This window comes from Pongo abelii, chromosome X (assembly GCF_028885655.2).
Source record: "Pongo abelii isolate AG06213 chromosome X, NHGRI_mPonAbe1-v2.0_pri, whole genome shotgun sequence".
Taxonomy (NCBI): domain Eukaryota; kingdom Metazoa; phylum Chordata; class Mammalia; order Primates; family Hominidae; genus Pongo; species Pongo abelii.
Genome location: NC_072008.2, coordinates 108,909,936 through 108,982,024, shown reverse-complemented (window position 1 = coordinate 108,982,024; position 72,089 = coordinate 108,909,936). Strand labels below are relative to the sequence as shown.

The window sequence follows — 72,089 nt, the reverse complement described above, 5'->3', positions numbered from 1 at the left end:
TTTATCCCTCAAGTGTGGCAGAAATTTGTCATGCTTCAACTATAAATCATTCAGTCCAAAAAATATTTATTTTTTCCAACGTTCTTTTCTCTTCTCTGGTGGGTGTTATTGTTGGCTAAGGTATCCTGCTGTGACCACCCTAGACAAAAGACCCCCTCTGCCTTCTTCTGACTCTCCAGCTGGCTCCATTGGCCAGAATGCCACTCCAGGCACCACCATCATTTCAAGTACCAGTGGATTCTGAGTTGCAGGGATATCAGTTTCCTGTTTAATATTATTTTTTACAGCAATGTTGTTCTCTTTGCTTTCTAATCATAACAATTATTCATGTAAATAGTTCTTTTAATGGGACACAGTGGATGCTACCAGACTATCTCAAGAGTGCCATGAATGAATGAAAATGCCATGCAAAGAAGCTTCATGCCTGATGGTGAGATACAGAGAACTCTCTTTTCTGAGTGTTTCATGAGTATACGAGTTATTTCCCAACAACAAAATGTTTTCCAAGAAACATATTACTTTGAGTTCCAAAATAATTTTACTCATTGGAAAGCAGGCTTTTCTGTGGACTTATCTGATTAACAAGATACTGAATCCTACAGAGGAAATGGGGAGGAAGTCTGTCTGAAGCCTCCAAGTGAAACCTTAGTGGATGCCACCAGTGGTCATCAATGAAAAAGATCAGACATCCAACACTTGATAATTTGAGTTCTGCCAGAAATAGAAAGAGTAGTAGATTACCTATACAAAATTGCTAACAAGAGAAAACTGTGCCTCCTTCCACACATTAATTTGGGAGTCAATTTTTTAAGTGCTGTTTGGTAAGATTTTTAAAAATTCTAACACATCAATATGTTGTGAATACTGTCATTTCATTTCCAGCCATTAGAAAACTTTTCCAAAGTCTTACACATTGATATAACTAATTTGTCCTTCATACTAAGTGTTACATATTGCTTATGAGGCATCCGTTTTCTGATACCATTTTAAAAAGTATGCTGATTGCTAAAAACATAGAACACAACAGAAAACTATTCAAGAGGATTAGTCAAATCCTCCACTTTCAACCTTAGATTCTTTTCCAGCCCCCCCTTCCTGATCTACCACCTTTGCCCATTTCAATGCTGGATAGGATTCCAGGGGAAATGATGGACTGTAGGGGTCTTGGAGGAGGGGAGGTGGGAGTATTGGGAGCAGGAGAAAGAGATGATTCCTCAAAGAAGGAGAAATGGTCGATTACCCCTAAAAGGCTGATCCTCCTGGTAATCCGAGAAAGGCGAATAAATACTCCAGGGCGAAGATAACAGTTTATTGTCTCTGATTGGCAAATACGAAAAAAGATTGACAGTATCAAGTGGAGGGAACGCAGCGGGCGGGCTGCAGTGTTAATGGGAGGGGTAACTGGGGACTCGAGCTCAGTGATGACGCGACTCTCACGTGACCAGGAGTCGACGTGTGCAGAAGTCCTTATAGTCCAGGGCCTGTTTCCCTGTAGCAGCTCCTTATTGCTGGAGGAGAAAAGTGCCCAAGATCCTTTCAGGTTAGTATAAACGTGGGCGCTGACTTGGAGACCCTGGGGTCGAGGAGGCCGAGAGCAGAAAGCAAGCGGGGCCGGCACTGCTTTCCCCACTCCTGTTCCGCCAAACTCCCATTTTGTGTAGGAAATTTGGGGCTGTTTGGTGGGGGATGGCGGGTGGAGAGAGAGAAGGGTAGCTAATTAAGCGTCCTGACAGAGAGACATAGAAACTGTTTGGAAGAAACTTGCTTTTCCTACTCCCTGCTTGCAGAAAAACGGTGGGCACGGAGGAGGGCGGGGTTGCCATAAAAGGAGGGCGAGGATGAGGACATGGGAAACTTTACACCAACACGGCCTAGAATCATGAAAGGGACCCATGATCCAGGTACTAGTCTGCTCACCAAACACTCCCATCTGTCTGCAGGATATTTGTTTTTTTGGGCGCGACACAAATCGAGGTGAGGGAAGAGAGAGGAAAATCCCCTGAATCCCTGCAGGTCAGTTTTTGTAAAGGTGCAATTGCTTCGGGTCTCTTTGGGTGGGGGTGGAAGTGTGAGTGACACCAAAGCACATCCCGGGGTCGCAGTAGCCCCTCCCCATCCGGATTAAGTGCCAGAGGCCGGTGCCGAGCCTGCAGCGGAAATGAGGCGGGGGAGGAGGAGGCTTAAGAGACGCTGAAGGGGGAGGGGAGGCCAGAGACTGGACCAGCCCTCTCAGGTGAGAGGCTGGAGGTTGAGAGGGCTTGGGAAAGTCTGAAGGGCGGGAGTGTTGGAGACCAGAGGCGGGAGAAGGGTTCACTGCTTCCGTACTGCTCCCATTTCAGTATTAGGAGAGGCTTGTAGCAGGGCCTGCTGGGAAGATGGTGGGCAGGAGCAGGAGGAGAAAGATGGAGCTGGAACGAAAGGGGGCGGGAAGGGAGGTGGAGTCAGGGGAGTTCTGAGCCTGAGGATCCAGCTTTCTCTAGTTGGAAAACTTTTGACAATTAGGGTACTGACTCAAAAAAGGCCAGTCGCTATGGGACCCCATACTCTGACTGCTGGTCTGTTTGCCTGGAATCTAGTAGTTTTGTTTCCTTGTTTTCTAGGATTAATTTATTCGAAAAGGAAATAAAAAATACTCAATATGCAAAAGTCTTGTGAAGAAAATGAGGGAAAACCACAGAACATGCCAAAGGCCGAGGAAGATCGCCCTTTGGAGGATGTACCACAGGAGGCAGAAGGAACTCCTCAACCTTCCGAAGAAGGTGTAAGCCAGGAAGCAGAAGGAAACCCCAGAGGAGGGCCGAATCAGCCTGGCCAGGGATTTAAAGAGGACACACCCGTTAGGCATTTGGACCCTGAAGAAATGATAAGAGGAGTAGATGAGCTTGAAAGGCTTAGGGAAGAGATAAGAAGAGTAAGAAACAAGTTTGTGATGATGCATTGGAAGCAAAGACATTCACGCAGCCGTCCTTATCCTGTGTGCTTTAGGCCTTGAATTCATTTTTGCCTAATATTAAAATCTGGCCCCAGCTTTCTTTCTGTTAGCATTTTCTGATGTATCTTTGACCTCCATTTTACTTTTAATCATCTGATGAAATTTTGTTTTAGGTAGTTTCCTTGGTACCAGCATCTCATTGGATTTTGGATTTTGACCCATTTTCCAGGTCTATTTTTTAATTGGAAACTTTCACATATTTGCATGGGAATATGTTCATTCCATGTTGTAAAGTAAAACATAACAGGTTATGGCAAAGCAGCATATTTAATATCAGCTCACATATGTAGGATAAAATTCCAAACTGTGTGTGTGCGTGTGTGTATACATACATCCATATATCACAAACTTAACCAAGCTTATTTCTGTGTGGTGTGAAATTTTATTTGTTTTCTTCTTTTTGTTCTTTTTGCTTATATGTACTTTTTAATGAACACGTGTCTCACACACAAAAAGAATTAAGGATTTTTTTTACAAGTAAGAGTCAAATAATTTGCAACCAGCTTATGAGGGCAATGGGGGCACCTAAACTCTTGATGAAAGAACTATGAAAAAGAAATGTAAACCTCAAATTACCTCTGGATCTCTTAGCCAGAGGAATAAACTGGCAATTATTACAGATACACACGTTTAAGACTCAGTCTTTTCATGGGGAAAATATTTGCTTCACAGGGCTGCAGTGGGGAAGAAATGAGGCAGTAACAGCTATGCTCAGTGGGATCTTGTTCCCACCTGTGCATACGGAATCCCAACCCACTATAGAAGCACCAATATTTAAGGGAGGGCCTGGCATGATGCAACTTGTACTCAGAATCAAGTCCAGTAGGCAGAGGTGGGGGCTTCCCTATCAGTCCTCTGCTATTGAACCCCGTCTCCTCCCCTGGGTCCTGCCATGCCTGCCCAACACTGCTGCCTCTTCTGCTGAGTGCTGTGCTCCCTGCTGGTCCCACTGCTGCTGATGCACTGCAGTCCTTGAGGGCCAAAACCCCACCGAGTTCCCTGGAGTCCTCAGTAGGTTGAACTGTCACTGTCTTCTAAAGCTTCTCTCTGCTTTATAGTGACACTTAACACAGGTGGGACTTCTCTAGGGTTGCTTGGGCCACAATGTCTTTCAGAGCCCTTAGCAAAACAACCCCTTCTGTTTTCAATCAAAAGACCCTTCTTCTCCATAGGAGTCAGATGTGATGACTCCATTTGGGATTTGGACTGGGGTATAAGTTTGAGTCAAAGACATGTTGTAATCACAGTTTTTGCTCTAAGTCTAAGGAATGAGGTTTTGTCCTCATGGGATGATCTCTTCCTGAAGGCTCCTGGGCAGGCCTGACTTACTGGTTCGGAAGACTGCTGGGGAACATATATAAATTGCACAAAGTGAGGCAGGGAACAGATCTAAGGAACAGTCCCCTTAATTCCATCTCTTCTGTTGACCTGTGGTTAAAACAAACTTTCAAAGTCAGTAAGAACATTATAAATGTACTTGAAGTAGAATGCTATTATATAAATGTTAGAGATTATATTTCCCCTGTAGAACAAGCAAAGACTATCTCTTCCTCTTGGTATCCCACATATGAATACTTGTATGTGTTTAACTGGCACATTGTGTTTTAATATTTAATTGATTTTTTGATTGCTACTAAGAGCTAGTAGGTTTGTCCAAATTAGGTTACTCGCTGAATAATCTACAAGTCTTTTTATTTCTCTAGAGTTATGACAAGCAATTCCAAGAAGAAACAGGGCAGAGAATTGATTGTACTCTAAATGTTTTATTATCAAAGTATCTCACATAATCACCTGCATCAGAATCTGCTGGGGAGCATCTTGAAAATGCTGATGTCTGGGCCCCACATAAGGCCCACTGACCCACATGCTGGAGGTAGGCTGTAAAATTATAGCTTGCAAACTCCTCCAGGTGATAATGATATGTACTGAAGAATGAGAACCACTAGTAATACAGTATGCTTTTCATTATTACAAATATTAACTATAAAATAATTGGCAGGAAATCTTGGTGAATGCTTACTGACATTCAGGAAATAGAAGGCCTATACAAGCATTTATTGTTTTAAGTATGAATTTTTAAAGGAAAAGATGGACACATCTATACATAAAATTTAAAAGGTTCGTGTTAACAAAGACAAGATAAAAAGCTAGGGGGAGGAATGTAACATAAGATGCCTTTTTATTGACTGAACACCATGTTTAGCCATGCATTGCCTCCTTCCAATATGAGTAAAATGTATCAGAAATAAATTCAAAATTCTCTTTTAGTAATCATCTCAAAAAATAATTGAGCCAACCCTGCGCCCTTGGCTTTCTTCTGTTTCTATTTTTTCACTGTATGATGTCATTTGCAGGAAATCTTCATGTCTCCAGACCATTCTTCAAGGTGATGGCAGCCTGATAGGCGCTGGTCAAACTGGAATTCTAGCTGGAGTGAGATAAAGTTCCAGGTTCACCGGAATCACTTTTACAAGAGAGGATAAATCCTCCCCACAGCCCCCAGAGGGTGGTGCTCAGACAGGATGTTAAAGGGTTGGCCCAAGCAACACTTCTGACTTTGTCCCTCCACGCCAGTCTGCAGCAGGCACTAGGCTCTCCTAAGGCTAATGGCCAGGCTATCCTGGACAGACACATGTGGAGGAGGGTGACTGTCCTATTTCAGGTCAGAGCACTTTGCCTTTCCCTCCTTTTCCTTTTCTCTTCTGGGGAACATTTTGTAGGGGAAAAGAAAAAGCTCCATAACTTCCCAGTTGAAAACATTGGTTGGGATAATCTTTGAGCAAGCAAATGTCTGAACAGGTCTGACCAGGTAACTTGGGGTTGAAGCAGAAGGGGCTGACCCTTCTCTCAGAGTTCAGTGAAGTAGCCCACAAGACAAATGGGGCTAAAACAGAGTTAGACAGCACACAAAACCTCACCCATCCCTCTCCCACCCACCTTGCGCAGACTCCCAGAAGGGCCTCGATGTGCCCTGGCCTGTTTGGTTGGTTCTGCAAGGACTTTAGCTCTGTGTCTTCCCGGTGCAGTGCATCTGATGCCTGAGCCAGCCCAGGCCCTGAAGCACAGGAGACCCCAGGTAAAGGGAACTTGCAAAGACATGTGGTCTTATAACTCAGGAGAAAACGGGTGTCCCCTCCTATCTGAAAACCCACATGCACTGCAGGCCCAGCTCACAACTTGGGGGTCAGGACAGTCAAACTGAATTGGTGTGAAGATGCCTTTTTAAGGTGTTGATCATGCAGAAAGTAGTCCAACTATGAGACTTGCTCTTTAGGTCTGTCATCTGAGGAAACATTACCAAATTTCTGACAGCCTAAAGGATTGTTTGAACAATAAGACAAAGATGAAATTCAAATCCTTGGGTTTAGGAAGGAAAAAAGTGATTTAAGTATACGGCCGTAGTGTCAGATAAACCTGGGTTCCAATTTGGGCTCTTCTCCTTATTGGTATGTGACCTTGTATAAATTATTTATCCTCTTTCTTGGAGGATAACTACCTTCTCAGAGACCTGGCCATTCATGGGGCCCCCAGACATAAGACTCTTAGGTCAAACAGAAAACGTCCTCTCCACCACCATCATTGCTGTCAACATCATCATCGTCATCATCATCATCATCATCAAGGGATGGTGTTGAGTGAATATTCAATAGATTCTGGTTGGGGACAGGTCACATAATGAGAAGATTTGACATAATCAGTTACTTTGCCCTGGAAGTCCATCATCTAAAAGGGTGGACCCAATATAATAGCAAAAGAATTGGATTTCCTGCTCATAAGAAGTGTGAGGTCAAATTGGTTCATTCATCTATAAAATGAGTATGACCATATATAACCTACAAGACCGTATTGTGAGAAGTAAATGCAGAAAACTGTATGAAATGCCTGGCATATAATAGGCCTTCAGAGAATGTTAGATCTGCAGTCATCATTATCTCAGCGTCATCGTCGTCATCATCATTGTCATCAGATGATGTTAACATAATACTCAAATAGGAACTGAAAAAGTCTGTGCTTTCTTGACCCCATGCCAACCTTCTAAAGCAAAAGCCTAATCTCATTCCTTTCATCCAATCTTCTTTCTTGCATAAAAGAAGCAACTTTTATATAAGCTAAATATAATAATGGTCATTCATTTGGAATTAAAAAACAATAATTGAATTCTATAAATATTTACATTATTTATGCACTCTGATGCTGTTTCTTTATTGTAGGATGAGAAAAAAAAATTCCCTCCACATTTCCGTTTTATTTAGTTACCTGCCAGAAAAATTTCAAATCATGAGGAAAAATCTTAACTATCATGAATTGCAAAATATAATATAGAAATATATCATTAACATGGAAAAAACCTGCTTCAGAACACACAGACACAGACACACACACTCACACACATGCACACACAGTTTAAGGATAAATATCAAAATACTTGAAGTGGATATTTCTAGATGACATTATTATGGGAAATTTATAGTTTCATCTTTATCCTCTGTATTTCCAGTTTTATTTTTTTCAATGAGCGTGTGGAGTTTTTATAATTAGAAAAAAAGTCATAAAGTTGAAAACAGTATAATTCCGTTTCTCCTTTTGCTTTAGCTGATATAGGGGCTGTTGGCTCTTCCAATTCGTCATTTGCTACCTGTTTCATCTTACTTCTAAGAATAACCTGGTAAAGTGTCAGATTTCTGTGGGTCCCAGCTAAGAAGCTTCCCCTCTCTATACTACCTGCTTGCCACTTTCCCTTGTCAACTAAATTTATGCTGCAGTTCTGTCTTTGGTCACATGGTGGCAATTCATAACTACTTTCTAAATATTCTCCAATAAAGTTATGTTAATTTTCAAAAATATACAGTAGTAATAAACATAAATTTCAAAGACCATTATGAAACTGATTTCCAGCACTGCTTTAAAAATATGTAAGTGTAGAGAAATAATGGAAGGCTATGCCTTTGATTGCATTTTCTTGAGGCTCCCAAGTTCACATTTCATTTATTTACTCATTCAACAAATATTTACTGGAAGCCTACAATGTGTAAAACTGTGCTAGCCAAAATCCATTCATGCATCGTAGACTTTTCTCCTTAAGCCTCTATATTCAACTGCCTGCTCAAATTGACCACTTGGACCAAGATAAATATTATCCAACCATATGGACATGACCCTGCATGGACACATACTCATCACTTTTAGCCAATCTATCCCATAAAACTGGAGGTTCACCATGTAAAGTGGAGGCAGTATGAAAAGGCAGGGAAAGCCTGGGATTGAAAGTCAGGAAAATCTGTTGAAATAGCCATTTTCTTACTTCAGAACTCTAGTAATTGATCAACAGGATTCTTGGTAACCCAGAAAGTAGATTAATACCATGGCTTATTATACATGATTTTAAAATACAAGACATACCTATATTATCTAGGATTGAGAGTAAAAATCTCTATTATGCGTTTCACAACCATTGATGTAGATGATTTCCAAGTCCTGCTTCTTGTATTTTTGACATTTATTGAGCTCCTGCTAACTGCTTTGGCCTTTCACTAGGTCTTGCAACATAGCGTACAAAACAAAGTTTCTGCCTTCGTGATGCTTATATTCCGATTTACACTCTTTTAAAAAATGAGGTAAAATTCACATACAGGGAAATGCACAGATCTTAAGTGTGAAATTATATACAATTAACTGTGTAAAATAGAATATTTCTATCACTCCAGAAAGTTTCCTGTCCCTCTTCGCAGCCACCTCTCCTCCAATAACCACTTAGGTTATTTCTACAAATTTTTCTGTTGTAGAACTTCAGATAATTGGAATCATACAGTATATATTCGTGTCCAGCATCTTTCACTCAATATAAAGTTTTTAAGATTCATCCTTATAATTTTATGTATTAGTTGTTTATTCTTTTTAAAAATTATTGCTGTATAGTATTGCATAGTGTGAACATACAAAAATTTGGTATATCTATTCAGATGTTATTGGACATATGAGTTGTACCCATTTTTGCCTATTATAAATATAACCACTATGAACATTCTTGTGTAAGCCTGTTTGTGAAGATATGTTCTCATTTCTCAGGAAATACTTAGGAGTGGAATTTCTGCATTATAAAAAAGGTAACATTTAATTTGATATGAAATTGCTAAACAGTTTTCCAAAGTGGTTGTACCATTTTATACTACCAATGTATGAGAATTTCAGTTGTTCAACATCCTCAGCAAAATGTCAATGTCATGAAAGAAAGATGGATAGAGAACTGTTCTAGATTAAAAGACATACCAACTACATGTAATGTTTGAATAAGGATTGTAAGTTAGATAATGGTATTATATCAATTTTAAATTTTATGAATGTGATCATTGTATTGCTATTGTTTAGGAGAGTGTCCTTGTTGTCAGGAGATAAAATGCTGGAGTATTATGATGATGTCTACATCATCTACAGTTGGTTTTCAAATAGTTCAGCAATGTTAAATATATATATTATATATAGAGAGAGAGAGAGAGAGATAAAGCAATTGGCAAAATATTAACTGGTGAAGGCAATCTAGATGAAGAAATTGAAAGTATATTTCAATTTACTTTATTATCCTTGAAACATTCTGTAGGTCTGAATTGTTTTCAAAACAAAACTTTGATGGGGATGGAGGCAATGGTATCTATCAGCCTTCCAGAAGAAAAGGTGGCTGAATAAGAACAAGCATAAGATTGACAAATTTGGTTATGTGCAATCATGAAATGATAGTTTGCTCTAACACCTTTATAGAGTAACAAAAAGAGAGAGACAGCAGGCTGCTACCTGCTTCTGGTGGTAGTTTAAGAAATCATTCTATAGGCTGGCTTGTTGAAACAGACCACCACATGTCATCAAGACTTTTCATAAGAATTGAAATAGCAGTATTTATATATCATGGATATGATCTGACTCCTGTGGGAAGAAGAGAGTTGGGGACCTTGAGAACATCTTAATATCAATTTAGGTAGACTGGAAGCAACGATAAAGAGTTATGACAAAAAAGATAATGTTCTAGTAAGAAAAACCTAGTTTATTGTATCAGACTTTGATGTGGAAAGACAATGTGTGAGCTGCTTTGCCAGCAATGAGAACATATATTGATTTATTGGTCACAGGGACCAAGGCTAGCCTTGTTCCATTCAACCACCATCTATTATGGGATGAAAACAGTGATCTGCAGCTCCAGAACAAGTGTTCAGAAAGAGAATGGAAGCAAACTTAAGAATGATAGGAATGGAGTATCAGGTGGTGTGAGGATGTAGGAAGGATGGGAACAGAGCAAAACTCCAAAGTAAAAGTAACATAATCTGTATTTTCACAAGGGCCAGAGGTGAAACTGGATTCAGACTAAAAATGTATCAGGGATATAGTATAGTAATCCCTCAGGACATAAAGTTGTTTCCCAAGAGCTATATTTTTCCTCCAGTCTTCTAAATATTCCGCAAGTGGAGTTCATCTCCAAAAACAGCTCATGTAAAAATACATGGAAGTATTCTCTACAAGTCACCTTCTTTTTGTCTTAGAGAAGTCTGCTTTTGCAGAATGAGGATTTCCCAAAAAAATACCAATTTCATAGGGTTGTTTTAAGGATTATTGAATGTGATAACTTTTTATATGGTATTCTGGAGTCATCCTTTTATGTGATGGGGCAATACTTCAGGTAGGGAGACCAGGAAGAAGCTGTTGCAGTAGTTTATGAGAGGTAAAAACAACAGGTCTTGGTGGTTGATTGGATGTGAACACTAAGAAAGTCTGGCGTGGGGAACTAGTTGAATCTTGGTGTCATTAATATAGATAGAGACCCAAGGTGAGATTTGAGGTGCAGCGAGAGAACTGAAAGAGAAGATTATATTTAGTTCAAAGTGAGATATTTGCAGGTCAAAGTTCAAAATAAGTTGGATAAAATATTATGGAGCTCAAAACAGAGATATATGCTGGAGATACAGATTTGGGAGTCAACGCTTATATGATAGTGAAAACCGTAAGATCATTTGAACATTGTGGTAGGCTAATGACGTCCCCCAAAGATATCCACGTCCTAATCCTTGGACTAGGTTAATTTTATCTTATGTGGTAAAAGGGACTTTGCAGATGTGATTAAGTTAAAGATCTTGAGATGGGGAGATTATTCTGGTGGGCCCTAAATACAATCACAAGTGTCCCTTATAAGAGAGAGGCAGAGAGAGATTTCACTTCAGAAGTCAAAAAACCAATATGATAATGGAAGCCCAGAACTTATAGTAGTGAAACCACAAGCCAAAAAATGCTGGCAGTCAACCAAAGCTGGAAGAAGAAAGGTACAGAAGGAACCAGCCCTGCCAACACCTCGAATTTAGCCTTGTAAGACTCAATTTACAGTTCTGTCCTCCAGAACTGTAAAATAACAAATTTCTGTTGTTTTAAGCCACCAATTTTATGGTCATTTGTTACAGCAGCAATAGAAACCTAATACAAACATCTTGAGAAAGAAGAAAAGATCTATGAAAGAATACCTGAAGGATACTGATATTTCAGTTGGGTTACAATACAGTTTATTGGCTATGACCACAAGCGGTGGTGTCAAAGAGATCAGTATTCAAATTCAACTCTATACTCACTAGCTATGTGACTTTGTACAAGTTATTTAAATAATATATTGAGTTTTTCTATCTGTGAAATTGGGACAATAATAGCATATACCTCAAGGGGCTTTTGTCAGGATTAAAGGCTAATATCCAATTAATGCACTTGGTACATAGCAAATGATTCATAAGTGGTTGTTTTGGAGATGCAAGTGTGTTAGCATGATTTACAGCGGATAATCATTGTGTAGTTAATAAGTGTTTTTAATGTGGGGATAAACCAACACTGAATGCTTTTCTTTTAGAGAAGTTGTATTGATTTATCCATATCAGTTCAGCAATGTAAGAGACTACATGAAGGCTTGGGACCAAAGCCTGCATTGTTAAAAAATAATGCATCTGGGCTGGGCGCAGTGGCTCACGCCTGTAATCCCAGCACTTTGGGAGGCCGAGGCGGGTGGATCATGAGGTCAAGAGATCAAGACCATCCTGGCCAACACGTTGAAACCCCGTCTCTACTAAAAATACAAAAATTAGCTGGGCGTGGCGCTTCTGTAGTCCCAGCTACTCGGGAGGCTGAAGTAGGATAATCGCTTGAGCCGGGAGGCAGAGGTTGCAATGAGCCAAGATCGCGCCACTGCACTCCAGCCTGGTGACAGAGCAAGACTCCATCTCAAAACAAACAAACAAACAAATAAGTAAAAATATAAATAAAAATAATGCATCTGGCCAGGCATGGTGGCTCACGCCTGTAATCTCAGCACTTTGGGAGGCCAAGGCGGGTGGATCATTTGTGGTCAGGAGTTCGAGACCAGCCTGGCCAACATAGCGAAACCCTGTCTCTACTAAAAATACAAAAAAAAAAAAAAAAAAAAAAAATTAGCCGAGTGGCACATGCCTGTAATCCCAGCTACCTGAGAGGCTGAGGCAGGAAAATCCCTTAAGCCCAGGAGGTGGAGGTTGCCAGAGCTGAGATCACGTTCACCGCACTCCAGCATGGGTGATAGAGGGAGACTCTGTCTCAAATAAATAAATAAATAAATAAATAAATAAAGCATCTATGTGGACTGTGCTCTCTGTGTGTGTGTGTGTGTGTGTGTGTGTGTGTGGCATTTATACTTTTGGGACCAAACAGGCCAAAATGCAGGTTGTTGAGGATTTGAGACAGTAGTAAAATCTTTTTCTACTTTGATAGTTACTTTATATCTGTGACAATAATGCCACATTCTCTATTAAGGTCTTTCTCCTGTCTCCCCTCCTTAGAATTTTCAGGTGACATTTACATTGAAATGGTTACATGGTCATATTAATGATAAATTACCTCTTCCTAAGAGCATAAACTTGAACTGCTTTTCAAAACTCTTGCTTCTAACTAAAGTTTCTAAAGTAAAATATAGAACAATGACCAAGAAATGTGAAAGGATTAATGCAAAAATTGAATCTGGAGCTAGTGGAATGTTAAATAAAGGCCTTAAGAAAAACCTTTTCTCCTCCCAAATGAAAATAGCTTTATTATATTTATGATTTTTAAAGAAACTATGCAGGAAAATATTGAGAATTACTGAAAATTACACTATAGATCCCTGACACTGTGCATGACAAAAACAAGGAAGTTGGTGGGCGCAGGTGGCTTGGGGTGGGGTGAGGAGGAAGAGTGGTGACAGGAGGGAAAGGTAACAAGAAGCAAGGCCTGGTGGGGTAGGGCGTAGGAGGATTGGTTGGATAGGGAGTGCAGACCTTCATTAATAACCAAAGAAGGGCAAACACCAACCTTCATCGGTGATGCCATTTGTGGCCCCTCAAGATTGGCGAAGACCAGAGAGACAGGGTGGTGTGCACTGAGGCACTGTTTACAGAGGGGTGGAGGTTGGTCTCTCTGTGTGTATGGTGGGAGTGTGGTGGGGGTTTCTGTTGCACTGCCTGCCAGCCTAGAGGTGGATGTGGGGGTTGGGAGATTAAACTCTGCCGTTAGTCAAGAACTTCATGTGACCAGGAGCCAAGGTGTGAGTAAATTCCTCTTATTCAGGTCTTTTTTTATTTTTGCAGCACTCCCCTTTTCTGTTGAGACAGGCTAGTGTCTGGCCCAGAGGATGAGGGGGAGAAAGACACTTTCCCAGAATGGAGCAGGTCTGTGTGAGCAACTGGACTTGGAGCTGTGCATCAGTGGTGGTGGTGTAAGGGGGTATATGTGAAAGGGAAGGAAGGCAAAAACTGAAGCAGGTACAGGTCTGTTTGCTTTGACACCTCTTCAATATTTTGAAACAGAAATGATATGCCTTGGGATGGAGGGAAGGGCTGGAGAAAGAGGGTCAGGAGGGAACACATAGACCTGGGGGTAGCTTGTAAATAATTCACTTCTTTTACACCCTTCCTGCAAGGGAGTGCTGCATAAGCACCAAGATGAGGAGTATTGAGATGAAGGGGGAAGGACATAAAAGAAATGCTGGTTATGTAGAGGGTACAGATGTGGACAAATGGAGACTAAGAAATCATTGAAACTATTTCCCTTAATCCAATGTGGTGGGCATTTTAGAGCAGGAGATGGGGATGAAACAGGGGTGAGAAGAGGAACTTTGAGACTTGAAGGGATTGGGTGTCCAGTCTTCAAAGAGGCCCTTGTCTAGTATTCTGGTCCATCCACCAAGCACTTCAGTACCACTATCTTTCTTCTGTCTGCAGGTCCAAATGCCTATTAGGCTCAAGAAAGGAAAGAGGAAGAGGAAACTGACTGGGATTTGGGCAGGTCACTATGTGCCATGCTCTGGACTAGAACCTCTGAGGGTTGGGGGTGAAAGGATGGAAATGGCCCAGGCCAGAACATAACTAGGAGGAGACACTGCTCCTACTTATGTTTCATTCAGTCCAGGGAGAGGCTGGTACTATGGTCTAAAGGAAAAATTGTTGAGAGAGACTGAGAGAATACATATGTGCTCTTTAGGTATGGAAGAAGGGCAAGAACCTGGAGGGAATAGAGGAATGAATTAGAGGAAAGGCGAGACCTTTGCACTCATCCCCCTGATTCGGGAAAACACACGGGTACTGGAATGAACAGCACACATTCAGTATTTCCTCCCATTTTTCTCCAAGGAGTAATTGCAGTCAAAGAGGAAAAGGGAAAAACAACTTTCAACATGGAAAATTCCCACCAGGAAAATGAAGAAAGGGTTCATAATGTAGAGGAAGAGCTACATTTGGAAGAAATGGAAGGCCAGGAAGCTAGAGGAAATAATCACCAGGAACAAGCACCACCTACCCAGGAAGATGGAGATGGCTTGCCCCGTAGGCATGTCAATAACAATGAAGGGAGAGGGAGGAGGAGGAGGAGGAGGAGGAGGGAGATGGGGAGGAGGAGAAAGAGGAGGAGAAGAAAAGTGTCCAGAAGAGATTTTTTTAAATTAAGAAATAAATTTAGAGTAATGCATTGGATGAAAAGATAGTCCAGGAAGTGGCCTTATCCAATTTAGTGCTTTTTGTCTTGAATTATTTTTTCTTATTTTTTAGGGCTTCACTTTTATTTTAGGTTGCATTTTCTAGTCATATTTTCTCTCATTTTTGTGTTTTTAACCTTTTGATGATATTGGTTTTAGATGTTCTTGTTGTCACCAGTATCTCACTAGATTTTGTTTTATGGTTTCATATGCAAGTCTGCATTTTAATACGGGATTTTTTCCATTTGCATAGAAAAAGTTCATATATGTACACAGAAGTACACAGACACATACACATATATATGATATCCCAATTTAAAATAGGTATATTTATATGTTACATGTATGCATAGAAAAATTTGGATAAGATGTACATGAAAAGCTTAATAATATTGGTTTCTCTGTATGGGGCAGATTTATGGAAAATTTTTTATTTTGAATATCTGTATTCTTTCATATGTTTAACTTGGCCAGCGCGGTGGCTCACGCCTGTAATCCCAGCACTTTGGGAGGCTGAGGAGGATCACGAGGTCAGGAGATCCAGACCATCCTGGCTAACACGGTGAAACCCCGTCTCTACTAAAAATACAAAAAAATTAGCCAGGCATGGTGGCGGATACCTGTAGTCCCAGCTGCTGGGGAGGCTGAGGCAGGAGAATGGCGTGAACTCAGGAGGCGGAGCTTGCAGTGAGCCGAGATCGCGCCACTGCCCTCCGGCCTGGGTGACAGAGCAAGACTCCGTCTCAAAAAAAAAAAAAAAAAAAGAATATGTTTAACTTGTGTTACAAAATTAGTAAAGAGTCTAAAAAGAAAAAAAGTAACAGGTCAGTTGGCTTATAAAGGCAATAGAGAACACTTTAATAAATACTTGAAAAAAACTTTAAAAAGGATACATTTCAAGTGATGTTTGAATCTCTAGGTTAGAAGTACAAACCAGGTAATTTTGCACATACATTTACTTCACAATCAGTCTTTTATGTACTGTATGGGGAAAATATTCCATAGGACTGCTGAGTAGATCAAGTGAAGTAATGAGTATGAAATGAGTATGAGCTGTTTGATTAGCTCCCTTCTCCCAACCCCAGTACATGCAGAGCCTCAATTCCCTTCAGATTTCCTTCAGTTATTAGTGGGGGTAGAATTCAAGACATATGCTTAGGAACAAGTTCAGACAGCAGAGATGAGTAACCAGTTTTTCATTCCTCTGGTACTGTATACAACCCAACCCCACCTCCCAATTTACTCAAGGAACTGCCATGTGCTGCTTGGCAATGTTGCATATGTATTGGAGTCTTCAAGATGACACAAATCTTACTGATTTATCTGGAGTCTCTGGTGGGCCAAAGAAGTAAGGAATGTATTTCTTTCCACTTTGAAAATGTATTTACCCAGATAGATACTGCCCCAATGTTTCTTGGGACCTGATGTATTACCAAAAAAAAAAGAGTCATTTTAACATACAGGCCCCTCCTTTCCATGATGAATGCATTGGGGGTAGGCGAGTAGGAAAGATGATGCAGATACATTTGAGCAACAGACACCATGCTGTAGTAAGGATTGCTCCTACCCTGCCACTCTGACATACATAGCCTTATTTGCCTGTTTCCTTAAGTTGAAATCATCTCATATATACATATGTATATGTGTGTGTGTGTGTGTGTGTGTGTGTGTGTGTATACTCTTACATTTTAAGAACTACTAGCCTAAAATAGTGCCTGGTAATTGGTAGGCACTCAGTAAGTTTGTTGAATAAATGAATAAAATAAATTAATTTTAACAACAACCCATTGAAATATGTTAGAATTACTTTTTACAAATAAAGGCAGCTGGAGGACAAAGAAGTTAAGTGAATTGTGCTAGACAATAATTGAACCCAAGTTGCCTAAATTTAAAGTCACACTTCTTAACAACTATGCCCTGTTGCACCCTCAGTGCCAAATCAGTGGCTTTTACAATTAGAATATTAGAAAAGGTTTTAGTACACACCAGTATTTGATTTTTTTTTACAATTAACATGTTCAAATTTTCTTTTTTGCCATAATCATGTGTTAATATTATAATCTGAAAATGCCATACCAAATATTACAAATGCCTTAAAAATAATATCGTAATGCATGTTAAACTACATATAAACAATGCAATGCAGTATTTACAACATGTATTACAGATTTGGGCTAATAACCTTACTATTTCAGCAGCTTTTACAACTAAAGAGTAAAATGGACAAGGGATATGAATAGGACATTTAAATAAGGGAAACATAAAGGGCCAGTAAACAAATAGAAACTCTGACAATGGAAGAAATACAAATGGAAACAAACAAAATTCTTCCTTTGCCTCTTAAATCAGAAAGAATTTAAAAAACTGATAAGATTCTGTGCTTGTCTGGGTGTCAGTAAACAGAATTATTGTATGCTGCTGGTGAGAGTTTTGCATTCCCACCAGCAATAAATCAGAGTTCCTCTTGTTCCACATCCTCACCAGCATTTGCAATTGTGGAAGATTGTTTTTATTTGATCCATTCTTATAGGTCTGTGCTGATAACGAATTGTAGTTTTAATATGAATTTCCCTAATGACTAACAATATTAAACATGTTTTCATTTCTGCTTATTTGCAATCTGTATGTCTTTTTTGGTTAAAGTAACTGTTCAGATATTTTGACAATTTTTTAATTGGTTTGTTTTATGTTGGTTAAGTTTTATGAGTTTTTTACATATCCAGGACACAAGTCGTTTATAAAATATGTAATCTGCAAACACTTTTGCCAGTGTGGCTTATCTTTTCACTCTCTTAACAGTGTCATTTATAAAACAAAAGCTTTTAATTTTCCTAAAGTCCAATTTGTCTTTGTTTTTCTTTTATGGATAATGCTTTTGGTGTTATACCTGAACACTCATTGTCAAAGCCAAGATCACACAGTTTTTCTACATTTTCTTCTAGAAGTTACAACATTGTTTATGTTTTACATTTACAGTTTCTGTTTTTAATTTATACTTAATACATTTACATTTCAATATATGATGCATTTTTAGTTAATTTTTCTATAAGCTGTGAGGCATGTATTAAAGTTTGTATTTTGGACATGCATCTAGTTGTTTCATTTGATTCCTTCTTTTCAAACCTGTATTTCTTGGGATTTTCTACATAGACAATCATGTCACCTGCAAATAAAAAAATTTACTTTTATTTTCCGATTTGTATGCCTTTTATTTATTTTTCTTCCTTTGTTGCACTGGATGAGACTTCTGTTACGATGTCGAATAAGAGTGCTCAGAATGGATACCTTTGCCACGTTTCCAGTCATGGGGGAAAGGATTTGGTCTCTTACCATTAAATATTATGTTAGCTTGAGGATTTTTTTGTAGAAGCATCTCACCAGGTTGAAGAAGTTTACTTCTACTCATAGTTTGCTGAGAGTTTTTATCATTAATAAAAGTTCAATTTTATCAAAAGACTTCTCTGCATCGATGACTATGCTTATGTGGTTTTTCTTCTTTAAACTAGATTGTATTGATTGATTTTCAACTATTGAACCGGCCTTCATTCCTGGGATAAATCCCACTTGGTTGTGGTAAATTATTTCTTTTATATATTGACAAATTCAGTCTGGTAATATGAGGGATGTGGTGGTTAATATTGAGTATCAACTTGATTGGATTGAAGGATGCAAAGTATTTTTTCTGGGTGTGTCTGTGAGGGTACTGCCAAAGGATATTAACATTTGAGTCAGTGGACTAGGAGAGGCAGACCCACCCTCAATCTGGGTGGACACTATTTAATCAGCTGCCAGTGCATACAGGAAAAAAGCAGGCAGAGGAATGTGGAAGGACTAGACTAGCTAAGTCTTCTGGCCTCCATCTTTCTCCCATGCTGAATGCTTCCTGCCCTCGAACACTGGACTCCAAGTTCTTCAGCTTTTGGACTCTTGGACCTACACCAGTGGTTTGCCAGGGGCTCTTGGGCCTTAGGCCACAGACTGAAGGCTGCACTGTTGGCTTCCCTACTTTTAAGGGTTTGGGACTCAGGCTGGCTTCCTTGCTCCTCAGCTTGCAGAAGGCCTATTGTGGGACTTCTTGTGATCTTGTGAGTCAATACTCAATAAACTCCCTTGGCCTGGCGCGGCGGCTCACACCTGTAATCCCAGCACTTTGGGAGGCCGAAGTGGATGGATCACGAGGTCAGGAGTTCGAGACAAGCCTGGCCAACATGGTGTAACCCTGTTTCTACTAAAAATACAAAAATTAGCTGGGTGTAGTGGCATGCACCTGTAATCCCAGCTACTCGGGAGGCTGAGGCAGAAGAATCGCTTGAACCCAGAAGGTGGAGGTTTCAGTGAGCCGAGATCATGCCACTGCACTCCAGCCTGGGCAACAGAATGAGACTGTGTCTCAAAAAATAATAATAAATGAATAAATAATAAACTCCCTTTCATATATACATATATCCTGTTAGTCCTGTCCCTCTAGAGAACCCTGACTAATACAAGGGATATTTGTCTTAGTTTTCTTTATTTGCACTATTATTTGTCTTGACTGGTGTCAGGGTAATGTTAGGGCTGTAAAATCAGTTGGGAAGTATTTCCTCTTCTTCTGTATTGGTTTTATATTGCTGTCATAAGAAATTACTACAAGCTTAACATCTTAAACAATACAAATATATTATCTTACAATTATCTAGGTCAGAACAACATAGGTCTCACCAGGAAGAGACCAAGATGTCTCATTTCTTTCTGGGAGCTCTAGGGAAACATCTATTCCTTCTTCATTGAAGTTGTTGGCAAAATTCAAATCCCTGTGTTTGTAGAACTGAGATCTCTGTTTTTTGGGCAAATCAACAACATCGATGTTGTAAATATCTGACAGACTTTAAAGCTAAGCGCCATTCCCAGTTTCCAAAGGTGGGTACTTCAAATATGATCTTCTTCTCCAATACATCTTCTAGTTCATATTTACTTTTCGGATACCTCAAATATCTACACCACACATTCTGTCTGGTTTTCATAGCTGTGTTCACTGCTGGAGAAAGTTGAAATGTGTTTATTCCATGATACCTAGAACCAGAACTTCACTGTACAAATTTTTATATTTACTTTTTTTTTAATTTTGAAGGAAAAAAATAGCAAACTTATTAAAAATTGCAGGGACAGTACAGAAAATTTTTTCCCTGAATTATTTGAAGTTAAGTTGCCAGCCTGATGTCCCATCTATCCTATGAGAGGCAGAATTTTAAGATAATCCCTATGACTTTCACCTCCTAGGGTTACTCCTATCACTATGTTACATTACACAGCAAAAAGGAAATTATCTGGATAGGCCTTATCTAAGCCCGTAAGCTCTTTAAAAGGAGAAAGTTTTATCTGGCTGATGGCAGAAAGGGAAGTCAGAGAGATTTGAATCATGATAAGGGTTGAATGCATCTCCATTGCTGGCCTTGAAGGTGGAGGGGGCCACATGCAAGGACCAGAAAGAAGCCTCTAGGAGCTGAGAGCAGCTGCCTGTCAAAAACCAGCAAAGAAATGGAGCCATCAGTTCTACAACTGCAAGGAACTGAGTTCTGCAAACAACCTGAATGATCTTAGAAGGGGATTCTTCTCCTGGTCCTCCAGATAATAGCCCAGGACAGCCAACAACTTGATTTCAGTCTTGGGAGACCCTAAGCAGAAAACCAGCCAAGGCTACCCAGAATACTGACTTGCAGAACTATGAGTTAATAAATGAGTGTTGTTTCAAGCTGCTTAGTGTGTTGTAATATGTTACCTGCGATAGAAACTAAATATAACCCCAAATGTCTTTAGTGCATATTGCCCCCAAACACAGACATTTTCCTATATAACTGCAATATGATGATCAAAATTTTAAAAATTAACCTTGATATATTATTGCCATCTAAACTTAGAACTCAATAAATTTTCACCAATTATTCCAGCAATGTTCTTTATAGCAAAAGGATCCAGTTCACAATCACCTGTTGCATTTAATTGGTGACTATTACCCTTTCATATAGAGTATGCCCGTAGGCTTTTGTTGACTTTCATGATCTTATAGTTATTATTTTCTAGAATGTCCCTTATTTTGGATTTGCTTCCTATTTCCTCTTGAATGGATTCAAGTTATGCATCTTTGGCCCGACTATTACCGAAGTGATGTAGTATTCTCTTTTTTTTTTTTTTTTTTTGAGACGGAGTCTCGCTCAGTGGCCCAGGCTGGAGTGCAGTGGCATGATCTCTGCTCACTGCAAGCTCTGCCTCCCAGGTTCACGCCATTCTCCTGCCTCAGCCTCCCGAGTAGCCGGAACTACAGGAGCCAGCGACCACACCCGGCTAATTTTTTGTATTTTTAGTAGAGACGGGGTTTCACTGTGTTAGCCAGGATGGTCTCTATCTCCTGACCTCGTGATCCACCTGCCTCGGCCTCCCAAAGTGCTGGGATTACAGGAGTGAGCCACTGCGCCTGGCCTGTAGTATTCTCTTTCTGTCCTATCAGGTGGCACACAATTTTGGTTTGTCCCATTACTTATAATATCCTCATTGACCATTTGTTTAAGATAGTGACTTCCAGGCCATTTCGGTACTCTTTTTTCCATTGTAATTATTAATATTTTATGGTGAGGAATTTTGAAATTATGTAAATATTTATTGTGTATTTATGTATGTATATTTATTTATATACTGACTTATGTTTTCTTTTTTGATTCAACAGGCTATACTGTGTTCTATATTTCTTTATTTTGATGCTCACAGTGTCTCCTACTTGACTTGTAGAAGCTTCTTCAGGCTTGCTTCCATGTGCTTTTGGTATGCCTCCATCATTTCTTTAGCACTTTGCTTTCTGACACAGCAAGATGTTTCAGATTCGTTGTGTTATTTTCCTGTCCCATCCAACAATTCTCCAAAGATTCCTTGTTCCTTTTATTTAATAATGGCATTTTGAAAGCAAGAAATGAACAATTATTTGTGCTTATTGCTCTTGGGGTGTTGTGGCTCCCAGGCCCTCTAAGTGCAAGGAATCAGGCAATATTTGTATATACACAGAGAGACACACACACAAATTCTCACACAAATATACATTCACACATTTACATCTATATTTCTGTATCTGTATCCATTGAAGCCATGACTTCACACTGATACCTAACTCCAATACAATACCACCAGGTTCTTTCTAGTTTTCTCCCTTTCTATATTTGTAACTCTCTTCTATGACAATGAGAGCCTTGGATCCCATTACCTTTACTTGATCAATCCCCCTATATGTAAACAATCTCCCATTTCCTGCACTCCTCCTTCCCTGCTTGGAAGCTCCACTTGACATCCTCCCAACTGTGGATTACAGTCCCTGTTTTCCAACCCACTTTGTAAACCTGTTCTGGCTGAGACATAGTACAACAGACTTCCTCCCTACCCAACTCCTACCATACAGGTACCTTCCTCACACTGTTAGCAGCATAGACATGCTTCTTAACCTGCTCAGACTCTGAAACTCTGCTCCAGTCTGCCACGCACTTCCTCCACATGGACACCCTCTTCAACCAGATAAAACTCCAATATCCCTCACTTGGCTGCCACTTGTCTGGGAAGCCCTCATCATAATTCTTAGGCTCTGACTCCCTGCAATGAGCTACTCTCCCAGCATGAATGCCTTCCTCACCCCGCTCAGGCAAACACAGCTCCCTCCTCTCATCTGATAAAGACACCTACCTTGACCTTCCCCATCTGACAGTGTTGGGACTGAATTGTTGAGGAAGAGAAGGGAAGGGCTGAGGACAAGAAAAACAAACATTTAGTTCTGTTTTATGACTGAACTATGTAACTACATTACCAAACTAAAAGATATAAGCAGCATTGGGCTTAAGTTAAATTCAAAAGTAAGTATAACCCATGTGTAGTGAAACTGCTCACAAAACAGCACTTGATCACAAACGGATCACCATCTTCATGCCCAATTGAGGATATCCTCTGTCAATAACTCCATTAAAATGGTGGTAAGGTTGCCTCTGACTACATGTAAGCAGCAGAGGAGTCAATAGAATCTTTGTTTTTAACTTGGGGCAGGAAGTAAAAAGGGATATTTGTGAGCCAATCAGCAAATAGCTTCTCTCAAGCCTCTGAGATTTCTGGAGACACACCAAGTAAACATTATAGATGCTACTAAAGCAGAATGAGAGTGGGCACCTGCCTACTACCCTGGCACCTAACTTTCTGAGGAGATGGGCTTTCTCTCTCTCTCTCTACACACACACACACACACACATGCACACACGTGCACACACACACACCTAAGATGAAAGAGACAGGGCAGCCTTTGTTAAAGGCCACAGAAGAGGTCAAGGCCCCATGTGATGTGCATCAATGACATAAATGGAAGAGATTGCTTCTAGTTGGCATGATCTCAGACACTCTATGATCAGGGCTGGGCCTTAAGGAATAGGTAGTACAAGGAAGAGGGAGCCAAGATAGAGAGGGGGGAAAATGGAACTCTGCTTCAGAATATCCCTAGTTTCAACCCTTGTTAGGTCTTCCTTACCAGCTAAATCAGCTCCTCTTCCTCTATATCAGTGAGGCTGTTCCTACTTTGTTTGAAGATCCATAACAACCTGCCTCAAGGTCCCTTGTAAGGGAGACCAATGGTCCTCATTCCCTCCTCATTGCCCCACAGATGTACTTATTTTCTCTAAATCTGTAATTAGAATCAAATCCCAGTATGCTGGAGTGTGGGAAAGTGGGAAGATTGAAATTAGAAAATAAAATAGCTCACACACCAGATAAATTACAAGCTTTTTAATATTTATATTGTTATAATGGGAAGTATAACCTTACCTATTTCAGCCTCATTTTTGGTTGGGACCCCAAGACAACTGGGTGTCAACTACTGCTAAATTCCAAAGTGGAGAGTAAGGTGATAAAAGCAGGTTTTGCAATGGAAATGAATGAGCACTGATTTTGTTGCACTTAAATAACCACTGACTTGCAGCCTACAAAAGACATTTGAGAGACCAAGAAGATTGCTGGAGATGAAAAGAAAGTTTGTTTGTTTGTTTTTCCTGTTGAGACAAAAAAAAAAAAAAAAGCTGGAGTGCAGTGGCACAATCTCAGCTCACTGCAACCTCCACCTCCCAGGCTCAAGCCATCCTCCCACTTCAGCCTCCCAAGTAGCTGGGACTACAGTCTTGCACCACCACGGCTGGCTAATTTTTGCGGGTTTTTGTTGTTGTTGTTCTTGTTTTAGAGATGGGGTTTCACCATGTTGCCCAGGCTGGTCTCCAACTTGTGAGCTCAAGTGATCCACCTGCCTCGGCCTCCCAAAGTGCTGGGATTACAGGCATGAACCACTGCGCCTGGCCTGGAAGGGAGTTTCTAATGAGAGCTGTTGGTATTCCATGAGTGTCCCCACATAAGGAAGGCAAGGGGCTTTTCATATCACATCAAGCTTGCGGCAAAAATCTTCAATTTGGCCATTCAGAGCTCCTGGAACTTGATAACATAGTAAGCATCAGAATTATCCCTCAGAAATCCAAAAAACAAGAGACTGGCTGACCAACTACCTTGATATCAGAGTGAAGAAAGTTTGGGGAGAGCCTGGACTCTTTGAATTTGAGAGTCATTTTGGGCAAAGGATGTGTAAGTGCTTCCCACAGACTTGACATGGGCCATATGGAAGACAGAAGTAGCTTGGAGATGTCGTAGATTTAGATCATGATGGTCTTTTGGAGAAGAAAAAAAAAAACCTTAAAATAAACAACCTGGAGATATACTACTGGAAGGTTAAAGGCTAAATAAGGAGTCAAAAGCAACTAGCCCAGGGATATGTTTTTCAAGAGAACAGCAAGGGAGAGCTCCTCAACAATGGGAGACTCCCTATAGTACTCAAAAATGTCACACAGGAGGAGGAGTCATAGAAAGTGCCAATACTGGATGGCTATAACAGTATCAATTATATAAGATTTTAATTTCTTCTCACTTCCTCTCTGCCCTCATTGAACAGAAACTGTTTTATGACTGGAACTGACAGGAGGACTTTTATTTTACATGAGCAGGCAGAAAAGTTATGGAGCATACCCTAGATTTCACCCAGGGGACAAGAGTAGAACTAGTTCCAAAGAACAGGTTTGCATAGGCAGCAGGAAAAAAAAAAGTTGGTATATTATTCATCCTACAGATTCTGCTTATTTAATGTGTTTGCCACATTGCCAATAATCTCCAGAATATGTTTGAGAATAGTTTCTGAGGATATTAGCTAAAGGTAGGAAGGAACATAATTTTAGCTACTGTGGTCAGGCATCCTTTCAATTTAGAGCCACTGCATTTGTTATTTCTCCTGCCTAGAAATCTACCCTGAGATATTCACCTGTACCACTCCCTCACCTCTTTCAGCTGTTTCCTCACAAGCCCTCTTTTGTTGTCTCTTCAATAAGAATTTAAGTTCCAAGAAGACTGGGATATTTTGTTTTGTTTTGTTTTGTTCAGTCCTGCAATCCTCAACACCTAGGACAGCACCAGGCACATAATAAGTGCCTAATAATAATTTGTTAAATTATTATTTAATATTAATTAGCTATTAATAATAATTATTTTATTATATAATATATATTATGTTATATATAATAATCATTAGCTATTAATCAATATTTGTGCATACAGCAGAGATTCTAAATCCAGTCTGTTATCTCACGCAGCTGGATTCTAATTGTTTGCTCAGTTGGTTGACTGAAATATGGGTTTCTGATGGATCACACTAAACGAGATTGGTATACAAGAGATTGCTTAGTATGCTGTAGAGGCAAGAACCTAAAGAATCATGGAAAAGGGAATGTTGTTGTGTACTTATCATGTATTATGAATACATCTACTTCCTAACTATGTCCAGAGAGAGGGCCATAAGATGTTACTGCTAACAAGAAATTGAGTAATGAAGAGGCAAGTATACTTTTAAAGTCTTAACATGGCTACTCTCCTTAGGCAGAGGATGCTGAGAGTGACTCTAAAGCTTGATATGTCATCTTGATTTCAGTAGTGATGCCAGGATCTCATGTAAAGTAAATTAAGAAGCTGAACTTAATCACCTGGATGATTAACCAAGGAAGTCCTGGTTACCTTAATATGCACCAGGAATGTCATGATAGACAGAATAATTTGAGTTGGAGGAATTTTTATCCACAGCTAACTGACCCTGTGATACGATGGTAGAGACAGTATGTTTGTTAACTAAATTATGTTCCATTTTTCTCTGAGGTTCATACTCAGGTACTGCTTTTCCCAGACTGTGTTGCAGTTAGGTGACTGATTTCTGGCCATTGGAATATGAGCAGAAGTTGTATTTACCAACTTCATGTCTCTTCCATATGAAAACTCCAACATAATCTTCCATGAGTCTTCTCCCTTCCTCTGTTTTCCTGATGAATGTAAACACCCAAGGCGATCTTGGAAATCACATTTACAGATTGTGAAGCTTCCCGCCACCATGGTCCCTAAACGATTGCATGGAGCTGGTCCCATCCTATCCCACCTGCATTGAACTACTATCTGAATGAAAATTAAAATTTAAGTTTGCTAAGCCTCTGAGATTTTGGAAATGATTGTATAGTAATTAGCCTACCTTGTCATCTACTAGGAGAGAAATGAATAGGTGGTGTGATGGTTAATATTCAGTGTCAACTTGAGTGTATTGAAGGATGCAAAGTATTGTTCCTGGGTGTGTCTGTGAGGGTATTGCCAAAGGAAATTAACATTTGAGTGAGTCAGTGGACTGGGAAAGGCAGACCCACCTCAATCTGGGTGGGCACAATCAATCAGCTGCCAGCACGGCCAGAATAAAAGCAGGCAGAAAAACATGTAAAGACTAGACTGGTTTAGTCTCCCTGCCTACATCTTTCTCCCATGCTGGATGCTTCCTGCCCTCAAACATCAGACTCCAAGTTCTTCAGCTATGGGACTCTTGGGCCTTTTACCACAGATTGAAGCCTGCACTGTTGGCTTCCATACTTTTGAGGTTTTGGGACTCAGACTAGCTTCCTTGCTCCTCAGCTTGCAGATGGCCTATTGTGGGACCTCACCTTGTGATCGTGTGAGTCAAAACTCCTTAATAAACTCCCCTTTATATATATATACCTATCCTATTATTTCTGTTTCTTCAGAGAACTCTGACTAATACAGGCGGCCCACTAATTTTTTACTTGATTGGGTGATCAAAAACTCCTAATCATGGCAAACAGAGAGCTGATATAAGCTACTAGATAGTCTAGGTTCTCTCTTAATTACAAGACCCAAGTCAGTTCAACCATCATACCAAGAGCCCCTTGAGGGAGGACCTTACTATAACATCATAAGTGTGTACTGGGAATAGTCTTCTCCAAAGAACCTGCAACCACAGTTAAATATCATTGGTCCCAATGGATAGATGAGAAAACTGAGACTCAGAAAAGTTTTTCAAGATCATACACCTAATAAATGGTAGAACTGGGATTGTAGCTTATATTCCTAATTCTTAGATGATGAGATTATTCATTACAAATTTTTATTATTTGGTATCCATATATTGTTTCTGCTGTTAATTGTCAGTTCTCTTCAATCAGGGCATGAATGAGATTATCTTTTTCCTCACAAATTGATGTGAAGGTATAAAGTGGGTGGTCTGCCACTGCAGGCTTCATCTTCAACATTTTCTAGTCCCTTCCTAAAATGAGTTATCCATTTGTGAACTGCTGATTTATTTCAGGCATTGTCCCCCTAAAGTTTTTGTAAAGGATCAATGATTTCAGGATTCTTTCCCCCAAGCTTCACCATAAATCTGATGTTTGTTTTTGCTTCAATTTTAGCAGAATTCATGTTGCTCTGATAGGGGCTTTTTCAAACTGATTTCTTATCTTTAGTACCTCAAACTAGGTCTCATTCAGACATCTTATAACAACTTAGTATGAGTTTATTTTGGTGTAAAAACATTTTTAAATATATGCATAGTTTTTTCATAATATGCATTTTTCATGAACTTTTTGAAGATCCCTTATAGAATCATACAACATGTGACATTTTGTGTCTGGCTTCTTTCACTTAGCATAATATTTTCAAAGTTCATTTATGTTACAGTATATATCAGTGCTCCATTCGTTTTTATTACTAAAAATTCATTGTATGGATACACCACATTTTGTTTACTGGCTTATCTATTGATTGCCTTTTTTGTTGTTGGCATTTTGGGGGTTACTGTGAGTAATGTTATGAACATTTGTGTACAAGTTTTGTGTGGACATATATTTCAATTCTCTTGAATACATATCTATGAGTAGAATTGCTGGATCACATGATAGTTCTGTGTATAACTTTTGGAAGGACTACCAAATTGTTTCCACAGCGACTGAATAATACATTCCCACTAGTGATGTATGAGGGTTGCAATTTCTCCACATCCTCATCAACACCCATTATTGTTTCTTTCTTTCTTTGTTTTGATAATAGCCATGCTAGTGGGGCACATCCCCAGCAGTTCTTCTTTTCTGACCTTTCTGCTTCATAAAGATTTAAAACTTTGAAAGGAATCATTAAGTAAATTAAAAGGCAAGGCAAGACCAAGAGAAAAAATTGCAGTTTATATATTAGACAAAAAAATTTAATCTAGAATTTATAAAGAACTGTTGCAACTCAGTGATAATAGGAAAAATGACCTAACTAAAAAATAGAAAACTGTTTGAACGTGTAATTCACAAAAAGATATATGAATGGCTGAGTATATGAAAAGATGCTAAGTCTCATTACTCACAAAGAAATGAAAATCAAAACCATAAGATACCACTATATACAATTTACAGTGGTTGAAAAATTCTAAATATTAACAAAAATGACCTGACCTTATTAAGTGTTGGTGAGGATGTGGAGAAATTGGAACTTCCCCGCTCTACTCATAGGAATATAAATTGTAAAATCATCTTGGAAAACAGTTTGGCAGTTTCTTAAAAATTAGACATACATCTTCTATATAATGTAGCCATTTCATTCCTAGGTATTTACTCAAGAAAAATAAAAAGATATGTCCACACAAACATTCGTATGTGCACGTTCATATTAGCTTTATTTGCAATAGCCAAAAATTGGAAAGTACTTAGATGTACATCAACAGATAAATGGATAAGCATTCAACATATTTCTATTCAGCAATAGAAAGGAATACACTATTATTACATGCAAAGTTATTACGATCAATGAATAAAGCCAGAAAAAAGAGAGTATATGCTCTATGATTCAATTTATTTAAAAATACTATAAAATCCAAACTAAAGTGACAAAAAACAGATCAGAGGTTGTCTGGGCTTGAAGATGGAGGGAGGGATGGATTGCAAATGGGAAAAAAAGAGACTTTTGTAGGTGATTAAAGTGTTTGCTATTTTGCTAATTTTTATGATTTTTAGTTTTGCTATTTTGATTGTGGTCATGGTTTCATAGGCTTAAATATAGATAAAATAGTTTAAATTGAATGTTTTAAATAGGTGCTTTGTAAACTTTAGTTATACCCCAATACAGCTAAAATAATTACTCCCATGTAGATACAGACTGAAAGAACTGAAAGTGGCAAACTGTTTTGGTAATTTATTCTTTTTTTTTAACTGTTATTTTAGGTTCAGGGTTAGATGTGCAGGTTTGTTATACAGGTATACTTGTGACTTGGGAGTTTGGTGTACAGATTATTTTGTCACCTGGGTACTAAGCGTAGTACCCAATTTCTTTTTCTCTTGAACATCTCCCTCCTTCCGCTCTCCACCATCAAGTAGGATGAGTGTCTGTTCTTTCCCTCTTTGTGTCCACATGTTCTCATCATTTAGCTCCCACTTATTAGTGAAAACATGTGGTATTTGATTTTCTCTTCCTGCATTAGTTTGCTAAGGATAATGGATTCCAGTTCCATCCATGTTCCTGCAAAGGACATGATCTCGTTCTTTTTTTATGGCTGTGTAGTATTCTGTGGTATATATGTACCACATTTTATTTATCCAGTCTACTGTTGATGGGCATTTAGGTTGATTCCATGTCTTTGTTATTGTGAATAGTGCTGCAGTGAACATATGCATTCATGCATCTTTATGGTAAAACAGTTTATATTCCTTTGGGTGTATACCCTATAGTGGGATTGCTGGGTTGAACAGTAGTTCTGGTTTTGTTCCTTGAGGAATCACCACACTGCTTTCTACAATGGTTGAACTAATTTACACTCCCACCAGCAGTGTATAAGCGTACGCTTTTCTCCACAACCTCACTAGCATCTGCTATTTTTTGACTTTTTAATACTAGCCATTCTGACTGATGTGAGATGGTATCTCATTTTGATTTGCATTTCTCTAACGATTTGTTATATTGACCATTTTTCCCATATGCTTCTTGATCGCATGTATGTCTTCTTTTGACAAGTGTGTGCTCATGTCCTTTGCCCACCTTTTAATGGGGTTGTTTGTTTTTTGCTTGTATGTTTGTTCAAGTTCCTTGTAGATTCTGAATATTAGACCTTTGTCAGATATAGAGGTTGCATATATTTTCTTTCGTTGTGTAGGTTGCCTGTTTAATCTGTTGCTAGTTGCTATGCAGAAGCTCTTTAGTTTAATTAGATCCCATTTGTCAATTTTTGCTTTTGTTTCTATTGCTTTTGTTGTCTTTGTTGTGAAATCTTTGCCAGTTCCTATGTCCAGAATAGTATTGCCTAGGTTGTCTTCCAGGGTTTTTGTAGTTTGGGGTTTTACATTTAAGTTTTTAATCCATCTTAAGTTGATGTTTGTATATAGTATAAGGAAGGGGTCCAGTTTCAATCTTCTGCCTATGGCTAGCCACTTATCCCAGCACCACTTATTGAATAGGGAATCCTTTCCCCATTGCTTGTGTTTGTCTAGTTTGTCGAAAATCAGATAGTTGTAGGTGTGCGGTCTTATTTCTGGGTTATCTATTCTGTTCCATTGGTCTATGTGTCTGTTTTTGTACCAGTACCATGCTGTTTTGGTTACTGTAGCCCTGTAGTATAGTTTGAAGTTGGGTAGCGTAATGCCTCCTACTTTGTTCTTTTTGCTTAGGATGGCCTTGGCTTTTTGGGCTCTTTTTTTGATTTCATATGAATTTTAAAATAGTTTTTCCTAGGGCTGTGAAGAATGTCATTGGTAGTTTGGTAGAAATAGCCTTAATATATAAATATCTTCGGGCAGTATGGCCATTTTTACAATACTGGATCTTCTTATCCATAAGTACAGAGTGTTTTTCCATTTGTTTGTGTCATCTTTGATTTCTTTGAGCAGTGTTTTGTAGTTCTCCTTGTGGAGATCTTTCACCTTGCTAGTCAGCTGAATTCCTAGGTATTTTATGCTTTTTGTAGCAATTGTCAATAGGAGTTCATTCCTGATTTGGCTCTCAGCTTAACTGTTGTTGGTATATAGCAATGCTAGTAATTTTTGCACATTGATTTTGTATCCTGAAAGCTGAAATTGTTTATCAGCTTAAGAAGCTTTTGGGATGAGACTATGGGGTTTTCTAGATATAGGATCACGTTATCTGCAAACAGGAATAATTTGACTTCCTCTCTATGTGAATGCCCTGTATTTCTTTCTCTTGCCTGAATGCCCTGGCCTGAACTTCCAGTACTATGTTGAATAGGAGTGATGAGAGAGGATTTCCTTGTCTTGTGCTGGTTTTCAAGGGAATGCTTCCAGCTTTTGCTCATTCAATATGATGTTGGCTCTGGGTTTGTCATAGATGGTACTTACTATTTTGAGGTATGTTCCTTCAATATCTAGTTTGTTGAGAGTTTTTAACATGAAGAAATGTTGAATTTTATCAAAAGCTTTTTCTGCATCCATTGAGATGATCATGTGGTTTTTGCCTTTAGTTCTGTTTATGTGATGAATCATGTTTATTGATTTGTGTATGTTGTGTATGTTGCATCCCAGGGATTAAGCCCACTTGGTTATGGTGGATTAGCTTTTTGATGTGCTATTGGATTTAATTTGCTAGTATTTCTTTGAGGATTTTGCATCAACGTTCTTTAAGGATATTGGCCTGAAGTTTTCTTTTTTGGTTGTATCTCTACCCAGTTTTGGTATCAGGATGATGCTGGCCTCATAGAATGAGTTGGGGAGGAGTCCCTCCTCATCGATTTTTTGGCAGAATTTCAGTAAGAATGGTGCCAGCTCTTCTTCATACATCTGGTAGAATTTGGCTGTGAATCTATTTGGTCCTGGGATTTTTTTAGTTGGTAGGATATTACTGATTCACTTTTGGAGCTCATTACTGGTCTGTTCAGGGATTCAATTTCTTCTAGGTTCAGTCTTGGGACGTTGTTATGTGTTCAGGAATTTATCCATTTTTCCTAGGTTTTCTAGTTTATGTGCATAGAAGTGTCCAAAGTATTCTCTGATGGTTATTTGTATTTCTGTGGGATCAGTGGTAATATTCCCTTTGTCGTGTCTGGTAGTGTTTATTTGGATTATTTCTCTTTATTAGTCTAGCTAGCAGTTTATCTATCTTATTATTTTTTTTCAGAAAACCAGCTCCTGGATTTGTTGATGTTTTGAATGGTTTTTTTGTGTATCTGTCTCCTTCAGTTCAGCTCTGACTTTGGTTATTTATTGTCTTCTGTTAGCTTCGAGGTTTGTTTGCTCTTGGTTCTCTAGGTTCTTTAGTTGAGATGTTAAGTTGTTAATCTGAGATCTTTCTAACTTTTTGATGTCCACATTCAATGCTATAAATTTCCCTCTGAACACTCCCTTAGCTATGTCCCAGAGGTTCTGGTATGTTGTATCTTTGTTCTCATTAGTTTCAAAGAACTTCCTGATTTCTGCCTTAATTTCATTATTTACCCAAGTGTCATGCAGGAGTGAGTTGTTTAATTTCCATGTAATTGTATGGTTTCAAGCAATTTTCTTAATCTTGTTTTCCAGTTTTATTGTACTGTGGTCTGAGAGAGTGGTTGGTATGATTTCAGCACTTTTGCATTTGCTGAGGATTGTTTTATGGTTGAGCATGTGTTCGATTTTAGAGTATGTGCCACATGGCAATGAGAAGAGTGTATATTCTGTTATTTTTGGGTAGAGAGTTCTGTAGATGTCTAATGGTCCATTTGGTCCAGTGTTGAGTTCAGGGTCTTGGTTCTTTAGCCGGCTTGCCACTGTGTGTCTTTTGATTGGGGCATTTAGCCTGTTTACATTTAAGGTTAGTACTGATATGGGTGGATTTTATCCTGTCATCATGATGGTAGCTGATTATTATGCAGACTTGTTTGTGTGGTAGCTTTATAGTGTCATTGGTCTCTGTACTTAAGTGTGTTTTTTTAGTGGCTAATAATGGTCTTTTATTTTCATATTTAGTGTTTCTTTCAGGAGCTTTTGTAAGGCAGGTCTGGTGGTAACAAATTCCCTCAGAATTTGCTTGTCTGAAAAATATCTTATTTCTCCATCACTTATGAAGATTAATTTGGCTGGATATGAAATTCTTCATTGGAATGTCTTTTCTTTAAGAATGCTGAATATAAGCCCTCAATCTTCTGGCTTGTAGGGTTTCAGCTGAGAGGTCTGCTGTTAGTCCAATGGACTTCCCTCTGGAGGTTACCTGTCTTTTCTCTCTAGCTGCCTTTATCATTTTTTCCTTCATTTCAACCTTGGAGAATCTGATGATTCTGTGTTTTGGAGGTGATCTTGTAAAGTATTTTATGGAGGTTCTCTGGATTTTCTGAATTTGAATATCAGCCTTTCTAGCCAGGTTGGGGAAGTTCTCATGGATGATATCCTGAAACATGTTTTCCAAGTTGCTTCCATTCTCCCTATCTCTTTCAGAGATGTCACTTGAGTCATAGATTTAGTCTTTTTACATAATCCCATATTTCATGGAGATTTTGTTCATTCCTTTTTATTCTGTTTTCTTTATTCTGATCTGATTGTCTTATTTCAGAAACTCAGTCATCAAGCTCTGAGATTCTTTCCTCAGCTTGGTCTATTCTGCTGTTAATGCTTGCAATTGCTTTATGAAATTCTTGTAGTGTGCTCTTCAGCTCTATCGAGTTGGTTACATTTTTTTCTATACTGGCTATTTTGTTTGTTGGCCCCTATATGTTTTAATTGTGACTCTTAGCTTCCTTCGATTGGGTTTCAACATTCTCCTGGATCTCAATCATCTTCGCTCCTATCCATATTCTTAATTCTATTTCTGTCATTTCAGCCATCTCATTCTGGTTAAGGATCCTTGCTTGAGAACTGCTGCTGTCATTTAGAGGAAAGAAGACACTTAGCTTTTTGAGTTGTCAGAGTTCTTGCACTGGTTCTTTCTCATCTTTGTGTGTTGATGTTTCTTCAATCTTTGAAGTTGCTGTCCTTTGGATGTTTTTTTTTTTTTCTTTTATCCTATTTGATGACCTTGGGGGTTTCATTGTGGTATAGTTCAGTTGACTGGTTTCATTTCTGGAAGGTTTTAGGGGGGCAAAGTTCAGCTCAGGACTCCTGGACTATGTGCTGTAACACTGGGAGACTGGCATCAGCCCCCACTTTGTTCTCTGGCTCCTTGAGGTTAGGAACCTGCTGTGCTACAAGGGCTGAGGTGTTCCCGGACTGCTGGTTATCACACTACGATGGGTGGTGCCAGCTAAAGCACTTCCTAGGGCGGTAGCAGTGGGATCCATCCTCGTTCGTATGTGGCAGTAGCATCTGCAGCTACAGCATGTTAGGGTGCACACTCATCTGCTGCGACAAGGTACTGACGGGTGCTGTGTTGCTGGACTCTGTGCGGGCCTTCGCAGCAGCTGCTAGCATTGACAGCGCGGCTGTGGGGGCGGGGCGGTGACAGGGCCCAGCCGGCGACTGTGTGCGTGTTCACACTGGTTGGTGGTGTTTGCGCCCTTTGTGAGCGGTCCAGCTGGCAGCAGTGGCCTCTTAGGGCAGGGGCGGGTCCACTTTTCTCTGTGCTTAGTTTCGCACCTGGAGGCCATTTCCCCGCACAGGGGTGGGGCACTCTGCCTGCCAACTCTCCAGCAACAATGGTGGTTGGGGAAGGGGGCGGGGTGCACTCACGCCAGCAAAAATGGCATGGCCGGGTGCACAGGCATACCCGCGCTGGCGGGAGAGGGAAGGCAAGGTCGGCCTGCCAGCACACACGCACTGGCAAAGTGATATTGGGGGTGGCCAAGGGTGAGTATATGTGGGAAAAGCGGCCTGGTGAGGCTACAGTTGGGGGAGAGTGCGGGCGAGCTGGTGCGTGTCAGCGGGGGCCGTTATGCTGGGGCATTCTGCTGGTTAGGTGAGATCCGCCCGCACCGGAGCTATGATGTGGCATGGGGGCTGCATTGCAAGCAGGCGCGGCTACGCTGGGACCCCGCCAGAGGCCAGCAGATTGAGAGGTGCTCAGGTCAGACCGGTTCCGTCTCCTGGGCAAGATTGCTTTGCAGAGTTCAGGTCCCACAGTTGCCCTAGGGCTAAAGTCTCCTATAGGAGCGAGTCAAGCCTAGGGGGATGGGCAACACTGACCATGCTCCCACTACAGATGCTCCTGCACCAAACCCTCTGGCCTCCACTCTAGCTGGAGTTCTACCCTTACCACTTCTCTGAGCAGCTCTCCCTGCCAATTCAAGTGTCCATAGTGGTCAAGGTTCTCCTCCTGCCAGGATTCCAAAGGCCTGTGGGCAGTTGGTTGCTCTTTGCCTGTTCATCTCACCCCTTCCCCAGGAGTAGTTGGGGACTAGGAATGAGTCCTGGTGTACCTGTCCCGGGCAGTGTTTCCAGTTTCCTCCCCCTTTAGTGCAGCATCTGTGTCTCTCCTCTGTCTGCTCTCAATGTCTTCCCTCAGAAGATCTGCTAGGAGTGTGCCAGTCGATACCCTGTCCCTCCATGGGAGATGTTCCTCCTGGCTGCATCTAATTGGCCGTCTTACCCCCTCTTCTGGTATTTTATTCTTGTTATATTTGAATTGTTTATTTGTTTTTGCTTTTTTCATTAGAAGTTCAATTTTTTTCTTGCTGGCTGTCCTGGCCCATATGGGCTGCTATAACAAAATATCATAAACTGAGTGGCTTATAACAACAGAAATTTATTTCTCAGAATTCTGGATGCTGTGAAGTTCAAGATTGGGTGTTGGTGGATTCCGTGTCTGATGAAGGCCTGCTTCCTGGTTCACAGAAAAGGTGAAGGAGCTCTTTGGGGTCTCTCTGTCTTTTTTTTTTTTTTTTTTTTTTGAGACGGAGTCTTGCTCTGTCACCAGGCTGGTGCAGTGGCGTGATCTCGGCTCACTGCAACCTCTGCCTCCCGGGTTCAAGTGATTCCCCTGCCTCAGCCTCCCCAGTAGCTGGGACTACAGGTGTGCACCACCACGCCTGGCTAATTTTTTATATTTTAGTAGAAATGGGGTTTCACCATGTTGGCCAGGATGGTCTCGATCTCCTGACCTCGTGATCTGCCTGACTCAGCCTCCCAAAGTGTTGGGATTACAGGCGTGAGCCACCACGCCCAGCCTGGGGTCTCCTTTATAAGGGCACTGATCCTATTCATGAGGACTCTGCCCTCATGACCTAATCCCCCCAAAAAGCGCCACCTTCTAATACCATCACCCTGGGAATTAGGTTTTCAACATTTTAATTTTAGGAGGGACACAAATATTCAGTCCATAACACTGGCCTTTTTAAAGACTTCTTCAGTGATATCTCCAATTTCTGTAATATGAAGACAGCAGCATATGCTGCTGTGTAAGATTAGACTGACTCTCCTCTTCTCAGTGGTCTCGTCAGTCTTTCTCCTCTTAAGTTCTGGAAGATTTGCCAGGCATTAGTTGCCAGGCATCCATCCCAAGCTTTGCTCCAAAATCCATAAAAACATGCACATTTTCCTCAAGAAACTAAAATTATACAAACATGAATGTATAAACCACTGATAGGGATGAATGTGTTAGCCCTTTTTCTTCACTCTTGGTTTATTTGCTTTTGTTGGTTTTTTAGAAGAGTCATTATATTTTCTTGTTAGTCTCTTTAGAGGCATTCACTGACATCTCTCTGTTGTCACCTTAAAAAGACAAAATGTATTGCCCACCAAGATCAAGGAAAGTTGACCCTCCCATGGGATGTATAAATGTGTTCACTGTGATAGCTCTGTTCTTCTTCAGTCACCTGATCCAGCCCCCTCTAGCTTTTTCTAGAAAGTTCTCTGTTTACTCCTCCATCCTTGCAGCAACACAGAGGTAAGGGAGTTTTCTTCAGTTCTTCAAACAATCATGCTCCTGATCATGTTCTGGTCACCGAACTTTATGTCCTCTAAAGTTTTGTGCTTGTCGCCTACCATCACAGAAACTCCCAGGAGTCTTAATTTAGTTCTCCTTCAGCCAATTACATTGTGACCCCATTCCCTGACCTTTACCATTTCCAGCAAATTCTGTCCTTATCATCCCACTCTCCCAGAAACATCAAGGAGACAGGGCTCATTTTGGTACTTCAAAAAACCATATTCTGAACCCAAGCATTGACACTTATTTCTTCCAGAAAGTCTGTCCTTATTCCTCATCCTCCCCCAAAAACCCCAGTGAGGAGGCTTCAGCTTTCTTTCAACTAATCATATTCTGATCTCACACCCCCACAGCTAGCTTTTTTTGTGAGGGAGGTAGATTGAGGCTACTTTGGGAAATCCACAATTGGTCGTTGCCAGAAGGCACAGTACTCATTTTCAGAGGAACCAAAAGATCATTCATGGACTCTACTCAGTCAACTAGCCTTTTTGAAGTGCCTGAGTTCACCACTGTGCATTTTCAAATCAGACTCTATATCATCCTCTTCCTCTAGACAGGTGAAAGATCACTCCAGCTCCAAAATTATCTCAGGCACAGAGTTTCCCTTAAATGTGGTTCTCAGTTGAACATGCAGGAATTCTGATGACTAAATAGTGTGAAGTTCATATAAAGTGATTTTTGCATAAGTTGTATATGCTTTTCCATTTACACTGACTGGCAATCAGTACATACTGCAAAAATTTCCAAATAATTCTTTGTGGAGGCAATGTGGTGAGAAGACAAGCACCCTGAAGCACTAAGGCTGTGGTCACAGCTCTTTCACTAATTGGCTGTGTGACCTTAGGAAAAATCGCTTTCTTAACAATTCCTCACTTGTGAAAACAAGTTTGCACCAAATAAGTGATTTTCATTCTTTTTTCACTGTGATCAAGTTAGAAATACATCTTAAAGGTGGCAATATTTACTACATAGAACACATTATTTTCTCAAAAACAATTCTTAACACTACTCACGGGTGACAGGATGACTTTTGTTCTTTTTAAAAAATTGCTTGTTGTAACCCACAAAACTGATTTCAAGAGCCATAGAGTGGCAATCCTAACTTTGAAAAACACTGGAGGATCTTACTTTTTTTATCCCTCAATGTTCTAAAAATTAAAGTGTACTTGAGATGTAGAAAAACAATGTATAGAAAAACAGCCCCATTCTTGCTGAGTCTCTTTTACCATCCTCAGCTTGTCATCAAGTTACAAAAGTCAAATATTCTGCATCTCCAGATGATAAGGTCCAGTAGAAAATGGCCCAGGCTGGATTCCCCCACCCCCAAGATATTCAGCAGGGGTTAGCCTTGGTACTTAACATCTCTAAGCCCCAGTGACCTCATCTGTAAAAGTGGGATAACAATACAGATTTTATAAGTTGTTCTAAGAATAAAACGAGATCCTGGATGTGAAACTGCTGACAGGGGTGATGAATTCTGAGTTCCTCAGGCTGTGACCTTCAGGCATGTTTCGCTTTGCACAGTGAATAACTTTGCCACTGTCCCTACCACTCCTATAATCATCAGTCTTATTTTAAGGTCTCATACTTTTCTTTTTTAATTACTTGCCCATCAAAGTCAGATTTAGCTTGATATTGTTTATTGTTTACGGTTATGACACATTATATACACACACACATATGTATATAGTTACATACACACACACCAATGGCACTCATTTTGGTACACATCAGAATTACTTGAGAGTTAAAAATGGAGATTCTGGAGCCCCACTCTGTGAGTCTGGACGATAGGTCCTACATTTTTAAATGCCCCTGCCCCCAAGGTGTTTTTATACAGATGGTAGACTCACTCTGAAAAACACTAGAACATACATTCTTAAAATATCAAACACTGAATTCTGGGTATGATCATTCTTTTTTGGTCAGGGACAAGAAAAAAACTGTCAAAGACAACTGAGATTTTGAGTCCAGGTAGCCGGAGGAAAAAAAGTAATATTTACAAAAAATAAGGACTGGAATGAAAGAGGAAGATGATGGAATACAGACTGCTTTTTGAACTGCTTTATGCATTTCATATTATGAAAAGAGTATTTTTCCTAAAATAGGTGAATTGCCATGCTGACCGTAACTTTTAGGCTGAGAGAAAACAATATTCAATTAGAATTCTAATTTCCATTAGAAACTGGTAAGTGGAAACACCAAAAGGCTTACAGAAAAAGTAAATCACAAAAATACAAGCTTGTAAAGCAGTGTTCACATTAACCTCAGCGAAAACTTTTAGGATTCAAGGTATGAGGCAAAAGTCATAATGGTTGTCAGGTTCAGGAGTTTGGAAGCGCATATAGTGCCTCATCTGCTGTTCCCTAGTCTTTCTCTTGATTTCCATCATCTGCCCTACAAACCTTTCTACATCATCTCTCGCTTCATTGTGCTCAATATGCCTATTAGGTATGGCCCATCGAAAATTAGGGACAAGTCGCCTAACTCGCCCCCGCCTGATATTTCCTCCAGGCTTCTGGCCTTCACCCCCTCCCAAATGGCGGGTTTCTTCATTCTGCGTGGGGGCCTGCTCCCTTCCTTCGTTTTCTTGTTGGGCATTTTCCCCGTTGAGATTGTTTGCCGCTAGTTCCTCTTTGGACTCCATTACTCCTAGGAGACAAGAGACAGAAAATGGGCTGAATTCTTGGTGGACTGATAAGCACTGAGGACAAAGGCCCTACTAGGCACCTTTTAAAATTCAGAGCCCTGGACTTGACTTTATACTCTTTAACATTTCATTTTTTTCCACCTGAGAAGCCAGTATTCCCTGTGGGGTGCCCCCAATCCGAGCCCCTCCCTTCCACAAAGCCCACCATTTTCCCTGTAGATCCATCTCCAGGCTTCCGCAGGCAGCAAAATGGAGGACGAGGATGGGGTGTGGGAAGGGGAGGACTGCATGGGGTAGAGGGGGGCGAGAGTGAAGGCACGGATTGGGGTCTCACACTGGACTTTCCTCACGTTCCGGCCCCCACCTCACCACTGTCCCTCGCACCGACCTGGGCCTATCCTTGCAGTCTCCTCCTCCTCCCGATTCTTGACGCGAGGTGCGCCGCCGCGACACAGCCCCGCAGACCTGCAGACGGCCGGGGTGGGGGAAGTGGGGGCTGCTGCAGCAGAACGCTAGCTAGCACCTAGGGGCCATCCGGCCCCTTCCCTTCCCCTCCCCGCCCCGCCCCGCCCCGCCCCGCCCCGCCCCGGGGCCCTGCCCCTAGCCCTCCTCGCCGCCCTCGCCCCCCGCCTCAGCCGCCTCGCCCCGCAAGCTGACCGCCATTTTCTGCACCAAGAAGTGCGGGGCATGGGTGTCGGAAAAGCTTGCGCTGGTGGCGTAGGCAGGTGTTTCCGAAGGGTCGTAGCCCCAGGACCGCCGGCTCCCTCCGGGCCGGGCACCTCTCCGCTCAAGGAAGGCTCGCGGGTCCGCCGCGGGGCCCGGGGGCTGCATCGCGGACCGATTGCTTCTCCGCACGGCTCCCCCGGGGTGGGGCATCCACAGGCCGGACCCACTCCCTCACACCAACCCCAGGGACCCCCCCCTCCGGGTCCCTTACCTGCTCCCCCTTCGCTTCCTACTTTCTGGGCCGCCCCTGGCCCACAGGTCCTCAGGGCCACCGGGAGCAGGTACCGCCGCCGAGAAGCGAACCAGCCACGACGGCTCTGACGCCACAGCGAGACAAGACTCAGTGTTGGCCGGTCACGTGGGGCTGTTGTCATAGCCAACGGCTCCGCCCCCGTCCCACGCCCCCTCCTGCAGCCCGGAGTCAGGCGGGGCTTTCGGGTCAGCCCCTATCCGCATCCGGAGTCTCTTTTAGTATCTCCAGACTGGCGGGCCCTTCCACTGTCCTGTCTTTGTGTATTCTTGGGACTTCCTCTGCCTCCCCAAGAAGGAAGCTGTCTTCTCAGGGAGCTGTTGGCCATTCCCACTTCTGTGGGGACTTGCCTATCCCTGTCCCGGGCTCCCAGGATTTTCCCCACATCTCCCAACCAGGACGCGGGCGCAGAATTTAAAGGGGTGCAAAATTCCTCAGCAGTCAAGAAAAATAACATTTTAATGCAACATTTTGAAAAAATTATTGCAAGAAAATTTATGATGAGCAAGATGTCAAAAATTTAAATAAAGAGAGCATCTGTCCCGCCCACCCCAATGGCAAACTGTGGTCCTTGTTACCAATGCTCACCCTTTTCTCTACACCAGAACGTTTGTGAGTAACAGGAAATGAGTCAAGGACAGTGGATTTTTATCTAATTTTTCTTAATATCTTTCTGTTCTGTTCCTTTTTTTTTTTTTTTTTTTTTTTGAGACAGAGTCTCGCTCTTTCGCCCAGCCTGGAGTGCAGTGGCGCGATCTCGGCTCACTGCAAGCTCCGCCTCCCGGGTTCACGCCATTCTCCTGCGTCAGTCTCCTGAGTAGCTGAGACTACATGCGCCCGCCACCACGCCCGGCTAATTTTTTGTACTTGTAGTAGAGACGGGGTTTCACCGTGTTAGCCAGGATGGTCTGGATCTCCTGACCTCGTGATCCACCCACCTCGGCCTCCCAAAGTGCTGGGATTACAGGCGTGAGCCACCGCGCCCGGCCCCTTTTTTGTTTAAGAAACACAGTCTTTATAGTTTAACTTTATCTTAACTTTAATGGAAAATTTCGGACATTTGGAAAAATGGAATAGTATAATGCAAACCCATGTACTAGTCCTCACTCAGATTCCACAGTTAACAACTCATGGCCAATCTTATTTCGTCTTTATCTTACCCGCTTCCCAATCTTAAAGATTATTTCTGAAGCAAATTCTAGACATAATATCACTTTAGGCATAAATATTTCAAAGTACATATCTACAAGATAAGGGTTTTCTTCTTTTTAGCATATAACCACAATACTGTTGTCACATCTAATAATTCACAATTCCTTAATATCATTTTATATCTAATCTGTGTTCAAATACCCAATTGTGTTATAGTTTTAACAGTTTGTTTGAATCAAGATACAAATGAGATATGCGCATTTCGATTGGTTGCCAAATTTCCTAAATTTCTTTTAATCTGTGGGTTTTCATTTTTTAATTTTTTCTTTAATTATTGATGAAATAGTCATTTGTTCTGTATTTTCCTACAGTCTGGATCTCAGTGGTGTCATTAACACATATCTCTTTACTCTGTGGTTCCTATAAAATGGTTACTAATTCTAGAAAAGCATCCTGGAATTTGGGTTCAATTTCAATTCAAGTTTGTCCAAGGGAAAGCAAATACTCTTTCTATTTTCCTCTTTTTGGGATTTTAGCTGAAATATTTCTATAAAGAGACCCTTCCTATTTTAGGTCGGGCTCCCTAGAAGCAGAACTTGGAGCAGAGATCCTTATGAATGTAGTTTCTTGTAATGCTCTCTCGGGTTAAAGGAAGTAAAGGCAGCAGGACAGGGCTGGGAAGCAGGGCAATGGTGAAGAATGGGGTTTAACTAGAGATTAGGTTTAGTTAATCGCACCTGAAAACTCTGAAGCACACACAAGTCATCCCACCTTGACAGTAAGTCACTGGCTTTTTGTAGCTCAGTGTCAGTCACAGATCAAAGTCTGTAGGTGGAGCAGAGCATAGTCTCTGGAGCAAGGTGGCTCCCATTTGGCAGAGAACAATTCCCTGGAGAAGAGGTAAAATGTGAGTTGTATGGCTCAGGCCTGTAATCCCAGCAATTTGGGAGGCTGAGGTGGGAGGATTGCTTGAGCCCAGGAGTTTGAGACCAGCCTGGGCAACATAGGGAGAACCCCATCTCCATACACACACACACACACACACACACACACACACACACACACACACACACACACACACACACACACACACACACACACACACACACACACACACACACACACACTTAGCTGGGTGTGGTGGCACGCAACTTTGGTCCCGCCTACTTGAGAAGCTAAGGAGGGAGAATTGCTTGAGCCCGGGAGGTCAAGGCTGCAGTGAGCTATGACTGCACCACTGCACTCCAGCCTGGACAACAGAGTGAGACCTTGTCCCCTCACTCCTCCCGAAAAAAGATGTAAGTTGTTATCAGCCAACACACACAGCCAGGGAAGGCTTCATAGGTATATGACTTGTGCTGTGGCACAGGGCCCTGATGTCAGAAGAGTCCTACTCCTGGTTTAATGCTCTGCTGTCATTGTGTTGAAAGTTTTACTGATTTTATTTCTGAATACCGTCAGGCATAGATGTGTCTACAGGTTACCTAAACTGTATTCAGAAACAAGTCCAGTTGGCTTACAGGTGCCTCCAACTTCTATGTCTTCTTCCTTCTCCCCTAGGTACTTCCGTGTTTACTGCATACTGCTGTCCCTTCTACTGGCCTTTTCCCTTCTGCTGACCTAATGTACCAAAGCCCCATTGATTTATCTGGGCTTTTTGTTGAGCCAGAGACCCACTCTGTCCCTAACAAAGTGGATAAAGGCTAGGTGTGGTGGCTCACGCCTATAATCCCAGCACTTTGGGAGGCCGAGGCAGGTCTCTCTGAAAAAAAATAAAAGGTGTGCATAAAACCTCTTTCTTTATTTTATACTTACAGGTACTGTGAGATACACATATTCATCTGTGGTTTTTGACTCATAATTCCCATAGCCTTTGTTATTTCCTAAGTGGCTAGAACAATCAGCATATCTTTCATTAAAGTATTTGGCCTTTTGTTTCGGAACAGCTTCAGAATCATAAACATAAAAGACTGTCTTTCTTGGCCGGGCACAGTGGCTCACACCTGTAATCCCAGCACTTTGGGAGGCCGAGGCGGGTGGATCACGAGGTCAGGAGATTGAAGCCATCCTGGCTAACACGGTGAAACCCCGTCTCTACTAAAAGTACAAAAAATTAGCTGGGCATGGTGGCAAGCTGCTGTAGTCCCAGCTACTCGGGAGGCTGAGGCAGGAGAATGGCGTGAACCCGAAAGGCAGAGCTTGCAGTGAGGCAAGATCGCGCCACTGCACTGTAGCCTGGGCGACACAGCAAAACTGTCTCAAAAAAAAAAAAAAAAAAAAAAAACAAAGACTGCCTTTCCGTGTATGTTGGGGCACTTTCAGGCTTCAAAAGACAGAATTTCTCTCTCTGACCTTCTCTTGCTCTCCTTTCATCTACTCCTTTTTTCTCTCCAAGGCAGGCCACATAAACTAAAAATATACTCTAGTTTTCCCCTGCCTTTCTGTCTTGGAGGTGGCCATGAGTAAATTCTCCGATTTACCTTGTCTGGCTGTAGGTCATAATGATACAGGAATGGGAAGCTCCCATATTTGGGGCTTAGCCAGGGAGGCTTCTGGACTTCACCCTGAAAAATAAATCAAGGGTGAGCTAGTGGTGCTGGGCAACAATCTGTTTTTGAACAGTACTGCTCTTTGTGGAGCAGAGCTAAATCAAAGGCAGTGCACCCAGAGTCAGCAACATATGAGCTCTTGGCAACTATATTTATACTCACTTATTCCCACTTTCAATTACACACAAATTAGGGAGTGAGTTAATGCAAATTGAAGGGTAGGTTATTTAGGACTTTCTAGGAAAGGAGCAGTAACTTCTGGGCCATTGCCATGGCATTTTGTAAACTGTGGCACTGAGTGGGAGTGTCTTATACTAATGAGCAATGAGAGCAGCTAGAGATCGCTTTTATTGCCATCTGCTGGTTTTTGCCAGTTTCTTCACTTTAATCTGTCAGGACCAGGGAAATAAATCCTGTGGGTCTCTACCTCAATAAGACTCCAATTCAGAAGGGGTCCTCCCCCATACCCAGGATGAAGAAATGCTGCACAGAGAGGCCAAGAAGAATCTGAATAGTCAGGCCTTGCTGGGTTTCCCTACTCAGTCTAATAGTGTTAGATCATACCCTTTTTGTTCAATCACATTTTTACATTGTTGTTCATGATAGTCCTGCCTATCTAATGACATCTTGATAAAAGGCCCAAGGGGATGGGACACAGAGAGCTTCTGGACAGCTAAACTCATGGAGGCCTGCAAGAAGGTAAACAAGAACTCATCAGCTTGCCGGGAGGGCAGTACACCCCAACTCCACAGGAACGAGAGCTCCTGTGCTCGGGACTCTTTCGGACCTTGCCCTATGTATCTCTTCATCTGGTTGCTTACTTGTATCTTTTAAAATATTCTTCATAATAAGCCAGTATACACGTGTCCCTGAGTTTTGTGAGCCACTCTAGCAAATTAGTCAAGCCTGAATAAGGGGTTTTGGGAACCTTAACCTGAAGCCGGTTGGTCAGAAGTTCCAGAGGCCGAGACTTGCCACTGGTGCCTGAAGTGGGGATAGTCTTATGGGACAGAGACTGCAACTTGTGGGATCTAATGCTATCTCCAGGTAGATAACATCAGAATTGAATTGGGTTAGAGGATGCCCAGCTGGTGTCCACTGCAGAGAAAAAACAGGGTTATTTTTGTTTTGTTTTGTTTTTTAACACACTAGATGAGTACTGCCTTAATGTTGTTTGGGCCCTGATGTCAAACAGAAGTTTTAGGATAGTAGTCCTTTCTGCTGAGTGTGTGTGAGTGTGTGTATATCTGTGTCCGTCTCTACCGGATTTACCCAGTGGGAACTGAGCTTGCCACGTTGACTCAGAATTGCCCAACTCTTGCTCCCCACAGGTGAGGAATGTGATATGTCTTCTGAACTGGAGACTACTAAAATGCCTGCTAAAAATATATGCAAATTAAATAGAGAAAAATAGTTTAGGCTGAAGCTGATGTGTTCTTCCCCAACTCCTTCCAGGCTCACTCTTACCTGAAACAGTGAAAATATCATACAAATTCTTGTTTTTCTTTATTTTTTCATCAGGTTCAAAGTATAAATTCTAAGTACTGATTAGAGAGTTGTCAGTCTTGAATTATGCCACAATGTAAATCATTTCTAGAAATTATGCCTTAAAATTCCAGTAGAAATTATAACATGTTACCTACAATTCAACATCTGATATCATTTTGGGGTTTTAGCACTTTTATTTAGATATAATTCCATATTAAAAATTCACCATTTTATAAAAAAATTAGCCGAGCATGGGGGTGCATGCCTGCTACTCGGTAGGCTGAGGCAGAAGAATCGCTTGAACCTGGGAAACAGAGGTTGCAGTGAGCTGAGATCGCACCACTGCACTCCAGCTTGGGCAAAAGAGTGAGACTCCATCTCAGAAAAAAAGAAAAGAAAAAAGAAAAATCACCATTTTAAAGTGTGTAATTCAGGGCCGGGTGTGGTGGCTCATGCCTGTAATCCCAGCACTTTGGGAGGCTGAGGTAGGCGGATCACTTGAGGTCAGGATTCTAGACCAGCCTGACCAATATGGTGAAACCCTGTCTTTACCAAAAAATACAAAAATTAGCCAGGCATGGTGGTACGCGCCTCTAGTCACAGCTCCTGGGGAGGCTGAGGCAGGAGAATCGCTTGAACCTGGGAGGCAGAGGTTGCAGTGAGCCAAGATCACTCCTCTGCACTCCAGTCTGGGCGACAGAGTGAGACTCCATCTCAAAAATAAATAAATAAATAAATATGAAAAATAAAATACACGAAGAAAAAACTAATAGACCTGAAAATAGGAATAGATGAATTCACTGTTATAGTTGAAAATTTGAAAAGCCCTCTACCAATAATAGACAGATCTAGCAGGGAAAAAGTCAATAAGGACATGGTTGAACTCAGCGGCACCATCAATCAGCTGGATCTAATTGGCATTGTAGAATACTTCACCCAACAACAGTAGAATATGCATTCTACTCAAGCTCATATGGAATATTTATGAATATAGACCACATTCTGGGTTATAAAACACACCATAACAAATTTAAAAGAATAGAAAGCATACAGAATATGCTGTCAGTCTTCAGCGGAATTAAACTAGAAATTAATACAGAAAGATAGCTGAAAGCTCTCCCTCTCCCTCCCCCTCCCCCTCCCCCTCCCCCTCCCCCTCCCCCTCCCCCTCCCCCTCCCCCTCCCCCTCCCCCTCCCCCTCCCCCTCCCTCTCCCCTTTCTTCGGTCTCCCGCTGTTACCGAAGCTGGACTGTACTGCCATGATCCGGCTCGCTGCAACCTCCCTGCCTCGGGCTCCGGTGACTCTCCTGCCTCGGCCTGCCGAGTGCCTGGGATTGCAGGCACGCGCCGCCACGCCTGAATGGTTTTTGTATTTTTGGTGGAGACGGGGTTTCGCCGTGTTGACCGGGCTGGTCTCCAGCTCCTGGCCTCGAGTGATCTGCCTGCCTCGGCCTCCCGAGGTGCTGGGATTGCGGACGGAGTCTCGTTAACTCAATGCTCAATGGTGCTCAGGCTGGAGTGCAGTGGTGTGATCTCGGCTCGCTGCAACCTCCACCTACCAGCCTCCTGCCTTGGCCTCTTAAAGTGCTAAGATTACAGCCTCTGCCCCGCCGCCACCCCGTCTAGAAAGTGAGGAGCATCTCTGCCTGGCCGCCCATCGTCTGGGATGTGAGGAACCCCTCTGCCCGGCCGCCCTATCTGGGAAGTGAGGAGCGCCTCTGCCCGGCCGCCCATCGTCTGGGATGTGAGGAGCGCCTCTGCCCGGCTGCCACCCCGTCTGGGAGGAAGGGAGGAGCGCCTCTGCCCGGCTGCCCCGTCTGGGAGATGAGGAGCACCTCTGCCCGGCCGCCCCGTCTGGGAGGTGAGGAGCGCCTCTGCCTGGCCACCCCTTCTGGGAGGTGAGGAGCGCCTCTGCCCGGCCGCCACCCCGTCTGGGAGGAAGTGAGGAGCGCCTCTGCCTGGCCGCCCCGTCTGGGAGGTGAGGAGCGCCTCGGCCTGGCCACCCCTTCTGGGAGGTGAGGAGCGCCTCTGCCCGGCCACCACCCCGTCTGGGAGGAAGTGAGGAGCGCCTCTGCCCGGCCGCCCCGTCTGGGAGGTGAGGAGTGCCTCTGCCCGGCCGCCACCCCGTCTGGGAGGAAGTGAGGAGCACCTCTGCCCGGCTGCCCCATCTGGGAGATGAGGAGCACCTCTGCCCGGCCGCCCCGTCTGGGAGATGAGGAGCACCTCTGCCCGGCCGCCCCGTCTGGGAGGTGAGGAGCGCCTCTGCCTGGCCGCCACCCCGTCTGGGAGGAAGTGAGGAGCGCCTCTGCCCGGTTGCCCCATCTGGGAGGTGAGGAGCGCCTCTGCCTGGCCGCCACCCTGTCTGGGAAGTGAGGAGCACCTCTGCCCGGCTGCCACCCCATATGGGAAGTGAGGAGCGCCTCTGCCCAGCCGCCCCTTCTGGGAGGTGAGGAGCGCCTCTGCCCAGCCGCCCCGTCTGGGAGGTGAGGAGCGCCTCTGCCCGGCCGCCCCGTCTGGGAGGTGAGGAGCGCCTCTGCCTGGCCGCCACCCCGTCTGGGAGGAAGTGAGGAGCACCTTTGCCCAGCTGCCACATCTGGGAAGTGAGGAGCGCCTCTGCCTGGCTGCCACCCCCTATGGGAAGTGAGGAGCGCCTCTGCCCGGCCGCCCACTCTGGGAAGTGAGGAGCGCCTCTGCCTGGCTGCCCACTCTGGGAGGTGAGGAGCGCCTCCGCCTGGCCACTCCGTCTGGGAAGGGAGGAGCGCCTCTGCCCGGCCACCCCGTCTGGGAGGTGAGGAGCGCCTCTGCCCGGCCGCCACCCCGTCTGGGAGGAAGTGAGGAGCACCTCTGCCCGGCCGCCCCGTCTGGGAAGTGAGGAGCGCCTCTGCCCGGCCGCCACCCCATCTGAGAGGAAGTGAGGAGCGCCTCTGCCCGGCTGCCCCATCTGGGAAGTGAGGAGCGCCTCTGCCCGGCTGCCACCCCGTATGGGAAGTGAGGAGCGCCTCTGTCCGGCCGCCCCGTCTGGGAGGTGAGGAGTGCCTCTGCCCGGCCGTCACCCCGTCTGGGGGGAAGTGAGGAGCACCTCTGCCCGGCCGCCCCGTCTGGGAGATGAGGAGCACCTCTGCCCGGCCGCCCCGTCTGGGAGGTGAGGAGTGCCTCTGCCTGGCCGCCACCCCGTCTGGGGGGAAGTGAGGAGCGCCTCTGCCTGGCCGCCCCATCTGGGAAGGGAGGAGCGCCTCTGCCCAGCCGCCACACCGTCTGGGAAGTGAGGAGCGCCTCTGCCTGGCCACCCCGTCTAGGAGGTGAGGAGCGCCTCTGCCCGGCCGCCCAGTCTGGGAAGTGAGGAGCGCCTCTGCCTGGCCGCCACCCCGTCTGGGAGGAAGTGAGGAGCACCTCTGCCCAGCTGCCCCATCTGGGAAGTGAGGAGCGCCTCTGCCCGGCTGCCACCCCGTATGGGAAGTGAGAAGCGCCTCTGTCTGGCCGCCCCGTCTGGGAGGTGAGGAGTGCCTCTGCCCGGCCGTCACCCCGTCTGGGGGGAAGTGAGGAGCACCTCTGCCCGGCCGCCCCGTCTGGGAGATGAGGAGCACCTCTGCCCGGCCGCCCCGTCTGGGAGGTGAGGAGTGCCTCTGCCCAGCCACCACCCCGTCTGGGAGGAAGTGAGGAGCACCTCTGCCCGGCCGCCCCCTCTGGGAAGTGAGGAGCGCCTCTGCCTGGCCGCCACCCCGTCTGGGAGGAAGTGAGGAGCGCCTCTGCCTGGCTGCCCCATCTGGGAAGGGAGGAGCGCCTCTGCCCAGCCGCCACACCGTCTGGGAAGTGAGGAGCGCCTCTGCCTGGCCACCCCGTCTAGGAGGTGAGGAGCGCCTCTGCCCGGCCGCCCAGTCTGGGAAGTGAGGAGCGCCTCTGCCCGGCCGCCCAGTCTGGGAAGTGAGGAGCGCCTCTGCCCGGCCGCCCCGTCTGGGAAGTGAGGAGCGCCTCTGCCCGGCCGCCCTGTCTGGGAGGTGAGGAGCGCCTCTGCCCGGCCGCCACCCCGTCTGGGAGGAAGTGAGGAGCGTCTCTGCCCGGCCGCCCCATCTGGGAAGTGAGGAGCGCCTCTGCCCGGCCGCCCGGTCTGGGAAGTGAGGAGCGCCTCTGCCCGGCCGCCCCCTCTGGGAAGTGAGGAGCGCCTCTGCCCGGCCGCCCCATCTGGGAGGTGAGGAGCGCCTCTGCCCGGCTGCCACCCGGTCTGGGAGGAAGTGAGGAGCGCCTCTGCCCGGGCGGCCCGGTCTGGGAAGCGAGGAGCGCCTCTGCCCGGGCGGCCCCGTCTGGGAAGCGAGGAGCGCCTCTGCCCGGGCGGCCCCGTCTGGGAAGCGAGGAGCACCTCTGCCCGGCCGCCCCGTCTGGGAGGAGAGGAGCGCCTCTGCCCGGGCGGCCCCGTCTGGGAAGTGAGGAGCGCCTCTGCCCGGGCGGCCCCGTCTGGGAAGCGAGGAGCGCCTCTGCCCGGCCGCCCTGTCTGGGAGGTGTACCCAACAGCTCCGAAGAGACAGCGACCATCGGGAGCCGGCCATGAGGACGATGGCGGTTTTGTTGAAAGGAAGGGGGGGGGAAGTGTGGGGAAAGGAAGGAGAGATCAGATTGTTGCTGTGTCTGTGTAGAAAGGGGTAGGCATAGGAGATTCCATTTTGTTCTGACTAGGAGAAATTCCTCTGCCTTGGGATGCTGTTGATCTATGGCCTTTCCCCCAGCCCCATGCTCTCTGAAACATATGCTGTGTCAACTCAGGGTTAAATGGATTAAGGGCGGTGCAAGATGTACTTTGTTAAACAGATGCTTGAAGGCAGCATGCTCTTTAAGAGTCATCACCACTCCCTAATCTCCAGTACCCAGGGGCACAAACACTGCAGAAGGCCGCAGGGTCCTCTGCCTAGGAAAACCAGAGACCTTTGTTCATGTGTTTATCTCCTGACCTTCTCTCCACTATTATCCTATGACCCTCCCATATCCCCCTCTCCGAGAAACACCCAAGAATCATCAATAAATACTTCATAAATTTAAAAAAAAAATAAAAAATAAAAAATAAAAAAATAAAAAAAAAAATAAAAAAAAAAGATATGGGTGAAAAAAAAAAAAAAAAAAAGATACAAAACAACTTAAAACCCTGGTTTCTCAACCTTTAAAACTGGGATAATGTCTAATATTAATAGAATTGTTATGAGATAATGTAAACGTCAAAGCACCAAAGCACACTAACAGAAGTAAATATTTAATGTTTTATGGCTTAAAAAAAAAAAAAAAAAAAAAGAAAGATAGCTGAAAAACCCCAATATACTTGGCAATTAAACAACATATTTCTAAGTAACACACAAGTCAAAGAAATTTTAAGATATTTGAATTAAATTAATATGAAAATACAACTTACTGAAATTTGCAGAATGCAGTAAAAGCAATGCCTAGAAGGAAATTTATAGCATTGAACATATATATTAGAATAAAGAAAAGATCTAAAGTCAATAATCTATGCTTCCACCCTAGAAAAATGGGAGCAAGTTAGATCCAAAAGAAAGTGAGCAAAAGAAAAGAAACAATAAAAATTACAGCAGAAATTAATGAAATTGGAAATAGAAAATTGATGGAGAATTTTCAGCAATGAAACCAAAATCAAATACAACATTGCATAAAAAGAATCACATGCTCTGACCAGACGAGATTTATTCAAGATGTGCAAGACTGGTTCAACATTCGAAAATCGATTAATGTAATTCATCACATCAACAAGCCAAAGAAGAAAAATCATATAATCCTATCAATAGATGCAGAAAAAGCATGTGATAAAAATCTAACACCCACTAATCATAAAAACTCATAAAACTATTACCTTAGGGGAATTCCACAATTTGATAAAGAACGTCTACCCAAAAACCTATAACATCATACTTAATGATGAGAGACTAGCTGCTTTTCCTCTAATATCAAGGCAAAGATCAAGGAACAAGGGAAAGATGCCCCCTCTCATTTCTCTTATTCAATGCCTTACTGGAAGTCTTAGCCAATGCAATAAGACAAAACAGGAAATACAGATATACAAATTAGAAAGGAAGAAATAAAGCTGTCATTTTTCACAGATGATGTGATTATCTATATAGTTAATTCCAAAGAATCAACAACAATGACAACAAACTCTTGGAGCTATTACGTGATAATAGCAGTGTTCCAGGATACAATGTTAATATATAAATGTCAATTGCTTTCTTATATACCAGCAATAAATGATTGGAATTTGAAACTGAAAACGTAATATTATTCATATTAGTAGCAAAAAATCAAATACTTAGGTATAAATGTATCAAAATGTGTAAATTTTAAAAAATTTGAATAAATATGGCCAGGTGTGATGGCTCATACCTGTAATCCCAGCACTTTGGGAGGCTGAGGTGGCAGGAGGATTGCTTGAGTCCAGGAGTTCCATGCCAGCCCGGGCAACATATGGAGACCCCATCTCTACAAAAAAAAAAAAAAAAATTAGCAAAGTGTGGTGTTACATGCCTGTAGTCCTTAGCTATTCAGGAGGCTAAGGCAGGAGAATTGCTTGAACCCAAGAGGTTGAGGATGCAGTGAGCCATGATCATACCACTGCCCTCCAGCCTGGGTGACAGAGAAAGACCACATCTCAAAAAAAAAAAAAAAAAAAAAGAAACTAAGTTGATATTACCTCAAACTTGATTATTATAAAGTTAATATGATCGTTGTAATAGCCACGGTAATGACTGGGAGAAAAACTAAAAAAATACAGAAAAATAAATGAGAAAAGCATCAAAATGATACACTAGAAGAAATAAATCACAAAAGAAATTAATAGTAGTGGAACAAAAAAGTATAAGAAATATAAAACAAATTTGAAAATATAAAACAAATGGCAGAACTAAGTCTTTTCTTATCAGTAATTAAATATAAATGGATGAAATTCTTCGATTAAAAGGTGGAGATTGGAAGAATGAATAAAAATACATAATCCAACTATGTGCTGTCCACAAGAAACTTGCTTTAGATTCCAAGGCATAACTTAGTTGAAAGTGAAATGATGGGAAAAAATATTCTTTGCAAATAGTAACCAAAAAGAGGTGGGAAGGCTATACTACTGTGAGGCAAAATAGACTCAAGAATTGTTATAACAGATGAAGACAGATATTACATATTTATAAAAGGGTCAAAACACCAAGAATATGTAACAGTTGTCTTTCTGCACAACCCAGAAAGGGATCTATACAGTGTTGTTCTGGATTCGTGTCATAACTTAAAGGGAAACTTTCACAACGTCTGGAGCCCTTGATGTCCTGTAAATGAAGGAGGAGGTCCTCAAATTCCTTTCAGTAGGAATCTACTTAGGTGGCACCAACCTTGACTCCAAATAGAGCAGTACGTCTACAAAAGGAAAAGTGATGGCATTGGCATCATACATCTAATCAGTATGCCATCACTTTTCCTTGAGAAGGACCTGGGAGAAGCTTCTGGTGGCAGTTCATGCCATTGTTGCCAGTGAAGACCCTGCTGATGTCAGTGTCATATCCTCTAGGAATACTGGCCAGAAGGCTATGCTGAAGTTTGCTGCTGCCAGTGTAGCCACTCCTATTTATGGCCACTTCACTCCTGAAACCTTCACTAACCAGATCCAAGCAGCCTTCCAGGAACCATGTCTTCTGGTGATTATCAATCCTAAGGCTGACCACCAGACTCTGACAGAGGCATCTTACATAAATCTGCCCACAATTGCTCTGTGTAACAGTTTCTTCTCTGTGCTATGTGTACATTGACATGCAATGCAACAACAAGAGCTCTCACTTGGTGGGTCTGATATGGTGGAGGCTGACTCAGGAAGTTCTACACATGCATGGCACCATCTTCTATGAAATCCCATGGAAGGTCATGCTGATCTCTATTTCCACAGAGATCCTGCAATGATTGAAAAGGAAGAGCACAAGCTGCTGCTGAAAAAGCTGTGATCAAGGAGAAATTTCAGGGTAAATGGACTGCTTCCGCTCTGAGTTCAGTGCCACTCAACCTGAGGTTGCAGACCAGTTTGAAGGCCTACAGGTGCCCTCTGTGCCTATTCAGAAATTCCCCACTGAAGAGTCGCCCACAGCCTGCCACTGAAGACTGCTTTGCAACTCCCGCTGTTCAGGCCACTGAATGGGTAAGAACAACCACTAGGTGGTCTTAAGCTGTTCTTTCACAGGCTCTTAAGCAAAATGAAAATAAAGTTGATGGAAAGTAAACATTAGTTTCTAAAAAGAAGAATATGTAACAATTATAAAATATATGCTCCTAACAACAGATCCCAAAAATACGTGAAGCAAAAACTGACTGAATTGAAGGGAGAAATAGACAGTTCTACTCTCTGATAATAGTTGGAGATTTTAATTCCCCATAATCAATAATTAATAGAACCACTAGAGAGAAGGTCAGTAAGGAAATGGAGGATTTAAACAACACCATAAACCAACTATACCTATCAGATATCTACAGAACCCTCCATCCAACAACAAATACACATTCTCCTCAAGTTAAATGGAACATTCTCTAGGATAGGTCATATGTTAGACCAAAAGACAGGTCTCAATACATTTTTTTTTTCTGAGATGATGTCCTGCTCTGTTGCCCAGGCTGGAGTGCAGTGGCATGATCTCGGCTTACTGCAACCTCCACCTCCCAGGTTCACGCCATTCTCCTGCCTCAGCCTCCCGAGTAGCTGGGACTACAGGTGCCCACCACCATGGCCGGCTAATTTTGTTTTTGTATTTTTAGTAGAGACAGGGTTTCACCATGTTAGCCAGGATGGTTTCGACCTCCTGACCTCGTGATCTGCCCACCTCAGCCTCCCAAACTGCTGGGATTACAGGTGTGAGCCACCACACCCAGCTTTCAATACATTTTTAAAATATTGAAATCATACAAAAGATCTTCTCCAACCATAATGGAATGAAAGTAGAATTCAATAACAAAAAGAAAACTGGAAAATTCACAAATACATAGAAATTAAGCAACATACTTTAATCAATGGGTCAAAGAAGAAATTACAGGTGGAATTAGATAATATGTTGAGATGGATGAAAACAAAAGCACAACATACCAAAACATACAGGATGCAGCAAAAACAGTGCTCAGTGTGAAATTTAAAGCTGAAAATGCCTACATTAAAAAAGAAGACTATAGGAATAGGAACAGCTCTGGTCTACAGCTCCCAGCGCGAGCGACGCAGAAGACGGGTGATTTCTGCATTTCCATCTGAGGTACCATGTTCATCTCACTAGGGAGTGCCAGACAGTGGGCGCAGGTCAGTGGGTGAGTGCACCGTGCACCAGCCGAAGCAGGGGCAAGGCATTGCCTCACTCGGAAAGCGCAAGGGGTCAGGGAGTTCCCTTTCCAGGGGTGACAGACGGCATCTGGAAAGTCGGGCCACTCCCACCCAAATACTGTGTTTTTCCGACGGGCTTAGGAAACGGTGCCCCAGGAGAGTATAGCCCGCACCTGGCTCAGAGGGTCCGACGCCCACGGAGTCTCGCTGATTGCTAGCACAGCAGTCAGAGATCAAACAGCAAGTCGGCAGCGAGGCTGGGGGAGGGGCGCCCGCCATTGCCCAGGCTCGCTTAAGTAAACAAAGCAGCCTGGAAGCTTGAACTGGGTGGAGCCCACCACAGCTCAAGGAGGCCTGCCTGCCTCTGTAGGCTCCACCTCTGGGGGCAGGGCACAGACAAACAAAAAGACAGCAGTAACCTCTGCAGACTTAAATGTCCCTGTCTGACAGCTGTGAGGAGAGCAGTGGTTCTCCCAGCACGCAGCTGGAGATCTGAGAACGGGCTGACTGCCTCCTCAAGTGGGTCCCTGACCCCTGACCCCCGAGCAGCCTAACTGGGAGGCACCCCCCAGCAGGGGCAGACTGACACCTCACACGGCCGGCCAGGTACTCCAACAGACCTGCAGCTGAGGGTCCTGTCTGTTAGAAGGAAAACTAACAGAAAGGACATCCACACCAAAAACCCATCTGTACCTCACCATCATCAAAGACCAAAAGTAGATAAAACCACAAAGATGGGGAAAAAACAGAGCAGAAAAACTGGAAACTCTAAAAAGCAGAGCACCTCTCCTCCTCCAAAGGAACGCAGTTCCTCACCAGCAACGGAACAAAGCTGGACGGAGAATGACTTTGACGAGCTGAGAGAAGAAGGCTTCAGACGATCAAATTACTCCGAGCTACGGGAGGATATTCAAACCAAAGGCAAAGAAGTTGAAAACTTTGAAAAAAATTTAGAAGAATGTATAACTAGAATAACCAATACAGAGAAGTGCTTAAAGGAGCTGATGGAGCTGAAAACCAAGGCTCGAGAACTACGTGAAGAATGCAGAAGCCTCAGGAGCCGATGCGATCAAATGGAAGAAAGGGTATCAGCCCTGGAAGACGAAATGAATGAAATGAAGTGAGAAGGGAAGTTTAGAGAAAAAAGAATAAAAAGAAACGAGCAAAGCCTCCAAGAAATGTGGGACTATGTGAAAAGACCAAATCTACATCTGATTGGTATACCTGAAAGTGACGGGGAGAATGGAAACAAGTTGGAAAACACTCTGCAGGATATTATCCAGGAGAACTTCCCCAATCTAGCAAGACAGGCCAACATTCAGATTCAGGAAATACAGAGAACGCCACAGAGGTACTCCTCGAGAAGAGCAACTCCAAGACACATAATTGTCAGATTCACCAAAGTTGAAATGAAGGAAAAAATGTTAAGGGCAGCCAGAGAGAAAGGTCGGGTTACCATCAAAGGGAAGCCCATCAGACTAACAGCAGATCTCTCAGCAGAAACCCTACAAGCCAGAAGAGAGTGGGGGCCAATATTCAACATTCTTAAAGAAAAGAATTTTCAACCCAGAATTTCATATCCTGCCAAACTAAGCTTCATAAGTGAAGGAGAAATAAAATACTTTACAGACAAGCAAATGCTGAGAGATTTTGTCACCACCAGGCCTGCCCTAAAAGAGCTCCTGAAGGAAGCACTGAACATGGAAAGGCACAACCGGTACCAGCCACTGCAAAATCATACCGAATTGTAAAGACCATCGAGACTAGGAAGAGACTGCATCAACTAACGAGCAAAATAACCAGCTAACATCATAATGACAGGATCAGATTCACACATAACAATATTAACTTTAAATGTAAATGGACTAAATGCTCCAATTAAAAGACACAGACTGGCAAATTGGATAAAGACTCAAGACCCATCAATGTGCTGTATTCAGGAAACCCATCTCACGTGCAGAGACACACATAGGCTCAAAATAAAAGGATGGAGGAAGATCTACCAAGCAAATGGAAAACAAAAAAGGCAGGGGTTGCAATCCTAGTCTCTGATAAAACAGACTTTAAACCAACAAAGATCAAAAGAGACAAAGAAGGCCATTACATAATGGTAAAGGGATTAATTCAACAAGAAGAGCTAACTATCCTAAATATATATGCAACCAATACAGGAGCACCCAGATTCATAAAGCAAGTCCTGAGTGACCTACAAAGAGACTTAGACTCCCACACATTAATAATGGGAGACTTTAACACCCCACTGTCAACATTAGACAGATCAATGAGACAGAAAATCAACAAGGATACCCAGGAATTGAACTCAGCTCTGCACCAAGCAGACCTAATAGACATCTACAGAACTCTCCACCCCAAATCAACAGAATATACATTTTTTTCAGCACCACACCACACCTATTCCAAAATTGACCATATACTTGGAAGTAAAGCTCTCCTCAATAAATGTAAAAGAACAGAAATTATAACAAACTATCTCTCAGATCACAGTGCAATCAAGCTAGAACTCAGGATTAAGAATCTCACTCAAAACCGCTCAACTACGTGGAAACTGAACAACCTGCTCCTGAATGACTACTGGGTACATAACGAAATGAAGGCAGAAATAAAGATGTTCTTTGAAACCAACGAGAACCAAGACACAACATACCAGAATCTCTGGGATGCATTCAAAGCAGTGTGTAGAGGGAAATTTATAGCACTAAATGCCCACAAGAGAAAGCAGGAAAGATCCAAAATTGACACCCTAACATCACAATTAAAAGAACTAGAAAAGCAAGAGCAAACACATTCAAAAGCTAGCAGAAGGCAAGAAATAACTAAAATCAGAGCAGAACTGAAGGAAATAGAGACACAAAAAACCCTTCAAAAAATCAATGAATCCAGGAGCTGGTTTTTTGAAAGGATCAACAAAATTAATAGACCGCTAGCAAGATTAATAAAGAAAAAAAGAGAGAAGAATCAAATAGATGCAATAAAAAATGATAAAGGGGATATTACCACCGATCCCACAGAAATACAAACTACCATCAGAGAATATTACAAACACCTCTACACAAATAAACTAGAAAATCTAGGAGAAATGGATAAATTCCTCAACACATACACCCTCCCAAGACTAAACCAGGAAGAAGTTGAATCTCTGAATAGACCAATAACAGGAGCTGAAATTGTGGCAATAATCAATAGCTTACCAACCAAAAAAAGTCCAGGACCAGATGGGTTCACAGCCGAATTCTACCAGAGGTACAAGGAGGAGCTGGTACTATTCCTTCTGAAACTATTCCAATCAATAGAAAAAGAGGGAATCCTCCCTAACTCATTTTATGAGGCCAGCAGCATCCTGATACCAAAGCCTGGCAGAGACACAACCAAAAAAGAGAGTTTTAGACCAATATCTTTGATGAACATTGATGCAAAAATCCTCAATAAAATACTGGCAAACAGAATCCAGCAGCACATCAAAAAGCTTATCCACCATGATCAAGTGGGCTTCATCCCTGGGATGCAAGGCTGGTTCAATATATGCAAATCAATAAATGTAATCCAGCATATAAACAGAACCAAAGTCAAAAACCACATGATTATCTCAATAGATGCAGAAAAGGCCTTTGACAAAATTCAACAACCCTTCATGCTAAAAACTCTCAATAAATTAGGTATTGATGGGATGTATCTCAAAATAATAAGAGCTATTTATGACAAACCCACAGCCAATATCATACCGAATGGGCAAAAACTGGAAGCATTCCCTTTGAAAACTGGCACAAGACAGGGATGCCCTCTCTCACCACTCCTATTCAACATAGTGTTGGAAGTTCTGGCCAGGGCAATCAGGCAAGAGAAGGAAATCAAGGGTATTCAATTAGGAAAAGAGGAAGTCAAATTGTCCCTGTTTGCAGATGACATGATAGTATATCTAGAAAACCCCATTGTCTCAGCCCAAAATCTCCTTAAGCTGATAAGCAACTTCAGCAAAGTCTCAGGATACAAAATCAATGTACAAAAATCACAAGCATTCTTATACATCAATAACAGACAAACAGAGAGCCAAATCATGAGTGAACTCCCATTCACAATTGCTTCAAAGAGAATAAAATACCTAGGAATCCAACTTACAAGGGATGTGAAGGACCTCTTCAAGGAGAACTACAAACCACTGCTCAATGAAATAAAAGAGGATACAAACAAATGGAAGAACATTCCATGCTCATGGGTAGGAAGAATCAATATCGTGAAAATGGCTATCCTTCCCAAGGTAATTTACAGATTCAATGCCATCCCCATCAAGTTACCAATGACTTTCTTCACAGAATTGGAAAAAACTACTTTAAAGTTCATATGGAACCAAAAAAGAGCCCGCATCGCCAAGTCAATCCTAAGCCAAAAGAAGAAAGCTGGAGGCATCACGCTACCTGACTTCAAACTATACTACAAGGCTACAGTAACCAAAACAGCATGGTACTGGTACCAAAACAGAGATATAGATCAATGGAACAGAACAGAGCCGTCAGAAATAATGCCACATATTTACAACTATCTGATCTTTGACAAACCTGACAAAAACAAGAAATGGGGAAAGGATTCCCTATTTAATAAATGGTGCTGGGAAAACTGGCTAGCCATATGTAGAAAGCTGAAACTCGATCCCTTCCTTACACCTTATACAAAAATTAATTCAAGATGGATTAAAGACTTAAATGTTAGACCTAAAACCATAAAAACCCTAGAAGAAAACCTAGGCAATACCATTCAGGACATAGGCATGGGCAAGGACTTCATGTCGAAAACACCAAAAGCAATGGCAACAAAAGCCAAAATTGACAAATGGGATCTAATTAAACTAAAGAGCTTCTGCACAGCAAAGGAAACTACCATCAGAGTGAACAGGCAACCTACAAAATGGGAGAACATTTTCGCAACCTACTCATCTGACAAAGGGCTAATATCCAGAATCTACAATGAACTCCAACAAATTTACAAGAAAAAAACAAACAACCCCATCAAAAAGTGGGCGAAGGACATGAACAGACACTTCTCAAAAGAAGACATTTATGCAGCCAAAAAACACATGAAAAAATGCTCACCATCACTGGCCATCAGAGAAATGCAAATCAAAACCACAATGAGATACCATCTCACACCAGTTAGAATGGCAATCATTAAAAAGTCAGGAAACAACAGGTGCTGGAGAGGATGTGGAGAAATAGGAACACTTTTACACTGTTGGTGGGACTGTAAACTAGTTCAACCCTTGTGGAAGTCAGTGTGGCGATTCCTCAGGGATCTAGAACTACAAATTCCATTTGACCCAGCCATCCCATTACTGGGTATATACCCAAAGGAGTATAAATCATGCTGCTATAAAGACACATGCACACATGTTTATTGCGGCATTATTCACAATAGCAAAGACTTGGAACCAACCCAAATGTCCAACAATGATAGACTGGATTAAGAAAATGTGGCACATATACACCATGGAATACTATGCAGCCATAAAAAATGATGAGTTCACGTCCTTTGTAGGGACATGGATGAAATTGGAAATCATCATTCTCAGTAAACTATCGCAAGAACAAAAAACCAAACACCGCATATTCTCACTCATAGGTGGGAATTGAACAATGACAACACATGGACACAGGAAGGGGAACATCACACTTCAGGGACTGTTGTGGGGTGGGGGGAGGGGGGAGGGATAGCATTGGGAGATATACCTAATGCTAGATGACGAGTTGGTGGGTGCAGCGCACCAGCATGGCACATGTATACATATGTAACTTACCTGCACGTTGCGCACATGTACCATAGAGCCTAAAGTATAATAATAATAATAATAATAATAATAAAAAGAAAAAAAAATTTTTAAAAAAAGAAGACTATAAAATCAATAACCTAACTTTATACCTCACAAAACTAGGAAGAGAAGACCAAGCTAAATGCAAAGCTAGGAAAAGGATGGAAATAATAAAGATTAGAACAAAAATAAATAAAACAGTGAATAGTGAAACAACAGAATTAATAAAATCAAAAGCACGTTCTGTGAAAGAACAACATAACTGACAATCCTTCAGCTAGACTGAGCAAGAAGAAAGTGAAAACTCTCAAATTACTAAAATCAGACAAGAAAGTGGGGGTGTTACCACAGACCTTCCAGAAGGATTATAAGAGAGTGCTATGAAAATTGTATATCAACAAATTAGATAACTTAGATAAAATAGACAATTTTTTTGAAACACACAAACTACCAAAAGAAAACAAAATAAAACAAAACTCAAGAAGAAATAGAAAATCGGAACAGATTTATAACAAGTAAAGAAATCTGGCCAGATGCAGTGGCTCACGCCTGTAATCCCAGCACTTTGGAAGGCCAAGGCGGGTGGATCATGAGGTCAGGAGATCGAGACCATCCTGGCTAACACGATGAAACCCCTTCTCTACTAAAAATATAAAAAATTAGCCTGGCGTGGTGGCAAGTGCCTGTAGTCCCAGCTACCCGGGAGGCTGAGGCAGGAGAATGGCACGAACCTGGGAAGCGGAGCTTGCAGTGAGCTGAGATCGTGCCACTGCACTCCGGCCTGTGTGCAACAGAGCAAGACTCTGTCTCAAAAAAGAAAGAAAAATTTAATCAGTAATCGACAGCTTTCCAAGAAAAAAAAGCCCTGAACCAACAGCTTCCCAAGAAAAAAAAGCCCTGAACCAAATGTCTTCACTGGAGAATTCTACCAAACATTTTTTTAAAAGCTAAAATCAATTTTCAAACTCTTTAAAAAGTAAAGACAGAACACTTCTTAACTCATTCTATGAGGCCAACATTACCATGATACCAAAGAAAGATAAAGCCATCACAAAGCAAACTATAGGCCAATATCCCTTATGAATATTGATGCAGAAATTCTTGACAAAATACTAGCAAACCAAATCCAACATCATATTAAGAGAATTATGTACCATGACCAAGTGGTATTTATCCCAAGGATAAAAGGGTCGTTCAATATACGAAATACTATCAACTGGTGAATGGGTAAACCAAATGTGATATAACCATGAATGGAATATTATTCAGCCACAAAGAAAGAATGGAGTAATTCTACATGCTACAACATGGATGAACCTTGAAAACATTAGGGTCAGTGAAAAATGTTGCCACAAAAGGCCACATATTGTATTATTTGATTGATAGGAAAAGTCCAGACCCATCCACAGAGAAAGCAGATTAGTGTTTGCCAGAGGCTGTAGGGAGAGACTACTAACAGTTATGGGCTTTCTTTGGCGGGGGTTGGGGGGGTGGTGGAAATAGCCAGGAAATATATATTGGTGATGGTTGCACAACACTGTGAATATATAAAAAAACACTGAATTGCACACTTTATCTTTTTTTATTTTTGAGACAGGATCTCACTCTGTCTCCCAGGCTGGAATGCAATGGCACAGTCTCAGCTCACTGTGACCTCTGCCTCCCAGGTTCAAGCAATTCTCCTGCCCCTCAGCCTCCCCAGTAGCTTCTTGCTATTAAGTTGTTTGAGTTCCTCATGTATTTTCGGTATTACTCCCTTACAGATGTGTGGTTTGCAAGTATTTTCTCCCAATCTGTGGGTTATCTCTTCCCTAGTCTTTTTGATGTGCTCTCTGGTATTATAGTTTAGTCTACACTCATTCAGTGCAATTCTTGCCCAGTCCTGGAATCAGCCGTTTCTGCAAGGGAGTCAGATTTTTTTTTTTAGGGGAAATGTTGCGAGAGTTAATAATCTGAGTACTAGAGTTGCTCATTACTACTGAGTTGGTCATTGTTTCTTGTCCTTTTCAGTGCATGGAGGCAGTAAATATGTATTATATTTTTAGGAGAATATACATTATCATCTTCCATCTTGGGCTGCTCCTCTGTCCCCTTATAGGTAATCATTTTTATCTTTTTGTGTTTGTTTTAGCCTTCCAGTTTTAAAAAATATTAGCAAGTGGCCGGGTGTGGTGGCTCACGCCTGTAATCCCAGCACTTTGGGAGGCCGAGGTGGGTGGATCATGAGGTGAGGAGATCGAGGCCATCGTGGCTAATACGGTGAAACCCCGTCTCTACTAAAAATACAAAAAATTAGCCGGGCGCAGTGGTGGGTGCCTGTAGTCCCAGCTACTCGGGAGGCTGAGGCAGGAGAATGGTGTGACCCTGGGGGGCGGAGCTTGCAGTGAGAGGAGATTGCGCCACTGCACTCTAGCCTGGGCAACAGCACAAAACTCTGTCTCGAAAAAAAAAATATATATATGTATATATATATATATATCTATATATCAGCTAGTATAAAATGTATATTACTTTTCTCCCCCTTTCATAGGTAAAAGGTGGCATATTCTACATCCTCACTGTGCAATATACATTTCTTCAGAGCTAGTAATCTGTGTCTGCAGTGTCCAAAACAGTAGGCACTAGTTGCCTGAGTGTTTTGTTGAGGAATTAAAGATTGCGTACATACAATGCGTCTATTGTCATGGAGTAACTGAATCTCTAATTTAATTTTAATTAAATTAAGATATATCCTTGTGGCTAGTAGCTAACATATTATTGTACAGCAGCAGTGCTACGTATTTTTCTGCACCTCACTTTATTAATTTAACAATATATCCTAGGCCAGGTGCGGTGGCTCAGGCCTGTAATTCTAGCACTTTGGGAGGCTGAGGCAGGTGGATTGCCTGAGCTCCGGAGTTCGAGACTAGCCTGGGTAACATGGCAAAACCCCCTCTCTAGAAAAAATACAAAAATTAGGCAGGTATAGTTGCATGCACCTTTAGTCCAAGCTACTTGGGGAGCTGACGCGGGAGCATTGATTGAGCCTGGGAGGTCAAGGCTGCAGTGAGCCAAGATCGTGCCACAGCACTCCAACCTGGGTGACAGAGTGAGACCCTGTGTCAACAACAACAACTATCTATCTGTCTATCTATCTATCTATCTATCTATCTATCTATCTATCTATCTATCTTTCTATCTATCTCTCCTAGAATCCATTGCATAGCAGTACAGAGAAGAAGTCTTCATTGCTTTTTACAGCTGCATAATACTCTAAGGTATTGATGTACTGTAAGTTTTTTAACTAGCCACAACTCCTATTCGTGGACATTTTGTTTCTACTCTTCTGCTATTATGAATTGTTCTGCAGGAATGGCTTTCTGTTTATGCCTTTATGTTTTGTAATTTATTTTATTTTACTGTCTTGTTTCTTTGGGACAGATTCTTAGAAGAGAGATTGCTGGTTCCAAGAGCAAATACCTATATAATTTAACTAGATAATATCAAATCCCCTGGTTAGGGGTTATATCATTTCATATTGCTGATGCAGGGAAGGTGAGCCCCAATTGGGACCTTGCCCGGGAGATTCTTGGCTTCAACCAGGAAAGAATTCAAAAGCAAGCCGGTGGTAAAAGAAAACAGTTTATTTGAGGTGGCAGTGTTACAGCTCCATGATTGCCCCAGCAGAGCAGGGCTACCTCATTACCTCTTAGGCAGTGTGTCAATAGTAGCAGCTCAGAGGCAGTTTTGCAGTCCTATTTAGACCCACCTTTAATTACATGCAAATTAAGGGGCATGTCATGTATAAATTTCTAGAAAAAGGGTGGTAACTTCTGAGCCTTTGGGTAGTTGCCACGGAAAGGGGTGGTAACTTCTGGGTGTTGCCATGGCAATGGTAAACTGGCATGGTACACTAGTGGGCATGTCTTCTGGAGAGGTGCTTCTGCCTCTTCCCCATTTTAACCGGTCCCCAATTTGGCCTGGTGTTCCAGCCCTGCCTCCGAGTCAAGTCCTACCTCCTACCTCATTACCACCATCAGTGCTTGTGAATGCTATATAATTGGTGAGAAGAGGCATTTCATCTTATTTTCTTTGCATCTCTTATCAAGAGCTAGGTTGAGCAGTTGAGCATTTTTGTGTATTTTTGGAGTCTTTAATTTGTATGGATATATATTAGTTGTACATATTTTGGGGTAAATGTAATATTTTGATACAAGCATACAATGTGTAATGATCAAATCTGGGTAGCTGGGATATTCATCACCTCAAATATTTATCATTTGGTTGAGTTGAGAACATTCCAAATCTGCTCTTCCAGTTATATTGAAATGTACAATAAGTTTTGTTAACTGTAGTCACCCTACTGTGCTATCAAACATAAGATCTTACTCCTTTTATCAAACTGTATTTTTGTATACATTCACTAACCTCTTTTTATCTCACTCTCCTCATTACCCTATGTTTAAGGAACATTTCCAGTGAAATACTTGTTTGCATCTATTGCCCTTTTTCCTCTCAAGATGTTGTTTGTTGCTTTTGCTTTTTCAATAGCTTTCTATATACTAGACGTATAACCCTTTTCTGTGATGTAAGTTGTATTTTTCCCAACTGGTAATTTTTTATTTTCCTTTTCTTATGGGTCTTGTTTTTGCCATGCATTTTTATATAAAATCAAATGTATCATTCTTTCCCCTTATTGCTTCTGAATATTAAGTCATATTTAGAAAAGTTTCCTCCACTACTATGGTACAGAGACATTTGTTGTGAGTTTACTTTTGTGGTCGAGAGAGAGGAGAGAACTATGGGTCATATGATATTGGTGTGCCAGATGTGAAAGGAACCCTGAGGGAAAGTGGCTTTCATGTGAAAAACTTTTGTAAAGTAAGTCATGAAATCAAGCAAATTAGATGTTTGTATGAAACTTTTAGCCCTATATTTATCTTTGAGAACACTACCTCTACTCTTTTCTGTCTCTTGTGGATCTGGGTTTGAGCCCATCTAACTGGTAGAGAAGACGTTACATGAAGCAGAAACTCCACTTTACCTCAGATGGGGCCCTCAGAAAACTAAATGGGAGGGACCATCCTTCTAGGAATAAGGAAGATACAAAACCAGTTTAGAAATCTAGCACTCTGGGCCAGGTACAGTGCTCACACCTGTAATCCCATCACTTTGTAAGGCTGAAGTGGGAGAATCCCTTCAGCCCAGGAGTTTGAGACAAGTCTGGGCAACATAGTTAGACCTCATCTCTACAAAAGTTTAAAAATCAGCTGCTGAAACTGGATCCTTTCCTTACAAAAATTAATTCAAGATGGATTAAAGACTTAAATGTTAGACCTAAAACCATAAAAACCCTAAAAGAAAACCTAGGCAATACCATTCAGGACATAGGCATGGGAAAGGACTTCATGACTAAAACACCAAAAGCGATGGCAACAAAAGCCAAAATTGACAAATGGGATCTAATTAAACTAAAGAGCTTCTGCACAGCAAAAGAAACTACTATCAGAGTGAACAGGCAACTTACAGAATGGGAGAAAATTTTTGCAATCTACCCATCTGACAAAGGGCTAATATCCAGAATCTACAAAGAACTTAAACAAATTTACAAGAGAAAATCAAACAACCCCATCAAAAAGTGGGCAAAGGATATGAACAGACACTTCTCAAAAGAAGACATTTATGCAGCCAACAGACACATGAAAAAATGCTCATCATCATTGGCCATCAGAGAAATGCAAATCAAAACCACAATGAGATACCATTTCACATAAGTTAGAATGGTGATCATTAAAAAGTCAGGAAACAACAGGTGCTGGAGAGGATGTGGAGAAATAGGAACACTTTTACACTGTTGGTGGGAGCATAAACTAGTTCAACTATTGTGGAAGTCAGTGTGGCGATTCCTCAAGGATCTAGAATTAGAAATACCATTTGACCCAGTGATCCCGTTACTGGGTATATAACCAAAGGATTAGAAATCATGCTACTATAAAGACACATATACACGTATGTTTATTGCGGCACTATTCACAATAGCAAAGACTTGGAACCAACTCAAATGTCCAGCAATGATAGACTGGATTAAGAAAATGTGGCACATATACACCGTGGAATACTATGCAGCCATAAAAAAGCATGAGTTCATGTCCTTTGTAGGGACACGTATGAAGCTGGAAACCATCATTCTCAGCAAACTATCACAAGGACAGAAAACCAAACACCACATGTTCTCACTTATAGGTGGGAATTGAACAATGAGAACACTTGGACACATGGTGGGGAACATCACACACTGGGGCCTGTTGTGGGGTGGGGGGAAGGGGGAGGGATAGCATTAGGAGAAATACCTAATGTAAATGACGAGTTAATGGGTGCAGCACACCAACATGGCACATGTATACATATGTAACAAACCTGCAAGTTGTGCACATGTACCCTAGAACTTAAAGTATAATTTAAAAAAATTATAAAAAAAAAAAATAAAAATCAGCTGGGCATGGTGGTGCATGCTTGTAGTCCCAGATACTCAGGAGGCTGAGGTGGGAGGATCGCTTCAGCCCAGAAGGTCAAGGCTGTAATGAGCCATGATTATGCCACTGTACTCTAGCCTGCATGACAGAGTAAGACCCTGTCAAAGAGAAAGAGAGAAAAGGAAGGAAGGAAGGAAGAAAAGAAAAGAAAAGAAGAAAAGAAAACAAAAGAAAAGGAAAAGGAAAAGAAAGAAAATCTATCACTCTGGCCTAATAAAAAATCAAAAGAGAAAGTAAAACCTCTAGATCACGCCCATAAAGAGAGCAAAGACTGAAGCCATAACAGTTGCCTCATCCTTTATTCTCTGTTCTGTGCTGGTAGGAGAAGTAGCCCATTAGTCCCATGCAAGAGGATGAAAGTGTGGGTTACAAGGTACCTCAGTTTCCCAAGAAAGTGACTTCTCTCCACTCAACTGCATTATTTCCTGTTTTGATGCTGGATTTCCAGGACTCAGAGTCAAGCTTAGACTAAACTTACTTGGAATGGAATCCGGTTGAGGTCATAGATCACAGGGTGGTGACTAACATCCGTCTTGCTCCCCATGGATATTTCCAGGAAATCAAGAGAAGGAAAGTATGGGATGCAGATGTGGAATTTGACTAACCATGCCTGGCCATCCTACACATTAATAAATCAATGAAATGCAGGAATAAGCAGGATAGAAAGATACACATATGTTTTTTTCAGCTTTTAAATACACATGAATTTTTCAAAGAGAGTTGAGTTCATACTGTACTTATTGTTTTGTAATCTGCTTTGAGGAAACATTTTGTTTCTGTTTATTAAAATTATGCCTTTTCATTGGGGAAAAAACTTGCAGAAAATGAAGAAAGATTCCACTTGGTCTTCAGAGTCAGTTTGAGACAAAGAAACACACATACACACATGCACATACACACCACACACACAGAGAGAGAGAGAGAGAGAAACTGTCAAGTAAATTGTTTCAGTCTGCTTCCAAAGCAGTAAATATATGAGCATTACATTTGTAATCATTTCACAATTATATTAGGCTTGCAACGTTATCTTCAATAGTTTGCATATTTAAAACACTATAGAAATGCACACTTATAAAATAAAAGTACTCTCTGTATCCCACTATGTGCACACACTGAATTATTATCAAAGAAATATTTTAATGTGCTATGTTTATGCAACAGTGTATGAACATATTTCTAAGTCAGTGTATCCTAAGCAAATTTATTTCTACACCATTATTTTTTGGATCAGCTTTACAAAACTTTATCTCAATATTTTGCCAGGCTGCCAACTAAAACTTTTTGTTGTTTAACATGTGTCAAACAATATAGAAATGTATACTTATAAATTGAAATATTTTGTCTCTCTAGTCAGTCCCCACCTTCCGCCCGTCATGATACCAAAGTATTTTCTATTAATTTATCAGTGCCTATTCTTCATATTTTTCTCTGTATGTGTTAGCTTATATTTATTTGATTTTTTTTTTTGAGATGGAGTCTGGCTCTCTTGCACCCAGGCTGGAGTGCAGTGGCACAATCTCAGCTCATTGCAAGCTCCACCTCCCGGGTTCACGCCATTCTCCTGCCTCAGCCTCCTGAGTAGCTGAGACTACAGGTGCCCGCCACCATATTCGGCTAATTTTTGGTATTTTTAGTAGAGATGGGGTTTCACCATGTTAGCCAGGATGGTCTTGATCTCCTGACCTCATGATCCACCCACCTCAGCCTCCCAAAGTGCTGGGATTACAGGCGTAAGCCACCGTGCCCGGCCTATTTAATTTTTAAAATTAGAGATGGGATCTCATTATGTTGCCCAGGCTGGAGGGCAGTGGCTAGTTGTAGGTGCAATCACAGCCTACTACAGCCTTGAGTTCCTGGGCTCAAGTGGTCCTCCCACCTCAGCCTCATGAGTAGCTGGGACTACAGTGTGCACCATTGTGCCCAGCTTAAGTTTTATTTATTTATTTATTTATTTATTTATTTATTGAAACAGGGTCTTACTCTGTAGCCCATACTGGAGTGCAGTGGTGTCATCATGGCTCACTGCAATTTTGACCTCCTGGGCTCAAGTGATCCTTCCACCTCAGCCTCCTGAATAGCTGGGATCACAGGCGTGCACTACCAAGCCCAACTAATTTTTTCATATTTTGTAGAGACATGGTCTCCCTCTGTTGTCCAGGCTGGTCTTGAACTCCTGGACTGAAGTGATCCTCCCACGTCCGCCTCCCAATATGCTGGGATTATCAGCATGAACCACCGTGCCCAGCCACTTAAGTTATATTTAATCACACCCATACACTCATGTTGATATACATTCTTTTGTAGAAATGGGGTCATTTTTTACATTATATTTTGTGACATATTGTTTTACTTAATATTATTTTTAAAAATTAATTATTTTTGTTTGGCATGTTTCCAAGTATTTACTGGTAATTTATATTCCTTCTTATGTTCATTCTCTTTGGATATTATTCACTATCTCTATTTTTTTTAGTAGAGATGGGGTCTCACTTGTTGCCCAGGCTGGTCTTGAACTCCGGGGCTCAAATGATCCTCTTGCCTTGGCCTCCCAAAGTTCTAGGATTACAAACGTGAGCCACTACACCCAGTCACTATCTATTTTTAAAGAATAGTGTATGCATTGAAGATATACAGATACAGATATGTCTGAAATAATTTCAGAATAATCCTAATTAATTTCTCCCAGCTTTTCATACACCATTTACAGTTTGTTGTGCAGATGGCATTTGATACTTTATAGTGATTTTTAGTATTTTAGAACTAATTCAGCACATTGTTTTAAATAACTGAGTAACAATGCCTTGAGGTATATTGAATATTAACTCACAAGACAGAGGAGGAAATCTTATCTTTTCAAATAATCTCAAGTTTTGAGTCCCGGAGCAGTAATTGATAAAGTTTGTTTCCCTAGGGCAAGTTCCAAACTTTTAATTTATCTTCCCTGATCCAAGTAATGGGAATAATTTAATTTCGACCTGAATAAAGCTGTTAGAATTAAAATGAGATGAAATTTAAAATACCCTCCAAATAGTAGTTGTGTACCTGTTGATAGTCTACTATTCACTTTCCCTTTCCAAAGAGCCCCAGCTTGTGGTGCTTCCTAGGTCCAGTTCAACATCTCAGGAACCAGCCAGTCCATGTGATGCCCACACCCAGGCCTCTTGGCCCAGAGGATAGAATTTCATCTCCACCATCATCTTCATCAACAAACGAAGGGGTGACTACCAACGCAGGCATAACACAATTTCCATACTGGGGTAGTTTCCCACTATCAGTCCTTAAGCTCTGGAAAGTCATAACTTAAATGGGAGGCTGCTGGTTAGTGTGCACAGAGAACAAAGCACAGATTTTTAAAATTTTTGGCTAAATATACACAACACAATTTACCACCCTAATCCTTTTAAGTTTACACTTTGTTTTACGTACATTTACACTATTGTAAAACTATACCATCATCGATTTCCAGAGTTCTTTCTTCTTGCAAAACTGAAGCTCTATACCCATTAAAAACTAATTTCCCATTTTCCCCATCGCCAGCCCCTGACAACTACCATTCTACTTTCTGTCTTTACGAATTTGACTACTCTAAGAACCTCATGTAAACTGAATAATACAATATTTGTCTTTTTTGCAATTGGCTTATTTCAGTTAGCATAATGTCCTCAAGTTTCATCCATGTTGTAGTATGTATCATAATTTCCATTCTTTTTAAAAGGCTGAATAATAGTCTATCCTATGTTTACAGCACATTTTGTTTATCCACTCATCTGTTGATGGACACTTGAGTTGTTTCTACCTTTTGGTGATTGTGAATAATGCTGCTATGAACATGGGTGTACAAATATCTCTTCAAGGCTCAGCTTTCAATTTTTTGTTTATATTCTCAGAAATTGAGTTGCTGGATCATATAGTAATTCTAACTTTATGTTTTAGGGGGGAACTTCCCATACTGTTTTTCACAGCAGCTGCACTAGATTACATTCCCAACAGCAATGCATAGGTGTTCTAGTTTCTCCGCATTCTCACCAACACTTGTTATTTTTTACAGTAGCCATCCTGATGGGTGTGAGGTGATATTTCATTGTGGTGAGGGACAGGTGTTTGACCCCGAAAAATGTACATACCTTCTGTGAGTCTGAGGTTGGTCATCTGTCAAATTGTACTAAGGGTGTCTTCTTCACAGTCTTGTAAGAAGCAAAGGAGAAAACCTCAAAGAATGTCTGGTATATAGTAGGACTTTGGTATCTTATTCCCGGCCCACCCTGCCTGCCCTGTCCCATAAAATAGAATATTTGTAGCAGCATCTGGAAATGTGGCAGCAAGAAGTGAACTTTGGTTCCATGTTAGCATTTCCTTCTTTTCATGTGTTTTCCTGTCTCCTTATTTTCCTTCTAGTGTTATAGGAGTTAAGCAATTTCTTATAGAGCAACAG

The 72,089-nt window shown here is 42.0% G+C and overlaps 2 protein-coding genes and 1 pseudogene across 3 annotated transcripts; 2 read left to right on the top strand and 1 right to left on the bottom strand.

Moving 5' to 3' along the window:
- The first annotated feature begins 1,408 nt into the window (after positions 1 to 1,408).
- TCEAL8 (transcription elongation factor A like 8) lies at positions 1,409 to 3,615 on the top strand. 2 transcript variants are annotated; one of them, XM_009235108.4, is made up of 3 exons: positions 1,409 to 1,540; positions 1,941 to 2,013; positions 2,601 to 3,615. In XM_009235108.4, exon 3 carries the CDS (start codon positions 2,639 to 2,641, stop codon positions 2,990 to 2,992), a length of 354 nt encoding a protein of 117 aa, XP_009233383.1. In that variant the 5' UTR covers positions 1,409 to 1,540; positions 1,941 to 2,013; positions 2,601 to 2,638; the 3' UTR covers positions 2,993 to 3,615. The 2 variants fall into 2 exon arrangements, with proteins under 2 accessions (XP_009233383.1, XP_009233384.1); XM_009235109.2 differs by lacking the exon at positions 1,941 to 2,013 and having other exon boundaries at positions 1,435 to 1,540.
- A 35,201-nt stretch (positions 3,616 to 38,816) lies between these two features.
- BEX4 (brain expressed X-linked 4) lies at positions 38,817 to 40,908 on the bottom strand (the record flags this gene model as incomplete). Its single annotated transcript, NM_001133350.1, is given in 3 exon segments — positions 38,817 to 39,845; positions 40,232 to 40,308; positions 40,781 to 40,908. A coding segment is annotated over 1 exon segment (360 nt). The 3' UTR covers positions 38,817 to 39,480.
- A 5,974-nt stretch (positions 40,909 to 46,882) lies between these two features.
- On the top strand, positions 46,883 to 53,937 carry LOC134760892 (small ribosomal subunit protein uS2-like; annotated as a pseudogene).
- The last annotated feature ends 18,152 nt before the right edge of the window (positions 53,938 to 72,089 follow it).

Bases quoted from the DNA above. Each gene is read 5' to 3' on its own strand.
- TCEAL8 (XM_009235108.4), top strand. From the start codon at position 2,639: ATGCAAAAGTCTTGTGAAGAAAATGAGGGAAAACCACAGAACATGCCA.